Raw genomic sequence first — 72,089 nt, 5'->3', positions numbered from 1 at the left:
TCCTACCTCCAAACTAGATCTAAAAGGTTTATGCCGCCATTAATGGCTCGAGGCAAGCCGGCAGCTCCCATCTATCTCCCCTCACACACTACAATCAACACTAAACAACATCCCCACATCACCACAAAACACCACAACCAATCAAACCAAAAAACACCCCAACCAGAAGCCATTAACGCCTCCAAGCTTCCACCACTCCCCAAAGACCCAATCGACCATGCTAAACCCGACATTCATCATATATCAACCACCAATTAATATTTAACATAACAAGATATAATAAAAAAGTTTAATCGAATCCATCGACGATTTGTCCGACGCCATTAAGCGGCTCACGGTCGAGCTTCGGCGGTTTTAAAAGGCATTCAGCCAACAAGATGAGTACGAAAACGAAATTTAACAAAGTTGACTAATACAAAGACACGAACTCCAACACCCAAGATATAGCGAAATGATCAATAGGCTGAAAACTTTAGTCGGTATACTCCGATCTGAGGAAAACCACAAATCCGTGAAATAGCAAAATAGCTACTCACCTTAATCCAATTTTCGGCGAATCCTCCTAGCCCGAATCGTCGGGCCCAAAAGAAATCCGGCTTTCATGCTCGCCTCCATTTTCATTATTTTATTATTTCTACGAACCCTATTTTCTAGAAAATGTGTTTATATACTTGGGTCCAAAACCCAAGCCCAACACGCACTTCGGCCCGGAAAATCAGGGCCCACGTATCCCGAGTCGGTCCAAATGAATTTTGAAAATAAATAATTTAATTAATTAATAAATATAAAAAAATACGTATTTAAAAAATGGTTACAACTATACACATCTCAAAAGAATCTCGTCCCGAGATTCGGAAGTAAAGCTATACGAACAAATACGTTGGTTATTAACTTAGAACCTATACAAGAATGCACGTTGATTAAACTTAAACAAGATAACATTGATATTAATTATTATTAAATAACTCCAAAATATATGTCCTCATGCCATTACAAAACCTATTACAGTTTAACTGTCTATATTAAAACAAATTATTACTGTCACTTAAACGCAAGATAAATATATCATATCTTTTTAGCATGCAGTTTCTTGACACGTAGCGATCTCTGAAAAATAATATTCTACATTAACTAATCAATAATATAGGATAAGTTCATCCCCAGTATAAAACATTATGAAGTTTTCATTATCATGCATAAAAGAAAATTAGTGTCCTGATACACTTAAAACAAAATGTCACTCATGTCATTGATACTATAATAAAACTTTATATTTACTTTAGTCATGCTCTCAGAAGCATTAAATTTAAAACAACCCTTGAATCCTAATTCATGCTTGCAAATTTGGATCAAATATAACATTATCCAAAAATAATTTTTTTTTTTTTTTTTTTTTCATATTCCTCTATCAAAATCATATAGACTGAAACAAAACAATTAAGAGTAAATACTCGAATATGCAAAAATCATGTGAAACTAATTTAACGATATTAATCAATCATGTCATAATTCATAGGCACGACACACTTATAAGACAAAATAAAAATCCGTTTGTTGTTGAAATACGATCATCATTATATTAAGACATCATCTACATAAATTCCAATCTAGTTTAAAAAAACAATTATCACCATTGTATTAATTAATCATTAATAACGTGACCTTTAGAAAACAACCTACACATGCATGTTTTCTTGGTAAAACAATTTTAATCATCACATACGCACGGTAATAGTTCCTCTATATATACAATAATATATAAACATGTATACACAGGTATACACATCTCAAAAAGAATACACGTGTATACGCAAGTATACACACCTCAAAAAAGAATACACGTGTATACGAAAGTATACACATCTCAAAAAGAATACACGTATATTTTATTTATTATTCAGTCTATTTCTAACTAATCACCTCTAACAGATTAACCTCTTATACTTAAAAAATACTATTCATCCATTACAATGTACGAGTGAGGCGAGATAGTTCCTCCAACACCGAGGCAATTAGTTCCTTACTCAGTACGTCATAAAGTCATCACTTAATGCAGCTCATTCAATATAGATTAAATATCTTATTATTTATTGAATAATAACATAACACTCAAATACAACATTCACAGACATGTTATCGCACTTAATCCATAATCCATGTGGAAATGAACACAAACAATAAAACAACATTGTAACAGCACACATCATCTTGATCAAACCCATTAATAATTAACATATTACACATGTAACCACTCATCATATGATAAGAAAAATAAAAGCATTTCATATGCACTCCACAAGAGTAACTAATATAAATATACACATTACACGCATAAAACAAATCAAGAAAAATATTGACTCTCTTTATTTCTATATCTCTTTCATTTTCTTTTTGTAAAACAAAACAACTAGCGGAAATAGTTTTGAAAATATTACTTCTTAAACACTACCCATAAACCACGATCCGAGAATCACCTAGACTCACCCTAGTCTAAGCTAACCAAATGCTCGATATGGTTAAATCATCACACCTCGAATTTCGATGAGAATTCGGAAAACATTATTTGTTCCCCGACTCTTCGATCTCCGAGGTGGACGACTCTCCACTTCCAAAAGCCCATAAACAGTTTAAAATATGGATAATTAAAACCAATAAAATTTTAACTTAAACAAAGTCCTCTTCATTATAAAACAATTTACAAATGAAAATGCAAATAATATTATCTCAACTGAAAATCTATATCACCTCAAGGGAAAACAAAACACAACACGAGATGAATGATAACGCAAAACCACAACCAAAAAAGAACCAATCTTCTTCATCACTAAACTGTCAAAACTTATCAACTATGTTCATTGAATGAACACACCCGATAAGCAAACATGCAAATCGGTCAAGATTATAAACAATGGTGTGAGTAGCCCTAAAATACAAATATACTTATACATATATATACATTAATCCATAAGGCGCTTAGTTCCTCCACCGAGGCGCCTTAACTTTCAACGACAAATACAACATCCTTAAGAATAATAATTAAGGCAGGTAGTTCCTCCACTGAGGCGCCTTAAGTTCCCACTAACCACACAACAAACTATACACATAATAAATAAGGCATGTAGTTCCTCCATCCCTTTAGGTTAAACTAAACAAATAACCAAACAAACGTATTATATACGTACCTCATTCCCTGCTCAATCACAGAGTGGGTCGTCTCTGCCCAAGTAATTAATTTGACCCACCCTTCTGCAAAACTATATATAATCATCTATCTACAGATACATCATTAACAAATATATTACCATAATTATATTAATTAAGGTTTTCTTTGCGTCCCTAAAATCACGTCAGATCTATGTCTTACCTAGTTTCCGGCTACCACAACGCGAACCCAACGCCGAACATGTACATCCACATGCCTCCCTTACATAATGAGCCACTCCGTGCGTAACCACCACCGGCGGGATGCCGCGACACCGTAAATCCTCACACGGAAGCCAAATCTATGTAAGCACCGCCACTATTCGGCATAAAATATTGCGCATCATCGTTCTATTTTTGCTTAACGGAATATATCAAGCCACTATTCGCTCACGATTGCCCAAACATGGGTCAATCACATCTTATATATACACCCAACACATGGGTCAATCATATCACATAAGCCCACACACAAGGCAAATCTCACGAGAGTTGTGGTAGTCGGGTTCTAGGATTTTCGTTCGTAATTTATTCGGTGTCATACATTAATGACTCATAAACATTCCATTATATCACGTCGCGGTCAATTACCTTATTGCACTAAGCCACAATCTCTAGAAATATCTCAATATATCTCATATAACCATATTTCATACTTTCACGTGCCAATATCTTATTGCACTACACCACACAGGTGGGCAAATATTCACCAATGCTATATTAGCATTTCACATATAAAATAATGGAGTGTATATACATTTCTCCAAGATATTGCATTAATACAACTATCATAGCATATTATATCATGTCACAATGCTTCAACGTATCACATACATTATAGCATTATTAGGAATATAATATCTCCTAACATCTCAATATCGTCCGCGTGTCAAAATACACAATATCAATGTCAAATCTTTATTAGATAATGACAACCAAAGTTGTACAAGCTTCCACAAAGATTTTATTACTACATATGTCCATATAATATACAACATAAAACGTAGTACAATTAAACAATCCACAGTCCACAATCAAAGCCCAATATGCTTTACACACTACTCACGTCAAATCTAAATTAGATAATTTACCAACCAAGTTATACAATATCCGACAGTATTTTATTACTATATATATCCATATAAACAAACATATGAAAACTGGAAAAGTCAACATCCACAGTCAACGGTCAACAGTCAAAGTCAACGGTCAACGGTCAAAGGTCAACACCTCATGGTCAAGGTCAAACTCAACATGTCATGGTCAAAGTCAAATTGTCATCGTCAAAGTCAAAGGTGAAAGTCAACCGTTCATGGTCAAAGGTCAAAGTCAACCGTCAAAAGTCAACGGTCGATGGTCAAAGTCAAACTGTCCTAGTCAAAGTCAAACTGTCCAAGTCAAAGTCAAACTGTCGTTTTCGTGTTCGACAGGTTCATGGTCATAGCCATGGTTCATGGCTAAGGTAAAAGGTGCATGGCTCATGGGCTCATGACCAAAGGTAATGGTTCGAACCCAACAAGCGGAGCCCCAAACCTTAGAACCCGAAAGTCTAAAACCAATTATTTATTTTACCTGACCCAATTGGATCTATTTTAAGTCCTATGGGATGCCCCAAACAATATTAAACCGCCCAAAACGCGTTAAGTGGTTCGGTCCAAAAATACAAATGAAACGGGCCATAGACTAATATTAGAACTGGTCCCAAAACTTAAGTTAAACTGGTCCACCAACTAAACCAAATTGGTCCAAGTTTAATTGAACTGATCCGGCCCGACCAATCTAAAATAGACTCGGGCCTAAACCAAAACAACCGGGGCCCAAAGATCGAACTCGCCCAAGCCCAAGTTCGGTCATCTTCTCCAATCAACAGCCCACCACCACTTTCGAATTCCGACCATTTCGTCCCACCTCCATCATCCTAGCGGTTTTGACCCAAATCAAAACCCCTATGGCTTTAATGAAAGCTCCACCTCGATTTGCTAACTCCATCTCCTACCTCCAAACTAGATCTAAAAGGTTTATTGCCGCCATTAATGGCTCGGTGCAAAGCTCTACTCCCATCTACTACCTCCTCACACACTACAATCAACACTAAACAACATCCCCACATCACCACAAAACACCACAACCAATCAAACCCAAAAACACAAACAACCACCCAACCAGAGCCATTAACGCTCCAAGCTTCCACCACTCAAAGACCCAATCGACCATGCTAAACCCGACATTCATCATATATCAACCACCAATTAATATTTAACATAACGGTATATAATAAAAAGTTTAATCAATCCATCAGGACGATTTGTCCGACGCGCCATTAAGCTGTCGAGAGCTTTTCAGCGGTTTTAAGGCACGATACCAACAAGTGATGAGTACGTAAAAACGAAATTTAACAAAGTTGACTAATACAAAGACACGAACTCCAACACCACAGTATAACGAACAGTATCAATAGGGCGAAACTTTAGTCGGTATACTCCGATACAGGGAAAACCACAAATCCGGTGAAATAGCAAAATAGCTACTCACCTTAACTAACAGCTCGACGAATCCTCCTAGCCCGAATCGTCGCGCTCCAACGCTCCAGAAATCCAGCTTTCATGCTCTGCCTCCATTTTCATTATTTTATTATTTCTCTGAACCCTATTTTCTAGAAAAATGTGTTTATATACTTGGGTCCAAAACCCAAGCCCAACACAGACTCGGGCCCAGAAAATCAGGCCCACGTATCCCGAGTCCGGTCCGACGAATTTTGAAAATAAATAATTTAATTAATTAATAAATATAAAAAAATACGTATTTAAAAATAACGATGCTTCTGACTATCTACAAAGATGTGGACCTTAGTATTATTACTTGTATATGTAAGGTTTCCAAAGCGGGTTTGCACCGGCTAATCTACACATGACTCATACATATGCTATATACCCACCCATGATGCGGATGAGTTGTTTATCTACACAATGAAGTTTCGTCACAATATATAATTATATATATGGGTTGTCCCATATAACCCCCCTATTTGTTGATAAAGTATGACTCTTACACCAACCTAGAGGTGTGTGCTACACCTGAAATGAGTAAAATATTTCTAATGTGTACAAGAGATTTAATCATGTTTATTTAGAAGCCAACTCTTATGAATGACATAATCGCTGAAATCTTCAAGTTTCAACCTACACGCGGTGGCTCTATCTACAAAGAATCTCTTCAAGAATCTTGAACTTCCCTCTTAATAGATTGTACCCGGTGTATCGCTCTACAAATCTAGGTTGAGAATATGCACCATTTGCTCTTATTTGAACATCAAGAGCTTCGGAACTTCTAGCCGATGAAAACATTCGCCCATATTAACTTCGGTTTCTCCCAATTAATTGTATTGGCGGATGCGAACCAGTATCTCTATATAGAATTTACTCAACATTATACATGGAACAAGTCCTTAAGCCAATCGACCCGATAAAGAAGCCACCTAAAAGTCATTATCGGCGGCAATTGCAAATTGTCTTTTAATTTTGGTATGATCCTATATGCTTTATTTTTCATCAAATTTAAAAGCTATCATTGCAAATACTAAGTTTTTTTTTAATCATGACCAAGCAATGTCAAAAGCGGGGAAGAACTCACGATTCTAAGGACATTGTATGTCCGGGGCTATTTCACTAGGGTACCTTGAGGTTAGTCAAAACATTTGAAGACATTGTATTTGTCCGGGGCTATGTCCGCGATTCTAAGGACATTGTATGTGTTGGGCTGTTTAAATTTTTTTGCCAAGTGCTTATATTGTAATCTTTGGTTTGGAGACACCGGTTGTTAATTATCGAGGTTTAAACAATATTTATGTTGTAACCTCTCGGTCTATCTCTTTTGCACTTAGACATGAAGTGATCTTTGAGTTGTTGACTATTTGAAACACATGTAACCTTGAGGATATCCCCATGTCACTTGGTCGTGTTTAGCATGAAAATTTTTCTTGATATGCTCTTGGTTCGATTACGCTTTTGACCTTGAAATGTAGAGACCTTCACTATGACAAGATGCTTGATCTCTTTATACATTGTGGAATGTCTCAATCTCGTGGTGGGTCCGGTGGACCGGTAGATGTTGTTAAGGCACCATGATAATAGGATATCATTATGGCATCATTTCATTGTAGTTAAGTTTATGATTGATGGGTTGATTGAATCGTAAAATTCCAAACTGCATAGCACTCCTTGTGGTATGACAAACTCAAATTACAAGTCCGAAAGATAGTTATGTAGTTTGTCCATAAGTTATTGCTGTATTTGAGTAATCAATTTGCTTTGCATTATTGGTGGTCAACTTTCATTTTAATCAATATGAATTATGAATTACAAATTAGCAACTCATATGCTAAAACTGATCTCATTTAAAACAGGCTTGCATTGCCAATAAAAAAATGAAATTAGCAGTAATTAGTTCATTTGTGTACTATTTTCATATGTAAATTTGGTTCAATGTTTGTAGTTGCCTCCATTTTTTAGGTTGTTGTGGCAGCACTCATGACATGGTTGGACCGCTCATTTTTGGGAAGGCGGTGTTTACTCTAAAGCTATTGATGGATTTGAACCGCCATCGCAGTTTGGTATTTCAAGATCGTAGTTGCCTACCCATGTGCAATCGGGTTCATTACCCCCACGTAGCTGTCATGATTTCCACATGAATAGGTGCTTCCAGGCGTTCTCATCAAGGGTAGAAATGCTCTTGAAAAAGCACACAAAGCAAGAAACCGTATCTAATATCTGTTAATAAACATTCAAAACTGTTATATGTAACTTTTTTATATCTTCTATTTTGTCTTTGATTCTAAACACATTCTATTGACTAAATGCATAGAAAGATGATTCATTGGATTTCAACACTCCGGCTCCAGGTGAAATGTGTTGTGTTTGAGAATTTGGAACTTTTCATAGTAGAGAAGTCTTTGGTAGTTAGTAACGATCTTTTTTTCATTACATGGCTATTCAAGCATTTTGGGACATGGTCGCTAATGCAGAGGTAGTCTCTGTTTCTAGCCTGAAGTACCACGTTATGTCATTGTACGCCAAAGCCCCGGTGTACTTTTTTTCTTTAGACTTTTTCCCCGAAGTTAGAGTTTTTCCGGTTTTTTGAATTGGGGTGGATCCGAGATCCTCTCCTCCTTTTCGTCTTATATCGATACATCATAATAAAGAGTGTGCTCACCCAAATTATGTTTACACTTTTCAGCAAGTTTTGTTTAACATCGCGTGCATAGCACGTGTATAAATACTTTATTATGTTCAAATGGATTCTTGAGCATAAGGTGTAAGATTATAATAGCACGTGTATGTTTACATTTTTCGGCAAGTTTTGTTTAACATCGCGTGCATAGCACGTGCATCTTGCTAGTATATATAGTTCCTAGCGTTAGCTTTTGCCGAAACAGTAATATTATGAAGTTACAAATATAATTAACTGAAGATTATAAGTCATAACAATGGAGAAAAATGAATGTTATTGAAGAACAATTTTAAGAATAAGAAAGTTCTCACATGTTATTTAACAATGTTAGCAAACCATTGTATTCAAAGTTTCTCAGTGAACGGAAATTACATGAGTTATAACTTTTAAGACGTGAACATCACTAAGAACTTAACATGGTCTTATATCGATCAATGGTCTTTTATTTTCCTATTATTTATTCATAGCTAGCCAAAGAACTTCACCTAATGATCGTGTGATGCAATCCCAGCCATGAAACAAAAGATAAGGTAAGGGCTGTGATGCTTGCAACTTGGTGAAAGAGGAGATATTTGTTGTTGAAGAGTAGTTGCAAACTTCTAACTTGCCTTGAAAAGAACATAAAGTTAAAAAAAAAAAAAAACTAAAAAGCTTGAAGAAGTAAAAAGAAGATGATCATTGGAAACACAAAAATAAACTGTGATTGCCATTGAACATATCAATAGATAAGTAGATACACAAAATATATCAATAGACACAAAAATACGACAAAATTCTGCACGTTCAACTTTATATTTCTCTTTCACATTCACATAGAGAGCAATACATTTACGTAACTAAATGATCTCATTAGTAGTCCTAAACTCTCACATACTCCAAAAACTTGTTCAAGTGTACATTTTTTTTTTAACTTTTTCATACAAAAAAACTATCTGCATAGTCTAATCACTCTCTATGGTATACCACATAATATAATTGTTTTCTGTGGTGATCCTTCCTTCTACGACCATAAATAGTTGCAATTTGTTGTGCACCATGAACATATCTGTTGTGCACCTTGAAAGTGGTCATGTGATTAACCACTGATCTTTGCATCCCTAGAGTTTGTTCTACCACTCGTCCTGCAATGCCAAAAAAAGGTCAATATATCATACCAATTCAAAAGTCTATACAAAAAATCTAAGCTATGTGCTTATTTATATAACAAACATGCATATTGTGTACATGTCGGTTTTGCATCTGTGCCAAATTATGTTGTTACCAATATGTTTAGCCTAAACCTTGAATGGAATATCTAATATATTGTCAAATGCAAATAAATATATTTAGTGGTAGTTCTAACTGCATATATCATATAAATCACAACCATAATATTTGTTAAGCAGGGTATGTTGGACTCACTTTGCTTGTTGTTGGCTCGTAATGGTCTTGTTTCAAATCACCGTACAACTTTTCTAGTGCCTCCAAGCGAGTGTCTTTGGTTCTTCAATTTTTTAAACTTCTATAGCTGCTGAAATTATTGATGAAAACAATATTAGAAATTTTAAATACATTATGGTGGAAGAAATGAATCTTGTGAAGCATTTCATCTGTCTTCAATGGTGGGTAAAACTGTTCCATGAATAATTGAACAAGTTGAGCCCATGAGTCCCACAGAGTTTGGCGTTTGGGCGGTTAACCAAAGGCAATTTTGTCGGGTCGGGTGAAAAGGAAACACCCTAAGTTTAACTTGATCCGGACTTACGCTAGGATGATGGAATGTATGGAGAACTTGGTCTATCCTACATGTGCTGGTAAGGCTTCAGGTCTGGTCTAAACCATGAAAACCGGGTAACAAGTTAAATATATTAGGGGATTCGAAAATCCCCACTGGGTTTGCAAAGAATCGATGCGACTTAGGGCCATCGTTTAGGAACTTTATAAAAATCGAGAGAGAGGAGTCTCTTGTTCTTTAGCCATTGATGCAAGTGTAGTGTGTGAAATTCTAGATAGGCGTGTTGTATTTATTTCTATGAAAAACAAGCCCCATTATACTAGAAATAAAAACCTCTGACGTAAGAGGCGAGGAAGGAAGAAGAGCGAATGCCTCCTTTCTTCTGCAGCGTTTGAATAGCGTCTTGTATCACGATTTAAGTGTATTTAACAAGTTAGAAACACTTAATAACTTTAAGGAATAAAAATATGCATTTACCTATGAAAATTGGGCTGTTGGGATGAATTTTCCTTGTTGGGCGCGGGTAGGGCGCGGGTTGGGCGCAGGCGCGCTCAAGGTAAGTTGAAATTACAGTGAATAAAGGGCGGGTCGCGCTCAACATGGGGCGCAGGCGCGCTCCAGGGTTTTCAAGTTTTAGGCCTTTTATCGTATTTCCAAAAATCTGAAATTTTACAGTAATTTGCTAAGACGTCTATCAAGTAGCCTGTAAAATTTCAGATCGATCGAGGCAGTGAAAGTCCCTCTACAGCCCTCAAAGTTTGAAAACCGTTTTGGACACAATACAAACAACCGAATGGTTAACCCATCAAAACAAATCCAAAAATTTCAAATTTTTTACTGGAGACTCCTGACAGATTCTAGTTGTTCCTGTAAAAATTTAGAGCAATTGGATGTCTACAACCTCTCCTTATTGGATGGTGTTCCAGATATTAAGTGTTTGCAACACTGCAGAAACACACTGGAAACACTCTACTATTTAGGAGGTCAAAACAAATCAAAAACTCATCAAATTTTACTACAAACTCCTGATTAGGATAGATACTCCTGTAAAAATTATAGAATTTTTAGAACTCCCTAAGTAACCTTATTCGTCTGTTTTTCAAGAACATACGATTGTGAAAACTGAAATGCAGCACTGTAAAGATCGTTTTTTTTCACAAGGTAAACCAACTTTGAAAAATCTGAAAATATTCTATTAAATCAACAACACATTAAATATATGTATGAATATTTTCAGAATTTTTGAAAATTTAGAAATACCTTCACCGCAGTGTTTTTTTCTGTGAATCCATGTCCCTAAAGCTGAAGCGATTGACGGTTCGAAAATTCAAGAAACAAGAATGAAAAAATTAAAAAGGGTGGGTGGGTAGAGAATGGGGATTGCCCTTGGATTCAAACAATTGAATTCTTGTCATGAACGAGATTAAGATGGCAGCGGCGTAATTTGATAAAATGTAAAATGTATAGTCTACCCACGTAATGAACTACTGAATCCAAAACGTAAGTAAACTAGAACTATACTTTTAATTATCTATTATCAAAGCTTCTACTCTCGATCACAATTGCACTAAATGGAGTATGAAGTTCGTTCCACTCCTAGTTCCCTAGCATGGATTGTTTTCTAAGTCTAACTAGTTCTCTTAAGTCAATGAGAGCTTTAATGGAAGGTGTTATACTCTGATGAAACTAAAATGAGTCTACGTTGAATTTAACTACTAATACTATGGAAATATGCTTGTTTTTGAATCTAGATAAAGGATTAGAGGGGAATTGAATCCACCTCGAATCCAACTTAATAACCTAGTATAGATTCTTGTATCTCGATTCTCAATGCCTTCTGGCAAGAAATTTCTAATCCCTAGTGTTCATGGCATTTCTCTACCGAAGACTAACTAGCATGTGAAGTCATCCACCCATTCTCATGGCTAAACACCCACTTTCTAGAGTGGAATAGATTCTACAAACCAATTATACTAACCACTAAGTTTTTCATCAAGGCTTCATCAACCCCTCTAATGGAGGATTTAGCCTTGATTCATCAAACTAACAATTCCCATTAAATCTAAACTAAACATAATGAAAAGATTCTAACTTTATGCGATTTCACTAAACAATAATGAAATCTAATTAATAACTATGAAATGATAACAAACAATAATGGAATTTAGATCTATAAATCTAAATTGTCAAAATAACTATTTTATTATCTAATCAATCAAGAACAATAATTTGAGAGTTTAATCTAAAACAAGAATTGAAATGAAATTAAACTTAATTAATCTAATGAAAACTAGATCTAGAATTAAGGTTTAATGGAGGCTAACTAATCTAATTTATTTTCTAACCTAACTATCTACCATTAACAAAGAATGAAGCTTTTTGTTTTATACATCCAGATCTAAAATTCGTGCATGGGCTTGGAGCCATGTTTTGGGCCGAGAATCGGGCCCAAACCCATTTATTCGATCCAAAAAGGCCTCTTCAGCTGCAGTTGGCTTCCACAGACTTTTCGTCCACTTCTGCTCCTCTGATTGGGTCAAGGCTTGGACCATTTTGCAAAAGCTCTTTTCGAAGCCGGTCGTTTTGACATAAGGTATGCCCAATTAAAGGTCTGAGTCCAAAGATATGGCATTAGGAGTTCTGTGACTTTTGCTCCTTTATCTCATTAAAATTGCACATTTCGCACATAATGGACTTTGAAGCCTGAAATGCATAAAAACGCGTGTCGGTGTTAACTCTTACTTATTATTCACATAATTGGTCTAACGGTTATGATTATTAAGGGTTAAAACTACAGTTTTGGGCTCTTATCAAACCATAAGCGTAAAATGAATAATCTACCTAACGTAATGAGCGATGAATTCTCAACGTAAAGTAAACTAAACTTTTACTTGATGCTCTCTTGTTTATCAAAGAATTATTCTACTCTCAACCAATTGAGATATAGGGGAGTAGATAGAGTTAAGTTCCACTCTAGTGCTCTAGCATGGATGTTTTCTAATCTAACTAGTGGTTTTTAAGTCTATGAGAGTTTCTGAAGGGAAATTATACTACGATGCAACTACCCTTAAAGATCTGACTAGTCGGTTATCAATCTACTAAGGGGAATGCTACGTTGATTCTATGATAAGGAGTTAGAGGGATTGATTCCACCTTAACTTCAACAATCCTAACGACGAGAATGAATTAAGTAATCGAATCGAATGAGCCCAGAGAAACAATTTGGTTATTCCTAATCCCCAATTATACATGGCATTTCTACCATTTATAACTAGCATGTGAACAATTAAACCCATTCTCATGGTGAACTAATCATTTCTAGAGTGGAATAGAAAATCGGCGACTCTATAATCGGACTCGAAAACTTTCATCAGAGCTTCACAACCCCCTAATGGAGGTTTAGCCTTGAATCATTCATAATCATTTCCATTTATATTAAAACTAAACATAATATAAAGCATTGAAATTTATTTAATTAAACAATAATGAAATCTAATTTAATGACTAAATTGAACTAAGGACATAAATTGAAATTAGATCTAGAATTGGAATTGACAAAATCGAAATGGATAAAGAATACTACTTTATTGATCTAATCAAATGAAGAACAAGATTCAAGGTTTAATCTAATGAAATGAATTAGATATTGAAACTATGCTTAATCAAAAACAATTAAATAAAACTAGATCTAGAAGCTATTTTAATGGCTTCTTTTCTTAAGCTAACTATTATTTTTTCTAACTCTTTACTACCATTAATGAAGAGCTAAGCTTTTGTTTTTATACATCCAGATCAAAATTCGTGCATGGGCTTGGAGCCATGGGTTTGGGCGGAAGAATCGGGGCCCAAAACCAATTCTTTCGATCCAAAAGGCCTCTTCAGCTGCAGTTGACTTCCACAGACTTTTCGTCCACTTCTGCTCCTCTGATTGGGTCAAGGCTTGGACCATTAAAAGCTCTTTCCGAGCGGTCGTTTTGACATAAGGTATGCCCTCATTCGAGGTCTGAGTCAAAAGATCACGCTTTCGGAAGTTCTGCTGACTTTTGCTCACAATATCTCGCTAAAATGGTACATTTAAGCATAATGGACTTTGAAGCCTTAAAAAATGCATAAAAACAGCGTGTCGGTGTTAACTCTTACTTATTATTCACATAATTGGTCTAACGGTATGATTATTAAGGGGTTAAAACTACAGTTTTGGGCTCTTATCAAACCACCCCAAACGGACATTTTGCTTGTCCTCCAAGCAAATATGAAAATTAGAATAAGTGACCAAAAATGGAGTTCTAACTACTCTCGTTTATTTGAGTCGCGATTGCATTGACCATATGCAACAAGGCCTTAAACCACTAGGAATTCCCTAGTGGGCCGAGTTATAACCTCGTGAGAGTTTTCGATGAAGGTACTTCATGAACTTCATCATCTTCTGGCGACTAAGAAAATAAAACTATTGTTTCCTTATTCATGCTCAACTATCTATACATCTCTCTAGCGATTACATAAGAATAACCGGTCAAAACCCTAAGTTAATATATGCATAATAATCGATCATCTACAATAAACATATATCTGATGAGTAGTACTATCAAATGTTTAGCGAGGTTTGTTTAGAGAACTTCGGAATAAGCGTCCTTAAATAGGTTCTCACAATAATAGTCAAGTCACAACAACACTCGATTTTTGCACTCAAGTTTAAGCTACTCCGATTAATGCGATGGGCACACTTTACCTTACAATCTCAATAATGACAACAAAGGAAGCCGGGGTCAATCAAACACATCGCCACTTACTATCACACTAACTTTATTCCTAATTGAGCTAGAGGTCTTTATTAGGTGTTATTCTGGGGATTAGGAGATGGTTTAAGAAGGAAGGAAATGGATATTCAAAAGGACAAGTCTGAGATAATAGAGTCTTAAGTATTATGTAACTTAGAAAACCTTGTTATTTTCTTTTGCTTCTATACTTTGTTTCCATCCTTAGCCATATTTTTTTTTTCTTTTCTTTGGCTTTTTGACTCCTTTTTATTCTTTTTTTTTTTTTTTTGAGTTTTTTATTTTATTTCTATTTTTCTTTTCTTTGGATGGAAACTTCTTTTCTTTATTTTCTGAAGCAAGTAACAATTTTTGTTTACCACGGGTTTTCTCTTCTTCTTTCTTCACTTCATTCTATTCTCGGACTTATTCTAAATTGGGTAGGTTGATTTATTCTCTTTTTTTTTTTTTTTTTTTTTTGTTTTGTAGGGGGTAAAGGAATTGTGGTGTATGGAAGGCTAAAAGAAACGGGCTCGAGTGGTGACTAGCGGAAAATAATTCATAGGTTTGAATTTACGGCTATATCGATCCAAAGAGGACCTAAATTCTCACTTAGGATATGGTTTAGTGATCAAGCAAGTGGGCGTGTGATTTCTCTATCCAGTTTTACTTCTCCCTTGTGTCATTTCTCAAATGTTTTAGCTCATATAAGGCTTTAGGCTATATTCTCCACAGGATTTGTAGAATAAGTACTCTAGCCTAGATTTGAAAAACTTCTTGCTAACAATCATAGATACTCATGTAATATATTTATAGATAGATGCAAAGATTATTACCTACATATTAACCTAAGTTTCTAACAATTATTACGATCTGAACAACTATGTGAGACTTCTAGATTGTTAAGAGCATGGAGAAAAGAAAACAATACCAATATTCCTAAGTGTATAGCATAAACTTATTTATTTATATTTTTAAATTTTTGAAATTTTAACTTCGAAAACAAATGCATATTATATATATCTATATCTATGAGGATGTCTTAATTACCGTGATTCTATGCCCCCCAAACAAGAAGCATGCTTTGTCCTCAAAGCATTGTAAATAAAGAGGGTAGGAAAAATACCATTGAAGCGTGAAATTCAGAAACATCTGCAAAAACAATGTTAGAGCGTACTAATATAGGAAATAAAAGCCCGACACAACTCATAAGAGTTCCACCCATTATGGGGTTAACATAATTAAATTGCTTGGGACATAGCGGACACTACTGAAAACTAAAACTTACCTCCACTCCGTTTGTTATTAGTCATCTTAGTCATCCTCTACTTCTATAAAAAGTGAGGTTCCTTCAGCGATCTGCCATGCTATGATAATTTGCGGGGCTTCCGCCATTTATCATCTATGGTTGCTAACCTATTAAAGTGCCACTTGGTGCGATGGGGTGTAGGGTGCAACTTGGTGAGGTTTATATCCGCCACCCATGCCAAGTCATTACCGCGGAAAGATCGGATAATACTATTGGTGGGTCGCACCGTGTCTACCTTAATCCAATCCGTGAAAGCGTGTACAAAAAAGCGAGGAAAGAAACATAGCATAATCATTGAAATTAGAACAGGCATAAGAAGGTACTTATGCCTCATAGTATAGGCTCGTGCTAAACTAGACATCAAAGTCACGGGAAGGTCATAGAACCCGAAGTCCATTGGCTAAAAACAAGGAAAAGCTGCAAGTGAAAGCGTCATTCCGCGAAGAAAAAGCGCCATTCCCCTAAAATGTTTAGCATTATCCAAAACATAACAGTTCCTATGTTCATGGGCCGGGCTACCAAGGGCACAGCGTTATAGTCCCCTTGGTCTCAATCTGGAAAATGCACGCCCGTAAGCCTCGTGCAAAGACTCATAGGTGTAGACATGCATATTATCGACCCAATAGCACCATGGGTCTTGTATCTCGGCCGGGCATAGCAAGTCGAAGAACAAAAGGCTAGCAAGAACACGGTAATCTCCATTGGTTCATCGTCAATGTTGATGGAGAACACTTGTTCTCCATCCGGTCTCTCAAAAAAATGCAGTTATTATAAAAATAAGATGCAAGTCTTTGGAGAATAAAGTTCAGCCCGGTCTTACCATAAGAGGTTCCCAGCCAACATATGTGATCACCTCGAGAAACCAAGCACCGTAAGTAATGCTTTGGAACAAATCTTGAAGAGACCGTTCGGTATCAATATTGGAGATGTCATCTCTAAATTACGCTTTGGAATAGCTCTGCGAATGATCCGGAAACTCTGTATTGGCTGGAAAATTTCTAGTCGGAGAAATCGGGCGGCCTTCCAGACTTAGGCGGGCTCTTTTGTATTTTGGAATTCCGAGTAACTTAGCGTCGCTACGGCCGACTAAAGCTGGTATCTTTGTATTTTGATTTCCGGTAACTTAAGCGGCGGATTAGAGCGCGCTTTTTGTTTTTTGATTTCCGGAACTTAAGCTGGTCGGCGCTTCGACTAGAAATTTTAAATTTTTCTGACAAAATTGTAGAGCGCGTAGCCTCAACTAGAAGCGAAGCTCCGGGATTTCGAATTGCGAAAATGAAGTCGAAGCGTGGGAATCGCGGGTTTGAAGGGTGAGTGATGGAGTTTAGGTGTAATGTGAGTTGTGAGGATAGATTGTATCAAGTTTATATAGGCTTAAAGTTGCTAGAATGGATCGGAAAGTTGCCAAAACTAATTTGGCGGTTTAGAAATCCTAAAATCTCAAACTTCAGCGGAAACAACTCATATCACGGATTCTAATTCAAACCCGGTATCTCTTATTTGGATATTATGGTGAATGTACCTATTTAATCTAGATTTCATCCTACAATGATTCTCAATCATAGATATGCCTATCTGACCATATTTTCACCTTACTCCATGATAAATTCTAACACTAGGGTTTTATAAAAATAAAGTGTGAAATGATCAAACCACCCCAAACAAGTTTGGAAGGTGGGATTAATATGAAACAAGCACACAAACTGAAAATAACCCCTTATATTAAAATTTTCATTCGAGTATCACTACAAAATCCACATTCTTGAAATAAAAATTACATTACAATAAAGACAACAAAAGTAAATAAAACAACAACTACTAAACATAAATAACTACCACTATCACTCCTCATCCTCTCTAAAACACCTTCACCCTTTGGTGGCGAGGGCACCTGATCTTCAGTGGTGGCTCACGAGCTCGGAAGGTCCGGCGCGATCGTCCTCCCGTCGGCGGCGCTCATGCCTAGCGGTTGTGTCCTCGGAGGCGAGTCGTATGAGGTGGGAAGCGTGCTAGCATCTCTACTCTAAACGGCGGGCTTCCATCTCAGCCCTCGCTCCCATCTCTCATCCTCCCTCACGGGTGCGGGCTTCGAAGTTGTGGTGAATGGTGGCTGTCGAGTCCCCGGGGTGCGCACGAGAGAGTGTTGAGTGAGCGCGTGCCCTATGTAGCATAGTCATGCGCTCGGCATCGAACCACACCTCTGGAAGGCATCCGTATCAAAGCGGTGCCATCCTCCTCATCCTCCTCCGCTCATCCTCATCTACCCTCTGCTCCTCCTCCTCGGCTGTTCCCTATCCTCGGGCAATTTCCAGACTTGTTGGACACACTCCTATGAATCGCGGGTTCCGTGCGGGGGTAATGTAAATCCTCTCGAGGCGGGAGTTGCCTTCATCTTGACATGATCTTAGTGATAAGCCGCGGGGAAGAGGTGCCAGCGACCGTCCGAACCTCGATCATGTTCGGCAAAAACTCCGGGATCTGAAAATCGTACTTCCGCTCACGGGTATCCATAGGGCGATGGAGGCAGGTCGGACCGATGTCAGCGACCTTGTCCTTGCCTAGGACATTCCGACCAATCCAGCGGGTCGTAGCCCGTTGGTTGGTCCTCGAGCTTTGGCGCACACAATGGGAGTTTGGATTGTAGCTCCCATTGATGGCGATGCGCCCATCAGCGGCTCAACCCCGTCAAACCGGGGATCTGTAAAAGCGGCATCAGTTGATTCTAGGCGGAATGCCTAGAATCTCGACCAACTGATCCGTAATCAACTCCTCCTCTTCTTCTTCACCAAAACAAAAATCTTACTCCCCTCCAACTCCACGGTGTTATAGAACCGTCGACCAAGTCTTCATGGTAGAAGTCTTGATTGAGTACCGAACTATTCCGGTCTCTACTAGCCATTTAAAATCACCGTAAAGCGGCGAAATGGTCGGCGATGAATCTTGCTCGGAATAATTCGGCGTTGAGCCATTTAGTGTTGGAATAAGTTTGGGGTTTAAATAAGATGTGGTGGTGGTGGTTTTACTTGACCGACTTGAAGAACGATGGAGGTGGTGGAGTGGTGGCGGCAGCACCAAAAAGTTTGATTTTTTCGGTGGTTTTTCGAGTTTTAAATTGGTGGAGTTTGTTTTGATTGGTGTTTGCAAACAAAAATGGGGTTTGGATTTGCTTTTTGCGTGGGTTTTTAGTTTCTTTTTATTTTTGCTTTTCTAGGTTTGGAGGTTGTTAATGGCGGTGGAAGATGAAGAACGCGATGAACTGAAAAGCTGAAAAGGTAAAAGGCCTTGGCCTTCTCCATGGTCCATGGGCCATTGTGGCGAGTTGAATGAAGCCCAAAATCAAAATTTTTCGATTTTTTGATTTTTTAGCGAATTTCAAATCAAAATTCCAGCCGTTACCGGTCCGATATTTTGCGAATGAGATATGGAAATGATCGGGAGAGAATTTCCTATCAATGATCCATAAAACACTCTATTCCGACTTCGGATGACATATGAGATAGTGGAAAACGCCTTGAAGTCGTGCATGGCGTAAGTTATCGCGAGCGAATGAACTCTAAATTAATAGATCATGTCAATCCGAATCGTAATACAATAAAACGGCCTAAGCAACTCTAGTGGGACATAAAACATTTAGTACGGAAACACGAACACCCCACCCCCAAACAATTTTTTACAACGAAGCTTAGAAAATTTGTTTTTAGCAGTGGGTCTTTTAAAGTCAGATTCCCGAGACTTCATAGATTACTATGTTTATTTTTTTTTTTTTTTTTTTTTTAGTTTTAGAAGGAAAAACAATAAGCAATAAAGACATAATTCACACCATAGAAAACATGACTCAAAATCCGAGAAAAACATGCAAGAGTGGAAAACGTGAACTATGTGAACCGTGGACTTAGGATCCGGTACTTCTGACCACACACACTCCATAGGGAGGGCCGGTTACCTTAATGGTGCACTCACCAATATATTGGAATGAAAGGAAATGCACCAACACAGAAATTTGAGTGGTTTATAGTCGGATACTCAAGACTTTATCTAAAACATATGTATGAACATGCACGGTTGATCATATATCGACAACCGAAAATAGTTGTGGATCATTCCATAAATAAATATCAGAGGAAACATATCCAAACACAATGAAACACCAAGATTTCCTCTGACCACGACTAGTGGAATCCAAACGAAGTTGGATAACCCTATTGTGTAACCTATCATGCACCTTATTTTTCATTTTTGAATGAGTGGGTGTTCTAGTAAATAAGTGTGGAAAAGTGAATGGTTGTGGAGAATATGGTAGATATGGATAAGTTTTAGAAAGACGGCTTGTACCACATGATGGGATGTGGTTTTAGCACCGAACTCAACTCATTCATTGTGTGTAGGGGGACTTTGTCTCAATTTTGAAAATGAAGGTGTCACAAAGTTTGTCCTTCGAAGTATCTGTTTGTTAGGAGGATTTAAAAATTATAGAGCCTGAAGAAAAACAACGGGATCGAGTGCAAACTTCGGGGTTCCTTTGAAAGGGTGGAAGGAGGGAATCGAGGTGGATGTTGTGCTAGTTAGTTCTTGATAGGGTGAATTGTCACCTACTCGAAGAAACTTCATCAAATTCCTCATCTAGATTGGTCATATCCACATTACTATGGTAGTCCTCTACGTCTTTGAGAAAGTCATCTATCCCATCCTCAATCAATAACATGTGTATCGACTAGTGTAGGAAAGAAAATATTGGAGTCGACTTTCCAAAGGAAAGAATTTTGGGCATATGACTATCGGGGAGCGTGTTGTTGAAATAATCTCGAGCAAAGCTCTCGATCATGCTAACCTCTCCATCCATAGACGAATCGGATGGCTTGTGTCCTTGTTTTAAAAACATTGACTTCAACGACAAGATGGCCAAAAGACATGGACATTGAACCATCCGCGGCAATTAATGGCGCATTGGCGGTTGCCAAGAAAGGGCGCCCTAAAATGATGGAACCCAGTCGTTAGCGACTTCATATCGAGGACTACAAAATCAACCGGGATAGTAGAAATCACGAACTTTTACCAACACATTTTCGACTACACCCTTAGGATACTTAATAGACCGTCGATCGACTAATTGCAACGTCATTTTAGTGGGTTGCATTTTGTCTAGACCTATTTGTCTATACAAATAAAATGGGAGTAAGTTAACACTAGCCCCCGGTCTAATAACGCGGTCGTCGTATAGGAATCTCTAAGGTGCATTGTGCGATAGGGCGACCGGGGTCCTTGTACTTAACAATTCCATTATGTTCGGATAAGGTTGGGAATTGTTACATTAAAAGCGTCTTTTGGTATATTTGTCTTACGCCTAGTAGTACCAATTCCTTAAGAAACTTAGCATGATGTGGTAGCTTTTAATAGCTTCGAGGAAGGGAAGGTTTATAGTTAGATTCTTAAAACATCCCTAATCTCCTCATAATTTGTATCCTTAGTTAACATGGCTAATTTTTGTGGAAGCGGTGGTTTACGTCTATATTTAGCAATGGTATCACCTGGATGTTTAACCGTGGCTTTTGTTTCTTAAGTTGTGTTGTATGGCTGGGACCTCTATAGTGGTAGGCTCTTAGGTTTCTATTTCATTATCTAGTAATATAGCGGGTGTAGGAGCTCTTGGTGGGGTAACTATAGGCATAGTTACTTTGTTATCAACCACTCTGCCCGAGCAGTGGTGATGGCATTTATCTCACCTACATTTTCAAATTCATTACTAGTATTATCCGTTACCTCAAAGGTTTGTGTTTGTTGTTTTAGGATTAGGTATTGCGTTACACGGAAACACACCTTTGGTTTGGGCTTTATCTTGAGCCAACTGTTGGGTTAAATTAGTTCACGGATTGTAGAAGCTGTTGGTTGGATTGAGCCATGGTTTGGAAAAGTTTTTGGCTCACTTGTATAAAAGGTGTCAAGGCGATCCGGTTGTGTGGGTGTAGTGGTCACGGGTTGTATTCTTTGGAACTATTTCCGTGAATTATTTATTTGTGGATTTTGATAGTTATTATTTACGGACGATACCTCTATTAGCATTATAATTATTATAATTACCTTGACCTTGTGCTTGACCTTGTCGAGGTTGCACTTGGTTGTTATAATTATTAAAATTACCACGACCACAATCCTTGTCGTAGTGGGGCTTGGTTAAAAGCTTCTGCGTTAGGCCTAACATATTGATGATTGTACCGCTTGAGGTGTGGCGTTTTGGTTATTTCTCCAACCGAAGTTGGGATTTTGTCTCAAGTTTAGGTTCACTATTAATGGAACAAGCTTTGTTCATAGGCTATAGGGCCGATGGGATTCGGGATGCTCGGGGCTCAACGAAACTACATGGATTTGAATTTACATTCATAACGGGGGATTGGCTTTTGTTGTCTGAAATGGCATCTACCTTTTTGTGAGGGATTCAATTAGAGTTTTAAGCTCGGGATCTGATTTAACCTCAAACATCTTGGTAGCCTTAAGCGTGGAAGAAGAACTAGCGGGCCGGGGAGTAATCGTCACTACCCCCAATTATTATTACGCTTAGTTTGGTCCTCTAAAATTTATAAGCCTCAGGGCTCCTTTGTTTAAGAAACTACCCCATTCATTATGTCAAGGACTTCTTTATGGTGATGTTGAAGTCCTTTGAAAAACACGAACTAACGTGTCTTTAAGCTAAGTTATGATGTGGACACTCTATAAGCAGATCGGTGAAACGATTCCAAGCCTCTGAAAATGTTTCATGAGGATTTTGTCGAAAGAAATGAATCTTAGAAAGCATCTCATCCGTCTTTAGGGGTGGGTAAAAATGTTCCATAAACAGTTGAACAAGTTTAGCCCACGAGTCCACAGAATTAGGCGCTTGGGCAGTTAACCAAGACGCCGCCTTATCGGCTAAGGTGAAAGGGAAAACCCTTAATTTAATTTGTTCCGAACCAACCGTAGGATGGTGGAATGTTGTTAGGACTTGTTCAATCCTACGCGTAATGTCTTTGATAAGGTTTTCATGGTCTAAACCATGAAAAGCGGGTAACAAATTAAAAATATTTGGAGGGATTCTAAAATCCCCCGCTGGGTTTGCTAGAACGATGCAAGATTTGGGGCTATCGCTCAAGGCTTTGTAGAAGTCCGAGAGAGGAGTCTCTCTTTCTTCCCCCATTATATCAGGTGGTGTGTGTGGAATAGTAGCTAGAGGTGTAGTGTGTGGTATACTAGATAGACTTGATTGTTGATGTTGTTGTGTATTTACGTTTGGTGTTTTGTGCGACCGGACCTTAATCTCATGCAAGACTAAGTCGAGCTTAACTACACATGCAACACTCCAAACAATTACGATATACTAGTATAAACCTCTAACGGGGAGAGATGAGGGTGTGGAAGAAAGGAATACGATTCGTCCTTGCTTAAGCTTATGAATAGCGTCTTGTTCGCAGCGTGTTCGGTGTTTATAAGAGAATAGAACACTGAAAAACTTGACAACTTTCGAAGTTCAAATCAAACTGTGGAAATCACGGAATTTCAGAGAAGAGCTTCTTAGCGCTGGCTCTATCTTAGGCGGGCTTCAAGAACAAAGTCGAGCTCGATAAGATAAGCGGTTAGCTCTCTTTTTTTGAAGCGGCGCCTTCGATGTATAAGCGAAGTCGATAAAGATAAGCGAATTCGCTCTCTCTTTGAAGCGAGAAGGCGGCCTTCAGTCGTTTTTTCTCGCGAATTTTTCCAAAACTGAAAGCGGCAACCACGGTATGAATCAAACAAGGGTGGGTGGGTGAAATGGGACTTAAAATTACTAATTCTATTATGAAAACAATGATAAAGTGCAACTAAGATGGCGGTATTTTGATAAGCGTAAAATGAATAGTCTACCCACGTAATGAGCGATGAATTCTCAACGTAAGTAAACTAAACTTTTTACTTGATGCTCTCTTGTTTATCAAAGAATTATTCTACTCTCAACCAATTGAGATATAGGGGAGTAGATAGAGTTAGTTCCACTCCTAGTGCTCTAGCATGGATGTTTTCTAATCTAACTAGTCGTTTTTAAGTCATGAGAGTTTTCTGAAGGGGAAATTAGACTACGATGCAACTACCCACAAGATGCAACTAGTGGGTTATCCCGATCGACTAAGGGGAATGCTACGTTGATTCTATGATAAGGAGTTAGAGGGGATTGATTCCACCTTAACTCAACTTAATCCACTAACGACGAATCGTATTAAGTAATCGAATTGAATCGCCCCCAGAACAATTTGGTTATTCCTAATCCCTAATTATACATGGCATTTCTACCAATTCATAACTAGCATGTGAACAATTAAACCCATTCTCATGGTGAACTAATCATTTCTAGAGTGGAATAGAAAATCGGCGACTCTACGATAATCGGACTCAAGCTTTCATCGAAGGCTTCACAACCCCTCTAATGGAGGTTTAGCCTTGAATCATTCATAATCATTTCCATTTATATTAAAACTAAACATAATATAAAGCATTGAAATTTATTTAATTAAACAATAATGAAATCTAATTTAATGACTAAATTGAACTAAGGACATAAATTGAAATTAGATCTAGAATTGGAATTGACAAAATCGAAATGGATAAAGAATACTACTTTATTGATCTAATCAAATGAAGAACAAGATTCAAGGTTTAATCTAATGAAATGAATTAGATATTGAAACTATACTTAATCAAAACAATTAAATAAAACTAGATCTAGAAGCTATTTTTAATGGCTACTTTCTATTCTAAGCTAACTATTATTTTTTCTAACTCTATCTACCATTAATGAAGAGCTAAGCTTTTGTTTTATACATCCAGGATCAAAATTCGTGCATGGGCTTGGAGCCATGGTTTGGGCGGAGAATCGGGCCCAAAACCCAATTCTTCGATCCAAAAGGCCTCTTCAGCTGCAGTTGACTTCCACAGACTTTTCGTCCACTTCTGCTCCTCTGATTGGGTCAAGGCTTGGACCATTACAAAGCTCTTTCGAGCCGGTCGTTTTGACATAAGGTATGCCCAATTCCGAGTGCGAGTCCAAAGATCACGGCTTTTGAAGTTCTGTTGACTTTTTGCTCTGTATCTAAGCTAAAGTGGTACATTTACGCACATAATGGACTTTGAAGCACGAAATGCATAAAAACGCGTAATCCGGTGTTAACTCTTACTTATTATTCACATAATTGGTCTGACAGTATGATTATTAAGGGGTTAAAACTACAGTTTTGGGCTCTTATCAATTATTATGCATATATTAGCTTAGGTTTTGACTTGATTATTCTGTATTCATTGTTAGTGAGATGTATAGATAATTGAGACATAGATAAGGAAACAATAGTTTTATTTCTGAGTTGTTGTAGTATAGATGAAGTTTGTGAGTACCTTCACTGGAAAACTCTCACGAGGCTATAACTCGTCCACTAGGGAATTCCTAGTGGTTTAAGGCCTTGTTGCATATGGTCAATGCAATCGCACTCGGGGAGACGAGATTAGTTAGAACTCCATTTTTGGTCACTTATGCTAATTTCTCATATTTGCTTGAGGATGAGCAAAATGCTGTTTTTGGGTGGGTTTGATAAGAGCCCAAAATGTAGTTTTAACCCCCTTAATAATACTACTTTTAGACCAATTATGTGAGTAATAAATAAGAGTTAATGCTAATTACGTGCTTTTATGTATTTCAGGCATGGAACTCAATTATGTGCAGAAATGTGTCACTTTGGCGATATAAAGGAGCAAAGGGTTGGTTCCTAAGAAGTTCTATGATAAAGGCCAAGGTTCAAGGAGACAAAGCCTTTATGAAGCCCTCAGCCAAAAAAAGTCAAAAAGTCAACACGCGTTGAAAAACAAGACAAGTCGTGAGAACTTCCGAAGACCATATCTTTGGACTCAAGCCTCGGATTTGGGCCTACCTTACGTCAAAAAGACCGGTTCGGAAAGAGATTTCCAATGGTCTAAGCCTTGACCCAATCAGAGGAGCAAAAGTAGATGAAAAGTCTATTGAAGTCAAAGCCAGCTAAAACAGGCTCTGTGGACTGAAGAAATTGGGCTATGGGCTCGATTTTCCGACCCAAAACATGGCTTCTCAGCCCATGCACGAAATTGTGGATCTGGTCTCCTCCTTTACATAAAACAAGACTTAGCTCTTAAGAAAGATATAGTTAGATAGCTTAGATAGAAAAATAGCCATTAAAATAGCTTGTAGATCTAGTTTTTGAATTGAATTAGTTAAATTAATTAGTTTCATACATTGTTTTAGATTAATTCTTTGAATCATAGTTCTTCATTGATTAGATAAATAAAATAGTTATTTCTTGTTCATTTCGATTTTGTCATTTAAAATTGTTAGATCTAAATTCAGTTGTTGTTATTCAATTCTTAGTTATTAATTTAGAATTCAATTATTGTTAGTTAAATTTAATAAAGTTATAATCTTTATATTACGTCTAGTTTTAATTCACATCGTAGTATAATTCCCACCATTGCTTTCATTAGACTTTGAATAGATTAGTCAATCTAGGAAACTTGAATGCTAAAGAACTAAGAGTGGAACGAACTTTTTTACTCCACTCTATTTCGATAGAATTGAGAGTATAGAAATCTTTGATAGCAACGCGTAATTAAGTTTAGTTTCACTTGCGTTTTGAGTTTCATCGTTCATTTCGTAGGTAAATTATTCAATTTTACGTATATTAGTGCCATAAATAATTATCACAGAAAACACATCCAAACACCATCAAGCACCATGATTTCCCATGACGTGGCATAACGGAATGAGAGAGAGTACTGATGAATCTAGAATATAACCTATTATGCCAAGTCTTCTTATTTTTCCAATGGGAGGGTGGGCAAGTGAATGATTTTGAGAAAATGGATATTTGTGGAAGATATGGTGGATATGGATGAATTGTAAAAGTATGGAATGGAAAAAAGGAGAATGTGGGTTTATCACAAAACTCATTGGTGGCATGGGTTAGTATAATCACGCAACTGAAAATGAAAGTATCAGGTGGCTCTTTAGGTAGTATTTTCTTACTAGGAGAGTTTAGAAAATCATGAAGCACAGGAGAAACCAGAGGGTCAAGTGCAAACTCAAGGTTCCTTTGAAAAGGTGGAGGGTGGGGAATATTATTTATGGAAAGTGAATGAGTGACAGAATGATGTGAGGTGGGTGAATGGTGCTTAGCTAGAGCTTTCAGGTCTATATCATCAGAAGTTTTTAGATATGCAAGACATTCGTCAATAGGTGGGTTAGAAGGATCACTGGGATTGTGGGTGAAAAATGCTTCTTCTGTCATGGCGTCAATGTTTCAACTTCCGAAGGAAAGAAATTGGTGCATTTGATTATCAGGAAACGTGTTATCAAAATAATCTTCAGCTAAGCTCTCGATCATGCTAACTTCTTAATCGATATTCGTATCAGGTAACTGTTTCATCATTTTAAAAACATTAACCTCAACAAAAAGATGGCCAAAGGACAAGGACATCGAACTATCGTGGTAGTTTATATGCGCGTTGGCAGTTACCAAGAAAGGGCACCCTAGAATGATCGGAACAGAGTCGTTAGCGACTTCTGTATTGAGGATAACAAAATACACAGGAGAGTAGAAATCCTGAACCTTAACAAACACGTTTTCAACCATACCTTTAGGATACTAAATAGATCGATAAGCTAATTGTAAATTCATTTTAGTAGGTTGCATCTCCTGTAGACCTATTTGTTTATATAAATAATAAGGGAGTAAGTGAACACTTCCCCCGTGTCTAATAGTGCGATTAAATTATTAGTAAAAATCTCCTAAGGTGCATTGTACAGTAGGACGACCAGGGTCCTTGTACGTAACGATTCCATTATGTTCGGATAAAGTTGGAAAATGTTAAGTTAAAAAGGTGTCTTTAGGAATATTTGTAGTACGCCTAGTAGTGCACAACTTTTTGAAAAACTTAGCATAGTGAGGTAACTTTTTAAAATCTTCAAGAAAAGGTAAGTTTATCGTTAGATTTTTAAAAACTTTCCTAATCTCATCAAAATTTGTATCTTTATTTAACATGGCTAGCCTCTGGGTAAACGGTGGTTTCTCTTTATATTTAGCATATGGATCAACAGGATGTTTAACCTTGGCCTTTTGTTTCTTAGGTTATGGTTTAACTAGTACCTCTACAGGGGTGGGATCTTCAGTTACTACTTCGGTATCTAGTACAATATCTGGTGTAGGGACGACTGGTGGGGTAACTACAGGCATAGTTATGGCGTTATCAATCACTCTACCAGAACGGAGAGTGGTGATGGCTTTTAGCTCACCTACGTTTCCATTTTCATTACTAGTATTACCGTTTACTTCAAAGGCTGTGTTTGTTGTTTTAGGATTAGGTATCGCTTGACTTGGAAACACACCTTTGTATTGTACTTTTTCTTGGGCTAACTGTTATAAGGAAAGTTGGATGGACTGTAAAATCTGTTGTTGGGTTTGCATAAAGGCGTCGAAACGATCCAGTTGTGGAGGAGTGTTTGTTACATGTTGTGTGATAGGAACTATGTCACGTTGATTATTAACAGGTGGGTTGTGATAGTTATGATTAACCAGAATGATACCTCTATTAGCATTATAATTATTATTGTTATAATTATTATAATTCCCTTGTCTTTGTCCTTGTCGTGGTGGAGCTTGGTTGTAATTGTTTACTGGCCTAACATTTTGATTAATATACCCTGGAGGTGTAACTTGTTGATTATTTCTCCAACTGAAGTTGGGATGTTGTCTCCAAGGGGCGTTAGGAATAGGATAGCTATTAATTGAGCAAACATTATCTGGTTGTGATGTTTGTTGTTCATAGGCGAGAGGATAATAGGAGTCTTGATGCTTAAGACTCAAACATAAATTACATAGATTAGAGTTGACATTCATGACGGGAATAGGCTTTTGTTGAACACAAATAGCTTCTACCTTTTTAGTGAGAGATTCGATTAAAGTTTTAAGCTCAGGATCGGGTTTAATATCAAACATACCGGCAGCCTTAACTGTTGTAGAAGAACTAGCGGAGCGGGGATATCGTCACTACCCCCATTATTATTACGCTTTGTTTGATCTTCTAAAAATTTATAAGCCTCTGAGGCTCCTTTACTGAGGAAACTACCCCCATTCATTATATCTAGGATCTCTTTATGGTGGTGTAAAAGTCCCTTGAAAAAGGCACGAACTAACGTGTCTTTCGCAAGGTTATGATGTGGACACTCTATAAGAAGGTCAGTGAAACGGTTCCAAGCTTCTGAAAAGGATTCATGAGGATTTTATCGGAAAAAATGAATCTTGGAAAGCATTTCATCTGTCTTTAATGGTGGGTAAAAATGTTCCATAAATAATTGAACAAGTTTGGCCCATGAGTCCACATAATTAGGCACTTGGGTAGTTAACCAAGATGCCGCCTTGTCAGCTAGGGTGAAAGGGAACACCCTTAGTTTAATTTGTTCCATACCTATCGTAGGATGATGGAATGTGGTAAGAACTTGTTCCATCCTACGTGATAAGAGCCCAAAACTGTAGTTTTAACCCCTTAATAATCATACTGTTAGACCAATTATGTGAATAATAAGTAAGAGTTAATACTGATTACGTGTTTTTATGCATTTCAGGCTTCAAAGTCCATTATGCAGAAAATGTGCCACTTTAGCGAGATAAAGGAGCAAAAGTCAGCAGAACTTCGAAGGCCATATCTTTGGACTCAGACCTGGGATTGAGGCCTACCTTATGTCAAAACGACCGGCTCGGAAAGAGCTTTGCAATGGTCCAAGCCTTGACCCAATCAGAGGAGCAGAAGTGGACGAAAAGTCTGTGGAAGCTAACTGCAGCTGAAGAGGCCTTTTGAATTGAAAGAATTGGGTTTTGGGCTGATTTCTGCGGCCCAACCCATGGCTCCAAGCCCATGCACGAATTTTGGATCTGGATGTATAAAAAAGAAAAGCTTAGCTCTTTGTTAATGGTAGCTAGTTAGACCTAAATTAAGATATAGAATTATAGATCTAGTTTTATTAATTAAATTAAGTTTTAGTTCCATTTAAATTCTTGTTTTAGATTAAATCTCTGAATCATTGTTCTTGATTGATTAGATAAATAAAGTAGTATTTTTTATCAAGTTCGAATTTGTCATTTCCATTTTAGATCTAAATTCAATTCTTGTCATTGTTTTATTCCAGCCATTAAATTAGATTCATTATTGCTAAATTAAGTAATTCTCAATTTCTCACATTATGTTTAGTTTAGATTCAATGGTAAATGTTAGATTGATGACTCAAGGCTAAACCTCCATTAGAGGGGTTGATGAAACCTTAGTTGTTTAGTATAGAAACGTTGTAGCATCTATTCCACTCTAGAAGGTCGCGTTTCGCCATGAGAATGGGTGGGCGACCTCACATGCTAGTTAGTACTTGGTAGAAATGCCATGAACACTAGGGATTAGACTCGGAATTCTTGCCGTAAGAACGTGAGAATTGAGATACAACATTCTACGCTAGGTTGTTAAGTTGGATTCGAGGTGGATTCAATTCCCCAATCTCTTTATCTAGAGTCAACAATAGTATTTCCATAGCATTTGTAGTTAATTTCTAGTAATCATCTTAATTAAGTATGCAGTAGTATAATATTTAGTAAAGCTCTCATTGACTTAAGAGCGACTAGTTAGACTAAGAAAACAATCCATGCTAGGGAACTAGGAGTGGAACGAACTTCGTACTCCATTTAGTGCAATTCGCATTGAGAGTAGAAGCTTTGATAATAGTTTCGTAAAAGAATAGTTCTAGTTTACTTACGTTTTGGATTCGTAGTTCATTACGTAGGTAGACTATACATTTTACATTTTATCACTACGCATATGCTGATAAGGATTTTCATGGGCTAACCCATGAAAAACTAGTAACAAATTAAATATATTCAGGGGGATTCAGAAATCCCTCATTGGGTCTGCAAGAACGATGCAAGATTTCAGGCTATCATTCAGGGCTTTGGAAAAGTCAGACAGAGGAGTCTCTCTTTCTTCAGCCATTATTTCAGGTGTAGATTGTGGTATACTAGATAGGTGTGTTTGTTGACGTTCACAATATATTACATTAGTCGTTTTTTCTCTACCTGACCTTAATCTCATGCAAGGCTAACTCCAATATTAAAGAAACACGACAACAGTCAAAACAATCCTGATATGCTAGTATAAATCCTCTAACAAGAGATGCTAGGAGTGGAAGAAAGAAGCACCTGAATGCTTCCTTGGTTCGCTTATGAATAGCATCCTGTATACGCGAGTTCAGTGTAATTAACAAGTTAGAAACACTAAATAACTTGAAGAAATGGAAATTTGGACTAACCTGTGAAAATTGGGCTGCTCAAGAAGTGGGCGCGGGTCGCGCTCAGAAATGGCCTTGGTAGGGCGCGGGTCGCACTCTCTTCAAACTCGAGTTCTAGGCGTTTCAGCGTAGGGGGCGTTCAAACTTTGCCTTAGATGGGCGCGAGTCGCGCTCAGGCTTTTTCTGGGAAATTTTTTTAGTTTCTAAACCAAACAATCATTGTTAGAACCAAACAAGGGTGGGTGGGTTTAATGGGACTTCGGGAAGACTAACAATACTAATGAAAACAATTTTAAACATAACAAAGATAGCAGCGACGCCATTTGATAAAAGGAAAAATGCTAGTTTTACTTACGAATAAGCGATTAAACTCAAATGTAAGTAAAACTAAAACTGATTTTTACTATGAGTATATCCCCAACAGTGGCACCATTTGATAAATGAGATAGCGTTAGTTTTACATACGAATACAATTTCGACAAGGTAAGTAAAACTAAAGCTATTTTCCGTTCTATATTATCAAATTTCTACACTCTCGATATCGTTCAATATAGTTGGAGTAGAGAATTCGTTCCACTCCTAGTTCTTTAGAATTCACATTAACTACGATAATCAGTTTATCAAAGTCAATGAGAGTAATGATGGAAATTATACTACGATGGTAAAAATACTAATCAAGATGATATAATTCAACTACGGGAATACTAAATTGACAATATGATAATGAATTAGGGGAATTTGATTCCACCTTGATTCGAATTAATAAACTAACGAGGAAATGTCGTAATCCGAACTGAAATGCTTTGCATAACAATTGGGTGTTTCTAATCCTTAATTGTTCATGGTAATCTCTACCAACTAACAACTAGCATGTGAAGCAATCAAACCCATTCTCATGGTGAACTAATTACTTTCTAGAATAGAATAGATTTTTACAAACAGACTACGCTAACAACAATTAAGTTTCATCAAGGCTTCCTCAAACCCCTCTAATGGAGGTTTTAGCCTTGAATCATTATACTATCATTTCTAACACAAGAACAATAAAAATAAGTAATTTGATATGAGTAATTTACTTTATAAATTTAATTAAACCATAGTCTAAGATTTTAACTGAATTTATGAAATGAAATTAAGACAAACTAATTATGAATTTAAGACAAACTAAAGTTAAACAAGAATTGAATCATAAACTAAAGGGTGAACTAGTATTACTTAGAGATGGGAAATTAGGGTCTCCCCAAATACAATACACAAAAAATTTTGGTCAACCCACTTTGACTTTTTTTGTGTGTTTTAGGGAGACCCTAATTTCCATCTAGCCTAATCCTAATTGGCTCATCTAGTGGGGGGGTAATACTAGTTAACCTTAACCTAAATTGAAATGAAAAACTAATTCTTTATTATAAAACTAAATCTGATTCTAAATAAAACTAATTCTTTATTCTAAAACTAATTAATTGGAATGAAAAACTAATTCTATAAAAAATAACTAGATATAAACTAAGTTATTGGATAATTGCTAAGTTAAAATTCAGTTTTTTCCCCTAGAACTAAACAAAACTAACTAAAAACTAAGTTCTTTTCAATCTAAACTAATTAAAAACTAAGTATTTTTAATCTGACAAAGTAAAAACTAACTAAAAACTCATTTTTCTGATCTAGAACTCGGTAGCTTAAAAGCTAAGCTTTTGTCTATTGATATAGAAGAGACCAAATCCACAATTTCGTGCATAGGCTGAGGAGCCATGTCTTGGGCCGAAAAATCAAGCCTAAAACCTTAGTACTTCAGTTTACAAATGGCTTTTCAATTGGAAATGACTTCAACAACCCTTTTCATCCACTTCTGCTCGTTTTGATCATTTTGACATATGGTAGGCCCAATTCCGAGGTCTGAGTCCAAAGATACATCCCTCGGAAGTTCAGCTGACTTTCGTGCGCTATTTCTGCCAGCGTTGACTTTGACTTTTCAGCTTTGACCAGGCTTTAAAAAGGTTTTTTCTCCTTGATTCTTTGCCTTTAATCATAGAACTCCTTAGCAATCAACCTTTGCTTCATTATCTCGCAAAAAGGGGCGCATTTCTGCACATATTAGACTCCAATGCATGTAATACATAAGAACACGATAACAGTACTAACTCTTACTTATTAATCACATAATTGGTCAAAAAGCAATATTGTTAAGGGGTTAAACCTATAGTTTTGGGCTCTTATCAATGGTCACATTGCATTGTTACCAAAAAGGCTTCTACAAACAGTATACATTTTGGACAATGCATGGAGAAACAAGTCAACCACCGTGTGGCATTTGAAAGGGGTGGAAGGTCAGATTCCACTAATTTTGAGGTGGGAAGGGACTTCCCCTTTTTTGAGCAAAATGTTGCATTCAGTATGATCGTAGAAGAACTTGACAGTGATAACTTGGATGATGTTATTGAACAAAGTTCAACAGATGGTGCTCGAGGAATAGTTAAGGAAGATCTTATAGTTGAGGAAGAGCCTGACACAATTAAGGCAGATAATTATCATGAGGCTTTGAGTCCCTTATATCCTGATTATGAGGACTTTACAGTTTTGAAGTTTGTCGTCAAGTTGTTCTGTTAAAGGTTACACATTGGTGGACAGACAAGAGTTTTACGGGACTCCTTGAATTACTTCGTGTGGCTTTTCCACGTGACAAGAAGACTTCGGAGAATACTTATAGGGCAGAAAAATTAATAAAAGATTTGGGCCTTAAATATGAGAAAATTGATGCTTGCTCGAATGATTGTATGCTATTTTGGAGAGATGATGATTGGAGGGATACTTGTACTACATGTGGAGCATTGAGGTACAAATATGCTGATATCAAACAAAGGAAGAAACATATTAGGATTCCAGCAAAGATACTTTGATACTTTCCAATTACATAGAGGTTAAAGAGGTTGTATAGTGTACCATGGGTGGCAAAGGAGATGTGTTGGCACTCGGAAAATCGATTGAAAGGTGGAGAGATGGGGCATCCAGTTGACTCATTTAATTAGAAATTAATTGATCGGAAGTATAAGGACTTTTCAGCTGAAGCTCATAATGTTCGATTAGTAGTAGCAACAGATGGTTTCAATCCTTTTCGAACTTGTGGCACATTATACAGCTCTTGGCCTGTAATGTGTGTTGCCTATAACCTTCTTCTGTGGCTTTGCATGAAACCCAAATTTACAATTCTCTCTTTACTCATCGAAGGGCCACGACAACCAGGAAAGGATATCGACATATATTTATAGCCTCTAGTTCGTGAATTGCAATCTTTATGGAATACTGGGGTGATTGTGAAGGACGCAAACAGAGGCAAGATGTTCAATATACGCGCAGTTTTGTTATAGACTATCCATGACTTTCCTGCGTTAGGTAACATATCTGGTTGTAGAACCCATGGCAAATATGCTTGTCCCATTTGTGGTTCAAATACCTCCTCATTGAGACTCCAACATGGCAAAAAACTTCCTTACATGGATAGTCGACGATTCTTGCCCTCGTCGGATGCTAGTAGGATGGACACTAGACCAAGCACCTTTAACAAGATAGAAGAGCTTAGAGAACAGCTTTTACGATTAACCGGACTGCAAGTTGAACAAATGACACAGAATCTGAAAGTGCAATAGGGTAAGGGCAAAGAGAAGGAAAAGGCAAATGGAAAAAGGAAAAGAAAAAGGAAGGGTGGTAGAAAACAAAAAGAGGACAACGGGGATGGGACATGCTTTTTCAAATAGTCGATATTATTTAGGCTTCCATATTGGGTAGAGCTTCTTATCCGTCATACTTGGATGTTATGCACATTGAAAAAAATGTTTGTGAACTTCTGATTGTTATGATGTTGAACACAAAAAGAAAAACAAAAGATAATGTTAATGCACGCAAAGATTTGCAACTTCTTGGGATTAAGAGTAAGTATTGGTTGAGTGATCAAAATGCTAAGAAGGTTATGAAGCTTGGGGTGTTTTGGTTTTGAGCAAAGGAGAAAAAGTTGTTCCTTACGAGCCTAAGAGATCTCAAAGTAGCTGTTGGGTTTAGTGGTAACTGGAAGAATATTGTCCAAGACGGTGCAAAGGATTTGAGTGGAATGAAGTCTCATGATTATCACATTTTGATGCAATATTTGCTTCCAATGCTGATCCAACATGCATATCGAGATAGGGAGGAAGTCCGACATGTCATCTTGAGCATTTGCACATTTTTTCATGCGTTATGTTCTAGGAGACTTGATGTTGACACTTTACATGCACTTGAGACGGCTATGGTCAGGACTTTATGTGAGCTTGAAAAAATTTGTCCTCCATTGGTATTTGTAATAATGATGCATCAACCTATTCACTTAACGTATGAGGCTCGTATATGTGGACCAGTATTCTATCGTTGGATGTATTTGTTTGAGAGGTAATTCTAACTAATAAGATTGTTTACTTAGCTTCATGGTTGGGTTATGTTAAGTTATTTTGTAATAAAATTCTTAATTTTATGAAGGATGATGAAGGTCTACAAGGATTATGTTACAAACAAGGCACGTCCTAAAAGTTGTATTGCGGAGCGATACTTGAAAGAGGAAACCATGAACTATTGCACTGGTTACAAAGGAGGGAATAGTCTTCTCCAGAAGCTTGAGCTAAAGTCTAGTGGTGAATAAGTAATACCACCAGATGTGTTTGATAGTGAATTTGATAGGGCTGATGAAGTTGGCCCAGTTCGTTTGGGTCATACTTATCATTTGGTAGGTGTTGAATATGAGCAAGCACGCAATTGGGTACTAAAAAGCCATCCAAGATATGATTGGTGGTACACGTATGTATTTCTAAATTTTAAAAGTTGAAATAATAACTTCTATATACTTAAACAGACTATTGCTTTAACTAATACATATATTTATAAATGTAATATCCTATTCAGGAGTACACCGCGGATTTGGAATCCCGTAGGTAGTGTGCAGGGAGGAAGGCAAACCAATATAGGGTGTCCATGGACGACTAGTTCATTCCTTGGTTGAGAAGATAGCCTGAGTTTGAAGACATAGAGGAAGATTCTTTCAAAAATATAATGGCGCGACCAGTGAGTTGTGCCATGGCGTAGAAGAAGTATTGTGTCAATGGTTTCCTCTTTATTACAAAAGACTATCATGAGAATAAGAGGAACCAAAATAGTGGTGTTTGCACAGAGTGTCCAACTACATTCTGGGCTAGAGCGAAGGATAAGAACCCAGTAGAAGATGTTGCAGAATATTACGGTGTTCTTATGAATATCATTCAGTTGAAGTACCGAGATGGGTACCAGCTTGTTTTATTCAAGTGTGAATGGGTTAAACATAGACATGGTGTGAAGCTAGATGTGGAAGTGAACCTTAAGTTGGTAAATTTATCAAATCAAATTAGTTCGGATAATATGAGTGACGAACCATTCATTATTGCAGGTAAAGCTTCTCAGGTTTTCTACTCTAATGATCCAAAGGATCCCGACTGGCATGTGGTTTTGGAAGTGCCAAGAAAGGTGCATTGTGATCAAGATGAAACATGTCTTCTATCTAATGACCCAATAGAAGTTGATCCTTCTTATGCGGAGCCTAGTAACCTTGAACCATCCACATATGATCTAATTTTTAACGATCCAGACGATATGTTTGTGGTTGTTGAAGACACTAGGAGGAAGAAAAAAACAAAAAAGGAATTAGTTCACTTAAACTAAATGCTTATCTGCATTAACTATGTTTGAATTTTGAATACTTGTATTTGAATTTTGAATACCTATGTTTGATTTTGTCAGGTTACACAATTATAAATGGATATCATGTTTTCTGATTTGTTTTGATAGATTAAATGTTATGCAATATTTGTGTTTTGATACATCATGGTTTAGATACTTGAAAAATGCATGTTTTGAATATTAAGAGTTTCTGGAACTTGTTACAATATGTACAGTAGCTTTCATGGGAACTCTATCTCAAAATAACTTGGAACTTGTCCGGAAGTGACTCAGAGGACGACATGGAGCAGACTAATTATGGTAAGAATTTTGAATTTTGTCTAGTTATGTGTTGCACTGGTTACCGTATATGAATGCATGTGGAATTAGATTACTGTACTGGTTCTTAGATTGTAATTCATTTTTTCTTTGATCTTAATATTTTCTTTAGTTATTACAGGAATTGCATCTGAACTTTAATGTATACTAATTGACAAGTTTACTATGTACTTACAGATAGGACTCCATCTACTCCAGAATCATCCAATGCTCCTAAGGAGACTAGAGGTAAGGTAAAAGGAATGTCGGAAACGCCAAGTACGAAGAAAAAAGTTTGGTTAACATTGGACCATCTTCAACAACCATGTCACCCTTTAGCAGAGGTAAGTAGGGTTTCCTCTGAATGTCGTGTACTTGTACGGCGTAACGTCTGGATATTCTATGATACTTTTCCAACTGCGCGGAAACATATGTTAGTATACGTCTTTGAAACATTGGAAGCCAGCTTCAGGTTTGTGGGACGTCCTAGCATTAATACGACATACACTAAAAAAGTCATGGGTGAGGCATGGAGGCGTCATAAGAGCACCTTGTATAAAAACTTAGTCAAGGGCAAATCTCCTACTATTGTTAAACAAGGTCCAGCTCCAGAAGGTGTCAATCTTGAAGATTGGCATGTTTTTGTTGATATCTGCAACACTGAAAATTTCCAGGTTATCTACTCATTAGTTTATTAGTTGTGAATCTTATATGTATATTCTCTTATATATTATTTTGTATATAGGCTGCTAGTGAAAGGAACATTATAAACTGGTCAAAACAAATAGCTCCTGCTTGCGTTGGGAGGATACCCACCCAAATTATTCGACATCAGATTGCTAAGGAACAGAACAAGCCAGTCCATATGGTTGCTAGGCCTGAATCTTATATCATGATACACAAGAGGAAAGCTCCATGCACAGAACCAGTTGAGTGGGAGGTAAGTGTCATTTTCCTGGTGGGAGGGATTGTTGGTAGTAAGTTATTTAAGTTGTATCAAGGTTTGATTGCAGTCTTGAGCTTTAGTGTAATACTTTACTTCGTAAGATTGTATTATGGTTTCACTCTCGTTGTGTTGAATAAGAGAGGATTAATGAGGACATGTCTGCAAATTTAGGTTCTCCAATGACAATCACCGACGATACCTTGACAAGGGTATGCAAATTAGGATGTCAGTAGTACATTAAATGTTTGTGCTATATTGTAGTTAAAATGAAATGTGTTTGGATATAGGTGGTTGGCAAAAAAAAATAAGGGCCGCTGTCAGGCTATGGGTCCAGGGGGTCAACAAAACAGCAATGAAGAGGATGGAGCTTGTTTTGGATCAAAACTATCACTTGGCAGAAGAAAACTCCAAGCTATGGAAGGAGACTCAAACAAACCAAATGAATTTTGCTATGCAATTATAAGAGATTAGGTCAGCGATGTTGAGGCAACAAGAACCATCTACGACCAACTCTTTTGGAACTTCCAGTAGTATACCTCGCTCCAGTAATGCAACCTCGGTATGCGATTGTCTCTTTTAATGCTTTACTTAAACCTTTGTAAGTTGTTTGATCTTTTTATATCCAACACCTTTGTTTTTAAGCCGGAAACCTCAAAGATTGGCAAAGAAGTTAACTTACTTGGTGGTTGGCCTCTTGACAATGTCACAACTAGATGTGTTAAAGAAGTTGACCCCACCTACAAGTTCTGTGTGATGATTTTTCCTAATCTAGAAACACAAGTATTTTGTTGATGATCAAAGAACAATGAGAAGTATTGGATCAAGAAGAAGAAGAGATTTAGAAGATGATGAGTTGAACTACATTCTTTAATGGCTGCCTACGTATCCTGTGTATAGGAATCAAACTCAAAGTGTAGTTTAACTATTCAATTTATAAGAATTGATGAGGTTTCCCAATTAGTGTTTAACTTGGAGACCGTCTCTTGTTAAGTCTCATCTTGACTCTTCTAGAATCTCCATGTTTCCCAAATCAAATAGGTCTCCTTTATTGACTTAAACAACAGAAAAACATGTTTAGGTTCGGAGTAGTAGTTAGAGCTCCGAGCCTAGTAGCTGAGCTCCGAATTTGGAGTTCATAGTTAGGAGTTGGTTATACGAACCTACTACTCCAACTAGTTCCAAAGCCTACGAATCTGCTCCGAACCTAGTAGTTGAGTTATAGATTTGGAGTTCATAGTTAGGAGTTGGTTATATGAACCTACTACTCCAACTAGTTCCAAAGCCTACGAACCTGCTCCGAACCTAGTTGAGTTCTGGATTTGGAGTCCATAGTTAGGAGTTGGTTATACGAACTTACTACTCCAACTAGTTCCAAAGCCCACGAACCTGCTCCGAACCTAGTAGTTGAGTTCCAGATTTGGAGTTCATAGTTAAGAGTTGGTTATACGAACCTACTACTCCAACTAGTTCCAAAGCCCACGAACCTCCTCTTCTTGTCTCACTTCCGAACCTAGGAAGTGAGAGGAGCTGGACTTGAAATGTGCTATGGTACTTTCTACCCACACCAAGACCATATCCAAGCCTTGAGAAGATGTTGCCATGTGTTACATATCTATTTGCTAAAATATGCACACAAAGATGCCCCCTTTTTTATTCATGGGTTGTGAATCAAACCCTTAAGAAAAAAGGCTGGGTAAAAATGTACGCGATGTCTTATGCCTCAATTTTCTCCATGGAATGTATCGACAGAATTTCGCATTACTTCAATATAAGGAATTGTAAATTCGGACTTGCCATGACCATGCCCCAAACCTTGTATATTATGCCGAACTTGGTAGAACCCGGTTCTGCCATGCCTTGTCTTGATCCGGACTTGGACATTAGGAACTTGGTGAAATCCAGACATGCAATGCCTTGTGATAACCCAAACCTGGTAAGATCAATCGAGCCTTACCAACTCCACTCTGAGCCGGACTTGGGTAAGTCAACAACCCATGTTTCACAAGGATTCGGACTTATTATTACTTTCGAAACTAAACTTCATGTAAGACGGACCTGTCATGCCTCGTGTTTACCCAGACCTGGAATACTAGCTTATGTAAGGGACCGAACATGGTCACATGGCCCAAACTTGGGTAGATTTCACTAAGTCATCTTGACTAGGACTTGAACTCTTGCAAGTGCGAGACGGAACTGAGCCTTGCGAAACCTGAACTGTTGAACTTGAAACTTTTTCAGGTTTGGGCACGTTTATTATATAACCCGGAACTGTAACTCTTTTTTAAAGTCTTTCTCTAGGTTCGAACATGTGACCCGGAGTTGTAACTCTTTTTTTTTCTGTTTCCCGGAACTTGGGCTCACATAGTCATATCCTATAAGCCCATAACCGAACCTGTAATTTGTTTCTGTTCTTTCTTTACTTGGTCAGGAGGTGGAAATCAAATCGCAGCTTACCAATCCGGAATTGACCACATTTAGATCCGGAGATGGATGTGAAGCACATTACTCAAACGAAATTGGGTCGGAAGTCAATCAAGTCATGCCGCAACTACACTTAGCTCAAGAGATATATGAAATAATGAAATCCTTTTACTTCAAGACATGTTATTTGCTTGAATAAACACTTTAGGATATGGTGGAAACTTGTTCTCGTCGAAAATCAAGCACCGAACATCTATTAATCACATCAACCTCTATTTTTCAACCCAACAATTCACCTTGTCAAAGTTAATATATTCAATTTTTGTTGTCTTTCAGACTGCCACTAACAGGTTATCAAAGCTCTTTGTCGTCGCACATACTTCAAGCTAAAGTAGTAATCCACTATAATCACCATGTATTCTCTTACTGATTGAGACCAAGGGTAGTGAAAACCAATTTTATGTTTACAGATCGACTAGTTTCTCTTTGCATCAGGTTGTCAAAACTGGTTTCGGTCAATTCCGAGTTCACTAGTTGAATCATCACTTCCAGATCAAGCAAGTAACTAAATTGACTATGTATCTCTAATTCCGATGTCTCTCCAATTAGTGTCGAGTTCTTTAATTTGTAAGTCAGCTTTGGATTCAGTACTGCATAATGCAATTCAAGATTCTTCAGTACACAAAATAGTTTCAGGTTTGTTACTCGACAGAGCAGTACCGAGCAATGCAGTTCCAGATTCTTCAGTCTACTAAGTAGTTTTGGGTTTGTTACTCGACAGAGCAGTACCGAACTTGGATTTCCCATAGAAGGAGTGGAGTTCCGAATTTGGAGTTCCTGACTAGCTAGGAAGTGGAATTCCAAACTCGGACAAATTCCAAAATAGCTAGGAAGTGGAGTTCCGAACTTGGACAAGTTCCGAACGTGGAGTTCTTGACTAGCTAGGAAGTGGTGTTCCGAACGTGGAGTTCCTAACTAGCTAGGAAGTGGAGTTTCGAACTTGGACAAGTTCCGAACGTGAAGTTCCAGACTAGCTAGGAAGTGGTGTTCTTTTCTCCTTATTTGCATAAATATGTATACACAGATGCCCCACTTTTCTCTCAGACGACGGCTACACATTCAACTGTTGAGGGAAAATGACAAAAGTGTCGAATTATATTTTATACAAATTCGTATTCCGAATCTGAGAAAAACAAGGTTTTGTAGGAAAATAGGGTTTGCCCCTGTGTCAATTCCTGTAAATACCTTTATTTTTGTTAAGAAATAAGACTTTGTAGGAATGTAGGGTGTGCCCCTGTATTATTTCTTGTAAATTTCTTAAATGATCTGGTATCTAATACATAAACCGACACTTATAAGCATAAGGCATTAGAATTGCTCTTAGGAGGATAAGATCCAATCTAAGTTAAACTTTCTCCATCACATGGGGAACAACACATGAGATCTTTCACTTATCATCCAGAGAAAGCTTTCTAAAGGTTATGATAAAACTTTGGCCAACATATGGGATCTCTCACCCAACATCCATAAAGTATCCCAGTAGAAAATTATAAAAGAAACAATTCTTTGAAAAGAGAAATATAACTTTTATTAAGAATTGATTGGCATAGATTATGCCCCCAGTATAGTGGAAGCAGATCCAAATTTGTGAAAATTTTGTCTCTTAAAAGCTAATAGTAGTGTAACATTACTTGTGTAGGAACCGTTATGGTCGCAGTTTACAAACCGTGAAAACCATGCGCAACGGAATAAAGGTTCTCACGATTTTGTTTAGAAAGTCATACCTTTAATCAGCTGTGATAACTCTGAGAATCCAAGTTCTACAAATCAGCAACCTCTTGATCTTCTGTTGTATTCCTATCCTTGGAATGGACATTGTGTGGGCAACGATCTACCACCCCCTTCTTTCTCTCTTGGCCTCTATCACTCTTAAGGTTAGAACCGAATTTGAACTAATCTTTCTTGAGTAATCAATGAGTAAATCGGCCAGAGAAAAAGGGGTTCCTTTTTATAGGCTATAACAGGGACCATGAGGAAAGATTAGGGTTGGGCCTGCTGACGGGCTTGGGCTTCCCATGTTCGCCTAGAACACATGGCCCAAGTCCGTCAACAAATGGCTTATTCCACTAAAAGCTATTGTTGCACTACCTCCCTAATCCCAAACAGTATATTACGTTTATGGGCTCCATATTATATGCTTGTTGATCTCCTCGTGTTTAAGATATCGAATGCCCGTTGATTAAGTCAAGTTACTGACAACTACATTAATCAACTTCTTATGTCCTTGAGTAGTACCACTCAACCTCATTGTCATGTCAGATCAAATCCACCTTCAGGGTTTACATGATAATCCTTATGAGCTCCTCAAGGGGACATCATCAATCCAACTTCTTGTGAGTCACGGATTCCTTCTATAATCAACAACACACCTTACATACAATGTCATTACCCAATCCATCGAGTTTGTTGATTCACAAATAAATCTCGCTCATTGATGATTTAAAGCAATGTACAATGCACGTAAGTGCCCGTTATTATATCCGGATTAAGAGGACAAGCATCCATAAAAATAGAGGTGTTTGTTCTCTTTCATAGTCAGTATAAAAAGAAACAACCTCACTTGGTCCTGTTCAATACACACAAAGTATACTAGTCTAATCCTGTAGTCAAGATAGACTAATACCAGATTATACTATAACCATACCAATGGTTTGTCCAAATCCATCTAGGTTGTGAACGTTTACTTATACTTTATAAGGATCGATGATATGATCTTACGTGTGTCACCACACACCATATCATCTACAACATAAAGTATTAGACGCATGCATATAACTAATAACATATATAATATGCATAACATTTGCCCATATGATTCTCATTCAAAATATAAAGAATTAGAGATAATACAAAAGTAATGCTTTTAGTATATAACCCTATCAACTTGGAAACAGTACATGTTAGCATCGAGATTCACCGCTGGATGATCTTTCATGAACATCTTGTTCCTGGTTAACTTCAAAGATGTCCTCATAAGGATAAGTTAAAGTGGTAAAGTCCCTAACCAGTGGGGATAATTTATTACTTTCGAACGTGTTACCAGTCTTCTGTCTCTTGGACTTATCTTGATAGGAATTCTTGTCGACTAACTTGTGCTCCGACTATGGTTCCTCGGACTTTCTATCATTATAATGACTAGCAAAGCTTCTACCAATAGGAGTGGAGGTGACACTGGTTATCACTCTTTTATGAGAAGATTCCCTATCCAATTGGTTTTCTTCCAGTTTCGTATACTTATGGATCCGAGCCTGCAACTCTGTCATGTTCGTAGGCTTCTTTTTCTTCAAGGACATTGATAAACGTAAAATTGATAGTTTTACTAATGAATAAAGCGATGAAACTCTAAACGCAAGTAAAACTAAAATTGAACTATACTCGTGATTATCAAAGATTTCTACTCTCGATACTATTGAAGTAGAGTTGGAATAGATGATTCGTTCCACTCCTAGTTCTTTAGCATTCAAGTTTTCAATGGCTATCAATCATACCAAAGTCAATGAGAGTTTTACGAATTATTCTACGATGCAATTTATACTAACAAGATACTGGGATTATAAGGATTCAACTACGAAATGCTACGGAATACTAAAGTTTGAATCTAGAATAAGAATTAGGGGGGAATTAAATCCACCTTGAATCCAACTTAAGAACTACTATAGATTGTTGTAATCCAATTCTTACGTTCTTACAGTAAGAATTGGTCGTTCTAATCCCTAATTATACATGGGATCTCTACCAATTCGTAACTAGCATGTGAGGAAGTCCACCCATTCTTATGGCGAAGCAACGACCTTCTAGAGTGGAATAGACTCTTACAATGATTCTACACTACACAATCAAGCTATCATCAAGGTTTTATCAAACCCCTCCAATGGAGGTTTAGCCTTGATTCATCAAACTATCATTTCCATATGAATTAAAACTAGACATCATAAAAAGATTGGAACTTTGCTTATTTAAACTCAAATGGAAAATACTCATGCAATAATTGATTTAAACTAATAATGACAAATAAGTAAATCTAAGAATTGAAACTAATGATTAATGGAAAACGAAATTAGATTATCAAGAACTAAATATTTTATTGATCTAACAACTAAATAACAATCATTCAATACTGAAATTAAAACAAGAATAACAACTAATTAATTAATTGAAAAACTAGATCTATAACTAAGGTTTAATGGCTACTTTCTATCCTAACCTAATTGATACTTAAGAGCTAAGTCTTGTGTGTGGAAATGGAAGAGACCAAATCCACATTTTCGTGCATGGGCTGAGGGTCCATGTTTTGGGCCGGAAAATCGAGCCCAAAACCCAATTTCTTCAGTCTAAATGGGCCCTTTACAAATGACTTTGACTTCAACAGGCTTTTTGTCCACTTGTGCTCTTCTAATTGGGTCAAGGTTTGGACCATTGCTCCTTTATATCGCCAAAGTGGCACAATTTTGCACATAATTGACTTCAATGCCTGAAATACATAAAAGCACATAATTAGCATTAACTCTTATTTATTACTCGCATAATTGGTCTAAAAGTATTATTGCTAATAGGTTAAAACTACAGTTTTGGGCTCTTATCAAACCACCCCCAAACAGCATTTTGCTTGTCCTCAAGCAAATATGAGAAATTAGCATAAGTGACCAAAAATAGATTTCTAACTAATCTCGTTTCGCCAAGTTTGATTGCATTGACCATATGCAACAAGGCCTTAAACCACTAGGAATTCCCTAGTGGATGAGTTATAGCATCGTGAGAGTTTTTCAGTGAAGGTACTCACAAACTTTATCTATATTACAACGACTCAGAAATAAAACTATTGTTTCCTTATATATGTCTCAATTATCTATACATCTCACTAGCAAGGAATACATAATAATCAAGTCGAAACCTAAGCTAATATATGCATAATAATCAATCATCTACGAATAAGCATATATACAATGAGTAATACTATGAAATGTACTAGCAGGTCCGTTTCTAAAAACTCGGAATAGCGTCCTTAAGTAGGTCCTCACATAAATGTCAAGACAAAGACCACTCTGATTTTTCCGCTCCAGTTTCACTACTCCAGTGTACAGTGGGCACACTTTACCTTACAAACTCAATGACACGCAAGGAAGCCGGAGTCGATCAAGCACATATGCCACTTACTATCAAACTAACCTATTCCTAATTGAGCTAGAGGTCTTTATTAGGTGTTGCGGGGATTAGGAGATGGTTTAAGAAGGAAGGAAATGGATATTTAAAAAGGACAAGTCTGAGATAATAGAGTTTTCATATTATGTAACTAGAGAAAACCTTGTTCTTTACTTTTTCTTCTACACTTTGTTTCCATCCTTAGCCATATTTTTCTTTTTCTTTGGCTTTTGACTCCTTTGATTCTATTTTTAGAGTTCTAACTCTTTCTTTTCTTTTACCAAAAGGAAGTGTAAGGAACAATGCGTCCTCACGTGGTCTCTGGATGCCGAGACAGTCATCTTCAGTGAATAGGATAGGTTGATCTTTGTGGCACAGCATGTTGACCTGATGACAGCCCGCAGTCACTTCGCTGTTCATGATCCTCATTTGCTTTACGACTCGTATTTGGTATCTCGCACCTCTCTCTGTGACTTGTCCACTTCTCTGGCTTACCTTTCCTGAGATCATGTTGATCTGAATGCAACCATTAAGTGATCCAGTTCTTGGGGGATCTTGACTGGATGTGCTGACCTCCTCAAGTTGCACTGAATTCACCTACTCCTGTGCTATGAACTATTTCAAGTACCCCCTCTCAATTAGGTCTTGGAGTTCATTTTTCAAGGTCCTTCAGGCCCTGGTGCTATTGACCTTACTCTTATGGAACTTGCAGTAAGTTTGTTGATCTCTAGTACCCAAGGAACCTGGCTTGAGTGGAGATAGCCATTTGAGTTGCTCTGGTTCTTGATTGAGTCCAGGATCTTGTCTGGCATTTTGTTCAGGGGAGCAAAGTTCCTGTCGAGTAAGGGAAGAGTTTATTCAACTCCTTCCATGCATGGTTTCTTATGTGGTTTTCCATCTTTATTGCTGGCTGAATTCTGGTACTGCCCTCTCAGCATTCGCCCTTTTGATGGAGAATTTGACGTCTGGCGACCATGATGGCGATCTTTCTTATGCTTTAGAGGTGAAGAGTTCCCCTGCCCTTCTCATGGGACTGAAGGGGTTGTTGGATTGGTTTTTTTTTGCTTCCTGATGCCTGTTTAGGACATCCTCCTCCCACCCTGCATGAGTTTCAACCCTGTCTAGGATTTCCTCCAAATTACAGGGTGGTTTTCTGGAGAGGGATCCGAATAAGGCGTTTTTTTTCATCCAACCCTTGTTTGAAAGCTATGATAGTAGTGTGTTCGTTGTAAGACTTTATCTGTATCGAAATTTTCACAAAGCGTTGCATATAGGATCTCAATGCCTCACCATCCTTTTTCTTAATGTTGAACAGTGCATTAATCCGTTTTGGTTGATGCTTATTGTACGAGTATCTGTCGAGGAAGATTCTAAATAGCTTTGTTGAAGAACTACCCTGCCGCTCTGGTAACCTATGGTACCACTGGAGTGCGGATCCAGATAGGGAAGTTTTGAACTTTTGACACATGACGTGGTTATGCCTTTCATACTGTCCCATGGTGGCTCTATATCTGAACACATGATCCACTGGATCTGACTTGCCACTAAAGATACTAAACTTTGGTTGTCTGTAACTGCGTGGATAGGACTTTCTGACCACTCGTGATGAGAAAGAAGATCGGCCTGCCCCAATTATAACGGATTGAACTAGGGAGTCTTGCATCTTTCTTCCTTTACCAGTCATCTTGTTCATCTGACGGATCAAGTCGTTCTTCTCAGTCTCCCATGCGCTTTCTTTGCTAGAAACTCTTTTGTTTAGAGTTCTTATTTGGTGTCAAGGGTTGATGTCACGATCCTGATCAGTTGACTATGATTCTTTAGCAGAGTTTGAATGTTTGTCCGAACTACTGTATTCTAATTCTGATGGCTTGTGCCAAATTAGATCCTGTCATCTCAGGATCCTAATCTGACCGCTCTCTGGAAGGCCGTCACCATCGAGATTGATGAGCGGCTCCTTCCCTGTGTCATTTTGATACAACTGCCTCAATAGTTGTACTTCCAGCTCGAGGTTTCAACTTTGCTGTTCTAGAGTCTGTACCACCTGGCTTGCCTGAACAGACCCTAGAGTGTTGAGAGTAATATTCTCGCCATTTTGACGTTCTCCTTGAGCATCAGTGCCTGCGAGTGTAGCGACTAGTCCATCAGTGTTAGTTACCGGCCCTTGAAGGGGGATATTTGCGTCATAATGCTCGATATTCTCTCCTTCACACTACACCATAATAGGATATTTGCAACACGCACCTTTTTTGATTTGCAACGGTTATTTAGCATTAGTAAATTTCCAACGTTAAATAAGCATTGGTAATGTTGTAAAGCGTCGCTTTATTTGGGTGAATTTCCGGAATTAATTGCTAACGCTTAAAAAGCGTTGGAGAAGTGTTACAAACTTAAAAATTTCGCAAACAGAGGGAAACCAAAAATATCGAAACATAAAACATAATTTTTTTTTTCTCTCCTCTCTCTCTCTCTCACCGCCGCATTATTTCAAGATCCCTAATTTTCGCACTCCTCAAAATCAAATTCCATATTGACCGAGTAAATAGTCAATCAAAGAAAGAAGAAGAAGAAGAAGAAAACAAGGAGTTTGGAAGTCCGTTTTGACACAGTCGTATTTTCTTGCAGATGCAACCTATGACTTCAAGTACGGTTGACATACTTTATGCAGATGTAAATGACACTCGCCCCAAAGAACACTCTGATTACGATTCTCTCACCATTCCTTATGGGTAACAAACACATTCTCATTCTGTTATTTGATAAAATGCCTTCAAGAACGCACTTGTTATAAAGAATCAATTTTTTTTGTTTACTATAAAGATTGAGTGATAAAAAAATGTTGTGTTGGTATGTTTTTTTTTACTATTCAGGAATCAGGATGACTATGAGATTGTTCAGAAACTTGGAAGGGGAAAGTACAGTGAGGTCTTTGAAGGTATCAATGTTACTAACAATGAACGTTGCTTTATCAAGATTCTCAAGCCTGTTAAGAAGAAGAAGGTACATAAATGACTTGCTTTTTCTGTTTCTACATGGAAATTATATGTTTTTTGAGGCGGGTGTATTTGATTATATGCGAGGATTGTTTTGAGATAAGGAGGATATGTATGGTGTTTTCTTTTATATATGCTCATTGGGTAAGTGAAAAAAACTAAAAGGGATTTCGAAGCTTGAAAATTATGTACTACTGAAAGTGTCGAGATTACCTACACTTACTTTGCTATATGTTGCAAAACCATTTTAAAGTTTAAGTATGTCATGTGAGCAGAGTAGATATTTAGTAGTCTATTAGTAGCTAGTTATTAGATTGTTCTCATTGGTAGTGTAGTTCTCTGAATCATCCGATTAATATGTTCTTTTTCACATCCACAAGTTTGAAATGTTCTCTTGGATCTTCATTTTATTAAGTGTACCTTTTGCTCATGGAGGATAGAGATCTGCTACGAGAAGAACCAACCTTGATACCATCTACACAGTTCATTTCTATTATATTCTAAGAGATAGGTCTTAGCCCATTGGATTACTAGGGGGACCAGCTGATCAAATTTTCTGTTCGCCCTCCTTTGTAGCCCTATCTCAGTTTCTAACCTTAGTCCTTGTATTCCTCTCCAGATAATAGTAAACCATCTCAAGTGTCACGGCTGGAACCTATATAATCCTCATCCTACACCAAATGGATAGCTTCCTAGACTATCTTATAGCAGAATGAAAAGCAAGTTTGGACAAAGAATAGGTCGCTACTCTTGTCCATTTTCTCTTCCGTATTCTCATCCTTAGAATGTTGTATCATAACTGCTTTTTATTGGTTTATCTGAATGATCTATGACTCTGAATTACTAGTATCTATCTCTACTCTTGTGCAGATAAAGAGAAAAATAAAGATACTTCAGACCGTCTGCGGAGGCCCAAAAATATTGTGAAGGTGCTCGATATTGTTAGAGATGATCAACAATCAAAAACTCCTAGCTTGATTTTTGAACATGTGAAAAATACAGATTTCAGAACTTTGCATCCTACATTGACAGACTATGACATCCGCTACTACATTTATGAGCTTCTCAAGGTGAATTTCTTTATTCAATTCATTTTGGACCATATTTTGCTGCCATTGTTTTTACAACTCCCAAAGATGACAACATTCCTTGCTAGACGGATCTGAGCTTCTTCTACCTATAATTGTTATGACCATACGTCCTCCCGGAATTACTTCTTCAGAACGTGAGTTCAAGAATAGCGTGGAAAACTTTTTAGCTATATCTCTAGATGTAGGAAACTTATACCCATGAATATGGATTTTCGAAGTCCTCTAAACTATTTTCAGGTTGATTGGAATGTTTGAACTCATGTGGCCTTATCTAGACAAGGTGTGTGCTAAAGCTTATAAAATTATTAATCATGCAAGTGTCTTCTAATACTCTTTTTGATGGGTTAATTATTGACTTTTGTTGTTTAGGCTATCTGCAAGACTGCAAAGAATATTGCAAAGCCCATTATAGCTGAGCAAATTCCAAAATATAAAATTGATTCAGTGGAGTTTGAAGAACTTACTTTGGGCTGCCTGCCTCCAACTTTTCAAGGTTATTGATGCTACTCTTTAATTGGTGGTTTCTGCTGATAAATCATCTTATTTGTATTGGGTTTACAGTAGGTCATCGTGAATGCTAGTTTGGGCCGTAGGTTGCAGATACTGTAGAGGAAAAAAGTGTAACGCCAACATCAGCTTCCGCATTTGTTACAAACGAAAGTTAATGAAAGCCTACAAATGGTAGTATTAAGGTCTTATCAAGTCCACCGTGACAGTAAGGGGTACATCAATTGGTGATGCCCACAACAAAACCACATTACAAATGCACCAGTCCTTAAAAGTGGAGTATCTTATCTTCTTGTTAGACTTCATCATCCAATTTAATCATTACTAATCTTAAACTCCATTTATATGCCTGTTGATAAGAGCCCAAAACTGTAGTTTTAACCCCCTAACCATCATACTTTTAGACCAATTATGTGAGTAATAATTAAGAGTTAATACTGATTATGTGTTTTTATGCATTTCAGGCTTCAAAGTCTATTATGTGCAGAAATGTGCCACTTTAGCGAGATAAAGGAGCAAAGGCCGGTTGCTAAGGAGTTATGTGATTAAAGGCCAAGATTCAAGAAGACAAAGCCTTTCTAAAGCCCGGTCAAAAGCTGAAAAGTCGACGCTGGCGTAAAACAAAGACACAAAGTCGTGAAACTTCCTCCGGGCGCCGTATCTTTGGACTCAGACCTCGGAATTGAGCCTACCTTATGTCAAAACGACCGGCTCGGAAAGAGATTTCCAATAGTCTAAGAATTGATCCAATCAGAGAAGAAGAAGTGGACGAAAAGTCTGTTGAATCCAACTGCAGCTGAAGAGGTCTTTTTGGACTGAAAGAATTGGGTTTTGGGCCTGATTCTCTGGCCCAAAACATGGCTCCAAGCCCATGCACGATTTTTGGATCTGAAAGTATAAAAACAAGATCTTGACTCTTTGTTAATGGTAGATAGTTAGACCTAGATTAGTTAGCCTCCATTAATTAGTTTTAGAACTTAGTTTTAAAATTTCAATTAGTTAATTAATTAGTTTTTCATATCTTGTTTTAAATCTAGTTTCATGTTTAATTAATTACTTTAGAACAAAGTAGATTATTAATTTAGTATTTGAATCATTGTTTTATTATTCATTAGATTAATAAAATAGTGTTCTTGATAATCTAGTTTCATTTTCATTTATTTATTAGCTTAAATCCTTAGATTTACTTAATTGCCATTATTAGTTTAATTCAATTATTGCATGAGTAGTTTTGAATTGAGTTTAAACAAGTAAATTTCAAATCTTTATATCATGTCTTGTTCGAATTCCATTGGGAATGATAGCGTGATGATTCTCGCCTAAACCTCCATTTGAGGGGGTTGAGAAGCCTTGATGAAAGCTTGATTCCGATTATCGTAGAGTTGTCGTAATTTCCTTTCCACTCTAGAAATGATTAGTTCACCATGAGAATGGGTGTAATCGTTCACATGCTAGTTATGAATTGGTAGAAATGTCATGTGTAATTGGGGATTAGGAGTAACCAGATTGTTCTGCGAAGCAGTTCAATTCGGATTACGACGATTCTTTGTTAGTAGGATTAAGTCGAGTTAAGGTGGAATCAATCCCCCTCTAACTCCTTATCATAGAATCGACGTAGCATTCCCATAGTTGTTCAAATAGTCGAATAGTTGCATCTTGTGGGTAGTTGCATCGTAGTCTAGTTATCATTTCGTAAATCTCTCATTAGACTTTAAGAAGATTATTTATACATAGAAAACACAGCATGCGGAAGGACTAGGAGTGGAACAAATCATCTACTCCACTATATCTCATAGGATTGAGAGTAGAAATATTTGATAAACCATAGGCACGTAATTAAGTTTTAGTTTACTTACGTTTTGAGTTTTATCGTTCATTTCGTAGGTAAACTTTTATCATTTTTTTGTTTATCACTTGTTGATGAAATACTAGTTACTTACTTTTCTTTATCCTGATGCTTTATAAATTTCATTCCATAGGTTTGGGATACAAGGCAACGTACTTGCTACAATTTTTTTGACGGCCATGAAGAGTACATTTCTGATATGACTTATGCGGCGGATTCATTGAAACTTTTGGGAACGAGGTAGATCTATTTTCTTTCATATTTATGATATTACGTCGTTCTTTTATGCAACTCTGGCTTGCGTATATGTTTCTTATTGAGGAATGGATAAATTGATTCATGATGACAAGAGCAATGCTACTATTTCTAATGATGGTGCTATTATTATGAAACTTCTTGATGTTGTTCATCCTGCTGCTAAGATTCTTGTCGATATTTTCAAGTCTCAAGAATCTGAGGTATACAATAGAAAACAAATTTACTAATTTTAGTGATTGGCTGACTAAAAGAGTGAAATTTTTATGCTAAAGTTTATATTTATCTTAGAGTGGGTTATGATGGTTGCATTACTACAACATTTAACAGCTTATACTTTTAGAGAAGATAATGACCATTAACAAGGACATTGTCTCGAAAAAAGTTGAGAGGGTATCATTAATAATTGTATTGGTTAGGTTTTAGGGATAAATTTGGAATTCACTTGTAATTTTAATGACCGGATTTATTGTCTACAGTGGGTGATGGAACCACTAGAGTAGTTCTTTTCATGGAAGAGTTTTTAAAGGAGGCCAAACTTTTCATTGAGGATGGTGTCCACTCAAAGTCTTATAATGAAGTTTTCGAAATGCTTCAATTTGGTAAGGAATTTGGATCTTTTGGTTTGATTGGATGGATATGTTCATGAGAAATTGTTCTAGAAGCCATGAGTTTGCTACTTGTATTTCAGGCAATTAGCAAAATTAAGGAACTTGTTGCGAGTATAGAGGGGAAAAGTATGGAAGAAAAGAAGAGTTTGTTGGCAAAGTGTGCTACTACCACACTCTCTTCAAAGCTTTTTTTTTTTTATAGGAAATACCTCACTCTCTTCAAATCTGATTGGTGGTGAAAAAGAATTTTTAACATCTATGGTTGTGGACTCAGTTATTTCAATTGGCAACTATGATACATTGTTTATTGTATTCTTGTATTCATTGTTTATTATAGATTTCGCTACAAAATATGAGAAATTATTATTTTTTATTAGCAACCCATCAGCAACAGTTTATAACCATTACAAACGAATTTTAAATTATTTTTTTTAAATTAACTAACAACTTTGCAACGGTTAAAAACCGTTGGTAAAATTTTTAACAAATTAGCAAAGCTTAAAAAGTGTTTGTGAAATAAAAAACCGTTGCAAAGGTTTTAAATATGTGTACGAATAATTATAATAAGCGTTGGAAAGTTTTGTTTGCAACGCTTAAGAAGCGTTGGAAATTTCTATTTGCAAATATTTCCAACACTTTACCCATGCCATATTTGCAACGCTTAAAAAGTGTTGCGAAAATTATTAGCAACGCTTTTTTGCCGTTGCAAATAGCCTGTTATGGTGTAGTGTCATCAAGTATCTCAAGTTCCTCTTCTCTGACAGCGATGCTGTGAGTGGTAGCACCACCTTTTGTCTTCTTAGTTCCTGCATCACAATGTAAAGAGTGTTTAAACTAAATCGGTTGACCGAAAAAGTGTTACCTGCTACCATTCCCCACAGACGGCGCCAAACGATCGATGTAGGGGAATTTCTGAGTACCCTACGATCCTCCTCTGTGCCGTGTGATGAAGAACTTTGGGATGTGATAGAATGAAAATTACGCTTTTACTCTACTTACGCTAAAAAGATTAGGAATAAGTAAACTATATTTTCCAATCTTTTTGTATCAAAGTTCTGCTCTCAATTATCATGTAATAAAACTAGAGTAAGAATTCGTTCTACTCCTAATTGTTTAGATAATAACTAATTCCACTAATGATATTCAATTAAACAACATGAGAGTAATTATTCTAAATATAACTAATATGGTGAAAACTAATATTTAATATATTCTAAATTAAATTAGGGCAATTAAATATTAAGAAGTGAATATATATGAAAAAGGAATTAGGGAGATTTGAAATCCACCTTGATTAATCCCTAACATGCTAGTATAGAGTTTGTTGCAACCCTAACATTTATGTTTTTAGACAAGGTTCAACATAAAGGTTAGGTCTTTTTATACCTAATTATTCATGGTATCTCTAGCCAACTAATAATTAGCCTGAGAAGAAGTTGAAACCCATTCTCATGGTGAATGAACTACCCTTTAGCCTAGGTTTATTTTACTTATTGCTAAATAGAAACCCCTAGATTTGAAACTCTTTAATACAACTATTCTATACTAACACACAAGTCTTCATCAAAGCTTCAATCAAACCCCTCTAATGGAGGTTTACCTATGGTTCATTAGACTATCATGGAATAAATAATGAGAAGAAGAAGACATAATTAAAGGAATACTTGTATGAAAAATAACTTGAATTGTATTAATGGTGGCTAGGCTAATAAAACATAAACTTTTCAAACTAGGTTAAACTAAAGAGAAAAGGTAGAAGAGAGTTAGAGTTTTACCTTAGTCCACTTTATATAGGAGATCAGGGCTAGGTTTACAATTTCGTGCATGGGCTTTAGAGCTATGCTTTGGGCCACTAAATCAAGCCCAAAACCTAATTACTTAAGTCCAAAAAGGGTTCCTCTACTGGAATTTACTGCAATAATCTTTTCATCCACTTTTACTCTTCTAATTGGATCAAGTCCTAAACCATTAGAAAGTTCTTTCCGAGCCAGTCGTTTGGACATATAATAGGCCCAATTTCAAAGTTTGCGTCTAAAGATACGACCTGCAGAAGTTCTGTTAACTTTTATGCTCTATTTCTGCCCGCGTTGACTTAGACTTTTCAGCTTTGACTGGGCTTTAAAAAGGTTTTTTTTCCTTGAAACTAAGGCATTAACCATAGAACTTCTTAGCAACCAATTTTTGCTCCTTTCTCTTGGAAAAGTAACATATTTCTTCACATAGTTGACTCCAAGACTTGAAATACACAAAAGTACGTAAATAGTACTAACTTTTATTTATTATAAACATAATTGGTCTAAATGTAATATTATTAAAGAGTTAAAACTACAGTTTTGGGCTCTTATCAAACCACCCCCAAACAGCATTTTGCTTGTCCCCAAGCAAAGATGAGAATTTGAAATAAGTAACATAAAATGAAGTTCTAACTAATCTCGTTTCGCCAAGTGTGATTGCATTGACCACATGCAATAAGGCCTTAAACCACTAGGATTTTCCTAGTGGACGAGTTGTAGCCTCATGAGAGTTTTATAGAGAAGATACTCACAAACTTCATTTATAATACAACGACTAAGAAAAAAAATTAATGTTTCCTTATTTATTCTGAGATATATATATATCTCACTAGCAATGAATAAAGAATAATCAATTCGAAACCAAAGTTAATACGTGCATAATAATCAAATCATCTACGGATAAAAATATATATAATGAACTATATATGTTATGAAATGCAATAATAGATTCATTTATAAAACTTTGGAATAGCGTCCTTAAGTAGGCCCTCACAAATATGTCCAAACAAATATAATCTGATTTTTCCACTCAAGTTTTGCTCACTTCAATGTGCAGTGGGTACACATTTCCCCACAATCTCAATGACGTACAAGGAAGCCGAGGTCAATCAAACACATATGCCTCTTACTATCACACCAACCTATTCCTAATTGAGCTAGATGTCTTTATTAGGTGTTGCGGGGATTAGGTGGGTTTAAGAACGGAGGAAATGGATATTCAAAAGGACAAATCTGAGATAATAGGATCTTCAAAATATGTAACTAGAGAAAACCTTATTCTTAGTTTGCTTCTACACTTTGTTTCCATCCTTAGCCTTTTCTTTTCTTTTTCTTTGGCTTTTGACTCCATTGATTCTATTTTTTTGGAGTTCTAACTTTTTATTTTCTTTTATTTATTTATTTATTTTATTTGGATGGAAACTTTCTTTTCTTATTTGAAGCGACTAACAAATTCTAGATTTCAAAGGTTCTTCCCTTTTCTATTCTTCATCTCTATTCTCAGACTTATTCAAAGAATTGGGTAGGTTGATTTTTTTTTTTTTTTTTTTTTTTTTTTGGTTTTGTAACAGGGTAAAGGATTTGCAGTTTATGAAAGGCTAAAGAAAGGTTCTGAGGGGCGACTAGCAGAAAATAATTCATAGGTTAGAATTTCTGGCTATATCGATCCAAAGAGGGCCTAAATTCTCGCTTAGGATATGGTATAGTGATCAAGCAAGTAGACGTGTGATTTCTCTATCTGGATTTTACTTCTCCCTTGTGTCATTTCTCAAATGTTTCACTCATATAAGGCTTTAGGCTATATTCTCATAGGATTTGTAGAATAAGTACTCTAGCCTAGATTTCAGAAACTTACTGTCAACAATCATAGATACTCATGTAACATATATATAGATAGATGCAAGGATTATTACCTACATATTAACCTAAGTTTCTAAAAACTATTCTAATGCAAAAGCTACGTGAGATTTCTAGATTATCAAGGGCCTAGTGAAGGGAAACAATACCAATATTCCTAAGTGTATAGCACACTTTTTTTTTATATTTTTTTTAAAAATTTTGAATTTTTTTTACTAGAAAACAAGTGCATATTATACATATCTATATCCTAACAGATGCATTTATTACACGTGTTTCTATGCCCCCTCCCCCCCCCCAAAACAAGAAGCATGCTTTGTTTTCAAAGTATTTAAATAAATAGGTTAGAGAAATACCATTGAAACGCATGAAATTCTGGAATATCTGCAAAACAAGGTTAAACATACTAATATAGAAAAGAAAAACTGATGCAACTCTATAAGAGTTCCACCCGTTATGGAATTAATGAGAAATAAATTGCTTGGGACATAAACAAACACTAATTGAAATAAATACTAACCTTAACTCCCGTTTAAACGTCATCCTCCTCATCCTCAATAAAGAAATGAGGTTCCTTCACATCCTGCCACGCCATGGTAATTTGTCAGGCTTCACGCCACTTATCGTCTACTATAGCTAACCTGTCAAGCTCCTCTTGGTCAGATGAGGTGTAAGGTGCAACCTGATGAGGTTGTATCCTCCACCCTTGCCAAGTCATTCCATGGAACGATCGAATAATATAATTGGTGGGTCTCACAATGTCGACCCCAACCCAATCCGTGAAACGGGCACACAAAATAGGGAAGAAACATAGTATTATGACAAATTAAAACAGGCATAAGAAGGTACTTATGCCTCTTGCTATGGGCTCTGGCTAAACTAGACATTAGGGTCTGGGGAATATCATAGAGTGTACGTCCCCTAGCTAAAGCAAGGAAAATATCACAAGTTTCGTCATTCACAGAAGAATAACGCCATTTCCCTCTAATGTTTAGCATGATCTAAAACATAACAGTGCCCACATTTATAGACAGACTACCAAGGGCGACATTATAATCCCCCTGGTCTTCTATCCTTAAGATTCCTGCCCCGTAATACTCATGCAAATCCTCATAGTTATACATGTACATATTATCTACCAAATATGCCCATGAGTCTTGTATTTTGCCGGGCATAGCAAGTCCAAGCACCAATGCTAGCAAGAACCTGGAAATTTCCATCGGTTCATCCCCGATGGTGATTGAGAACACTTGTTCTCCATCTGGTCTACCAAAGAACTTACAATTATCATAAAAATAAGATGTAAGTGCGGGAGAATAAAGTTCATCCGGACTTACCAAAAGTGGCTCCCAGCTTGCTAGAATGATCACTTCGCGAAACCACGCACCATAGGTGTCACTTTGGAACAAGTCTTCAAAAGACTGTTCCGATATGATACGAGGGGATGTCATCACCAATCTACTCGTTGGAACAGCTACAAAGGATCCTGGAACAACCCACAAAAAATTGGAATATTTTGTGCCCACAGGAGACAAGGCGCGGGGTGCACCTTGGTGATTTTCGAGTTCCAGGCACTTGGGAATAGGGCACGCTCACTTTTTACCTCGGATGGGTGCGGGTCACACTCAGGATGAAAACTGGAATTCCAGTGTTGTGGGCGCAGGTCGCGCTCAGGATGAAAACTGGAATTCCAGTGTTGTGGGCGCGCGGTCGCTTCAGCTTCGGGGGCTTGGTAAAGGCGCAGTCGTCGCTCGATGAAATTCTATCGATTGGGGCATATGGCGCAGGTAGCGCCCATCAAAAAGGGCGCCGAAATGCCGAAAGGCTAAAATGGAAAAGAAAAATGGGAACCATGGGAGTGAAAGGTGAGGGATGAAAGTGAGGTGTAGTGTGGGTTGTGAGTGTAGAATGAATGGAGTTTATATAGGTTTTAACTTTCCAAAACGAATTGGGAAGTTGCCAAAAAACTTTAAGGCAATTGCCGGAAACAAAAAATTTCCAAAACCGAAAACGGAAACAACCCATATTCTCTATTCCAAAATAAACCTAATATCTTTTAGGTTGAATTTAGGATAGTAACTTCTAAACTCTTTTAGATTTCATCCTATCACAACATCTAATCATAGGTATGCCCATATCGGCAATATTGTCAACCATCACTCCAAAACAACTTCTAAATTGGAGGGTCATATAACAAATCATGCTAGAGTAAATAATACCACCCCCAAACAATTCGGGAAGTTGGGATTAACAATAAAAACTATGCACAATTCAAACAGAACCATATTATATTAAAAATTGAACTTCAAATACAATTAACTACCGAATTCAAATTCAACATCCGAACTAATAAAAACAATAAAAATAACTAAATAACATTGAAACAACAAATTTTTCGAAACACCTAGCCACGTGATGAAGATGGATCCTGAGATGGAGATTGGGCTTGTGATGAAGAAGGGCCCGAGCTATCCATCCTTTGACGACGACGCTCATGTCTCTCAGACTCATCTGAAGCAGAGCCCTCCAGGGGTGGCATGCGTCGTAGTATCTCTACTTAGAACAGGTGTTGTACTTCCATTGCTGCTTTCATCTCTTTATAATGTGTATCGTCACGCTTAAGGAGTGTCTCCATGTTATAATGGAGATCCGCTTGGCTCTTGTCGAGCATTTCAAAATTCGTCTGAAGGGTATTTTGTTTCGTTTGAAGTTTAATCTGCCTATCTCGTATATCTTCACAAATAGCATAAATACAACACACGCTAGTATGAAACACTAACATGCATTTTGAATCAGACGTACACTTCTCCATGGCATCTTCATCCAAACATGTCATGTCCTCTATTTCCACATCCGAATCAATAACTCTATCCTCTAGCAACATCCAAGTCTTTTGGATGCACTCTATATAAATAGTTTCATTTGAACGCAATTTCAACATAGTCCGCTCAGTTCTTGGTTTCCCCCCCCCCCACCCCAAGACAACATTATCTTCGTAATTAAAGCAGGAAATGGTGCAATACTCTTCTCAACTCCTCTAATCATATTTATAAAAAACTAGAGGATACAAAATTCATACCTCTTCTCTTGCAATATCCAGATAACGCGCAAACATCACAAACCGATGTCGCTCACTTTCTCTTTCCCAATGATGTTCTTACCAATCCACTTAGCTACAGTCAGTTGGTTGGTTCGCAGAGATGACTATCGAGCACAATGAGAATTCATATTGTATTGACACTCCATGAGAGTGTCTTTCATCAATGCAAGAACTACAGTATACTGGGATTCCTGTACGGTGGCTTCGAGCTGGCGTAATGCCTAGAATCTCATCCAACTTCTGTCTCGATAATTCTCTCCTAGTCCCAGTCACCTTCATGAAAATTTTCTAACCATCCAACTCTCTCTTCTTATAAAATTGTTCCACTAAATCGGAGTGGTAAAAATCATTTTTCGAGTACCACAACCTATTCCAATTCCTCCTAATCATCTTGTCACCGTAAAACGGCGCAAAACGGTCGGCCGTAAAAGCTTGTTCCGGCAGAATTCTTCTTCTTAGAGCCCTTGAAAGTTTTGAACTTATTTGGGGGTTTGTATGTGGTGTAGGAAACGATGTGAAACAACCCTACTTAATGAATAAAAAAAAAAGATGGTGGTGGGACAGCTAATGCGCGGCAGTTCAAATATTTTGTGGTTTTTCCCTAATTTTCGGTGTTGGGGATGGTGGTGGGAGTGTTTTGGGTAAGGTTTTGAATTTGGGCGTGGTTGTATTTAGGTTTCTCTTTTTTTTTTTTTTTTTTTTTTTTTTTAGGTTATGGTTTTGAATTTGGTAAAGGCGAAATTGGAAAGAATCGCGATTCTGTTTTGTTTGGAAAAAGGAAACGCACGCGTGTTACACGTGCGTACCTTGGGCCCAAGCCCAAATCGATTTCGAAATTCGTCGATTTTTCACTCAACTTCAACCTAAAATTCGTCGATTTCGAAGTGCGTGTATGATGTAAGTTATGCAAACAAATGAAATCTAAATTCATAGATAATGTCAACCCGAATCGAAATACGATTAAACGGCCTAAGCAACACAAATGGAAAGTTGAACAATCCAGTACGGAAAAACGAACATCCCACCCCCAACCAAATTATAGACAACAGAGTTTGAAAATTTGTTTTTAAAAGTAGGTCTTTTAAAGTCAGATTCCCGAGACTTCCTAACTTACTATTTTTATGATTTTAATAATTTTTATTTTTTATGAATAAGATTTAATATAAGAAAAAATAAGAAAGCAATAAATACATAATTCACACCATAGAGGAACCTGACTCAAAAATCGAGAAAACATGCAAGAGTGGAAAATGTGAATTATGTTAAACGTGGACTTAGGATCCGGTACTTACATCCACACACTGCTTAGGGAGGGACCGGTTACCTAAGTGGTGCACTTACCAATACATGGAATTTAAAGAAGTACCCCAAACAACAAAATAAGCCGTTTATAGTCAGATACTCAAGACTTTAACAAATAACTAGATATATATTGCTAAATATATATCCTTCAGTTTAACAACAAAATACCCTTCAATTTTCCATATATCAACAACCTAAAGAGTTAGGAGTCTTTCCATAAATAAATAACATGGAATGCACCCCCAAACAGAATTAAGCACCATGATTCTCTACGACGCAACTTATTGAAATGAAAGTGAAGTTTGATGGATCTAGAATGTAACCGCGCATGCACCTTCTTTTCTGCCTTAGAACGAGAGGGTGTCCAAGTGAATGATCATGAGAAAATAGATGTTTGTGGAAGATATGGTGGATATGGATGGATTTTAGATGTAAGGAATGGAATAAATGAGAATATAGGTTTGGCACAAAACTCATTCATGGTGTAGGTGGGAACTGTCTCAATTCTGAAAGTGAAGGTGTCAAGTGCCTTTCCCTTGGGAATTATTTCTGTATTAAGAGGATTTAGAAAATCATTAAGTACAGAAGAAACAAAAGGGTCAAGCGCAAACTCCAGGTTCTTTTGAAAGGGTGGAAGGTGGGGAATATTGGTGAGGGAAGATGAATGAGTGTCAGCTAGAGCTCTCAGGTCTAGATCCTTAGAAGCCTTCAGATATGCCAGACATTCCTCAATAGGTGGGTTAACAGAATCACTGGGATAGAGGGTGAAAAATTCATCTTTCGTTATAGCGTCAAGGGATAAATGGATGTTGGCAGGGTGTGACTCGCAAGGTGGTAGGGAAGAGTTACAAAAGAGTCGAAGGAAATCTTCCTCAATTTCCTCTACGTCCAAGGAGTATTTGTCAAAGTTGGAACTTCCATAGGAAAGAAATTTGTGCATCTGGTCATTCGAAAATGTGGTTTTGAAACAATCATGAGCTAAACTCTCGATCATGCTAACCTCTCCATCGATATTCGTATAAGGCAACTATTTGATCATTTTAAAAACGTTAACCGCAACAGAAAGATGGCCAAAGGACAAGGACATCGAACCATCGCGGCAGTTTATAAGCTCGTTGGCAGTTGCCAAGAAAGGGCGCCTTAAAATGATCGGAACAGAATCATTAGCGACTTCTGTATCGAGGATAACAAAATCCGCAGGATAGTAAAAATCCTGAACCTTAACCAGCACGTTTTCCACTACACCCTTAGGATACTTGATACACCTATCAGGTAATTGCAACGTCATTGTTGTAAGTTGAATTTCCTATAGACCTATTTATTTATATAAATAATAAGGGAGTAAGTTAACACTCGCCCCGAGGTTTAATAAAGCAGTGGTTGTGCGAGTATCCCCTAAGGTGCATTGTACAGTAGGACGACTAGGGTCCTTGTACTTAACGATTCCATTGTGTTCCGTTAAAGTTGGAAATTGTTCAGTTAAAAAGGCATCTTTAGGAATTTTTGTCTTACGCCTAGTAGTGCACAACTCTTTAAGAAACTTAGCATGGTGAGGTAACTTTTTAATCACTTCAAGAAAAGGTAAGTTTATCGTTAGATTTTTAAAAATTTCCCTAATCTCGTCAAAATTTGAATCCTTGTTTAACATAGCTAATTTATGAGGAAGCGATGGTTTCTCACTATATTTAGCATATGGATCAACAGGATGGTTAACCTTGCATTTCTGTTTCTTAGGCTGTGGTTTAACTGGTACCTCTACAGGGGTAGGATCGTCAGTTTCTGTTTCGGTATCAAGTGTAATATCTGGTGTAGGGACTACTGGTGGGGTAACTATAGACAAAGTTACTTTGTTATCCACCACTCTGCCTAAAGGGAGAGTGGTGATGGAATTTATCTCACCTATGTTTGTATTTTCATTACTAGTATTACCGTTTACCTCAAAGGCTGTGTTTGGTGTTTTAGGATTAGGTATCGCTTGTCCTGGAAACACACCTTTTGGTTGTACGTTCTCTTGAGCTAACTGATGTAAGGAAAGTTGGATGGCTTGTAAAATCTGTTGTTGAGATTGCATAAAGGTATCGAAACGATACGGTTGTGGAGGAGTATTTGCTACTGGTTATGTGACAGGAACTATGTCACGTTGATTATTAATGGGTGGATTTTGATAGTTATTATTTATCGGAACGATACCTCTATTAGTATTATAATTATAATTGTTATAATTATTATAATTACAATGACCTTGTCCTTGTCGTGGTTGAACTTGGTTGTTATAATTATAATTACCCTGACCTTGTCCTTGCCTTGGTGGACCTTGGTTGTAATTGTTTGTTGGTCTAACATTTGGGTTAAACAACCTTGGAAGTTGTTGATTAATTCGCCAACCGAAGTTGGGGTTTTGTCGCCAAGCTGCGTTAGGTTCACTATTAATGGAACAAACATTATCTTGTTGTGATTGTTGTTGTTCATAGGCGAAAGGACAATAGGAGTCGGGATGCTCTGGACTCAAACAGAAATTACATGGATTGGAGTTGACATTCATGACGGGGTTAGCGTTTGTTGAACAAAAATAGCCTCTACCTTTTTAGTTAGAGATTCAATTAAAATTTTAAGTTCCGGATCCGGTTTCATCTCAAACATACCGGTGACCTTTACTGTTGTAGAAGAACTAGCATTGTGGGAGATATCGTTACTACCCCCCCAGTTATTATTACGCTTAGTTTGATCTTCTAAAAATTTATAAGCCTCTGAGGCTCCCTTACTTAGGAAACTACCCCCATTCATTATGTCAAGCGCCTCCTTGTGGTGGTGTAATAGTTCCTTGAAAAAGGCACGAACTAGCGTGTCTTTCGCGAGGTTATGGTGTAGACACTCTATAAGTAGATTGGTGAAACGATTCCAAGCCTCTGAAAATGATTCATGAGGATTTTGTCGAAAGAAATGAATCTTGAAAAGCATTTCATCGGTCTTCAGTGGTGGGTAAAAATGTTCCATAAATAGTTGAACAAGTTTAGCCCACGAGTCCACAGAATTTGGCGCTTGGGTAGTTAAGCAAGACGCCGCTTTATCGGCTAACGTGAAGGGAAATACCCTCAGTTTAATTTGTTCAACACCAACTGTAGGATGGTGGATTATAGTAAGGACTTGGTCAATCCTACGCATGTGCTGATAAGGCTTTTCATGGTCTAACCCATGAAAAACGGGTAACAAATTAAATATATTTGGGGGGATTCGGAAATCCCCCACTGGGTCTGATAGAACAATGTAAAATTTAGGGCTATCATTCAAGGCTTTGTAAAAGTTAGAGAGAGGAGACTCTCTTTCTTTAGTCATTACTTCAGGTGGTGTGTGTGGTATATTAGCTAGAGGTGTAGTGAATGGTATACTAGAAAGGCGTGTTTGTTGACGTTGCCGGTTGATTACGTTAAGCGTTTTTCAAGGCCTGACCTTAATCTCATGCAAGGCTAAGCCAATCTTAACGAAACACAACAACACTCCAAACAATCCTGATATGCGAGTCAGAACCTCTAACAGGAGATGCGAGGTGTGGAAGAAAAGAGTACCTGAATGCCTCCTTGCTTCGCTTATGAATAACATCTTGTTTACGCGTGCTTAGTGTGCATAACAAGTTAAAACACTGAAAACTATGAAGAAATGGAAATTTGAAACAAACTTGTGGAAATCGGGCAGATTCAGCAGAGGGCAGAGGTTGCGCTCATAATAGGCCTAGGTAGGGCGCAGGTCGCACTCTGGTCAAGCTAGAGTTCCAGGCGCTTCAGCGCGGGAGGCGCTCGTGTTTTGCCTTGGCAAGGCGCGGGTCGCGCTCAGCCAAAAAGTGGAATTCCGGGCGCTTGGGCGCGGGTCGTGTTCCTTGTAATTCTTCGAGGAAAATTTTGAGTGTTGAAACGGGCAACCACAGTGAGAATCAAACAAGGGTGGGTGGGTTATGGGACTTTGGAAAACCAACATTTCTACAGAAAACAAAACTAAAAGGAACTAAGATGGCAGCGACGCCATTTAATAAACGTAAAATTGATAGTTTTACTAATGAATAAAGCCATGAAACTCTAAACGCAAGTAAAACTAAAACTAAAACTAAAACTGAACTATACTCGTGATTATTAAATATTTCTACTCTCGATACTATTGAAGTAGAGTTGGAATAGAAGATTCGTTCCACTCCTAGTTCTTTAGCATTCAAGTTTTCTACAACTATCAATCCTACCAAAGTCAATGAGAGTTTAACGAATTATTATACGATGCAATTTATACTAACAAGATACTGGGATTATAAGGATTCAACTACGAAATGCTACGGAATACTAAAGTTTGAATCTAGAAAAAGAATTAGGGGGGAATTGAATCCACCTTGAATCCAACTTAAAAACTAGCATAGATTGTTATAATCTCATTCTTACGTTCCTATGGTAAGAATTAGTCGTTCTAATCCCTAATTGTACATGACATCTCTACCAGTTCATAACTAGCATGTGAGGAAGTCCACCCATTCTCATGGCGAATCAACGACCTTCTAGAGTAGAATAGACTCTTACAATGATTCTACACTACACAATCAAGCTATCATCAAGGTTTCATCAAACCCCTCTAATGGAGGTTTAACTTTGATTCATCAAACTATTATTTCCATATGAATTAAAACTAGACATCATAAAAAGATTGGAACTTTGCTTATTTAAACTCAAATGGAAACTACTCAAGCAATAATTGATTTAAACTAATAATGACAAATAAGTAAATCTAAGAATTGAAACTAATGATTAATGGAAAACGAAATTAAATTATTAAGAACTAAATATTTTATTGATCTAACAACTAAATAACAATCATTCAATGCTTAAATTAAAACAAGAATAACAACTAATTAATTAATTGAAAAACTAGATCTAGAACTAAAGTTTAATGGCTACTCTAATGGATACTTTCTCTCCTAACCTAATTGATACTTAAGAGCTAAGTCTTGTGAGTGGAAATGGAGGAGACCAGATCCACATTTTCGTGCATAAGCTGAGGGTCCATGTTTTGGGCCAGAAAATCGAGCCCAAAGCCCAATTTCTTCAGTCCACAGGGTTTTTTTTAGCTAGCTTTGACTTCAACAGGCTTTTTGTCCACTTCTGCTCCTCTGATTGGGTCAAGGTTTGGACCATTGGAAATCCCCTTCCGAGCCGGTCGTTTTAACATAAGGTAAGCCTAATTTCGAGGCCTGAGTCCAAAGATATGGTCTTCAGAATTTGTGCTGACTTTTGTGTGCTGTTTCTGCCCGCGTTGACTCTGACTTTTCTGCTTCTGACCAGGCTTTACAAAGGCTTTTTCTTCTTGAATCTTGGCCTTTAATCACAGAACTTCTTAGGAACCAACCCTTGCTTCTTTATATCGCCAAAGTGGCACAATTCTGCACATAATTGACTTCAATGCCTGAATTACATAAAAGCATGTAATTAGCTGATAAAAGTTAAAATAAATAGTTTACCTACGAAATGAACGATGAACTCAAAACATAAGTAAACTAAAACTAAAACATGTCTATATTTTATCAAAGTTTCTACTCTCAATTCTATCGAAATAGTGTGGAGTAACAAATTTGTTCCACTCCTAGTTCTCTAGCATGGAATGTTTTCTAATCTAATTAGTCGGTCTTAAGTCTAATGAGAGCTTTACGAAGGGGGTTATACTACGATACAATATGAAATTGATTATGTTGAATTGAAACTACGAATGCTATGGAAATATGATTGTTTTTTAATCTAGATAAAGGATTAGAGGGGAATTGAATCAACCTCGAATCCAACTTAATAACCTAGCATAGATTATTGTATCTCGATTCTTACATTCTTACGGCAAGAAATTCAAGTTCTAATCCGTAGTGTTCATGGCATTTCTACCAAATACTAACTAGCATGTGAGGTCGTCCACCCATTCTCATGGCGAATCACGACCTTCTAGAGTGGAATAGATTCTACAATGCTTCTACACTATACCACTAAGTTTTCATCAAAGCTTCATCAACCCCTCTAATGGAGGTTTTAGCCTTGTGTCATCAACCCATCATTTCCCATTGAATTATAACTACACATCATATTAAAATTCTAACTTAACTAATTTAACTAACAATGCTTCAATCTACTTAAACTACGAAATGATAATCAACAAGAATTAAAACTAGATCTATAAATTGACATAATAAAAATCAAAATTGACAAAAATAACTATTTTATTTATCTAATCAATCAAGAACAATGATTCAAAGACTTAATCTAAAACAAGAATTGAAAATGAACTTAAACTTAATTAATTTACTGAAAACTAGATCTAGAATTATATATATTTTTAGGTCTAACTAGCTACCATTAACAAAGAGTTAAGCTTTGGTTTTTATATGTTCAGATCCAAAAATCGTGCATGGGCTTGGATCCATGTTTCGGCCCAGAGAATCAGGCCCAAAACCCAATTCTTTCAGTCCAAAAAAGCCTCTTCAGCTGCAGTTAGCTTCAACAGAGTTTTCGTCTACTTCTGCTCCTCTGATTAGATCAAATCTTAGACTATTGGAAAGCTCTTTCCGAGCCGGTCGTTTTGACGTAAGGTAGGCCCCATTCCGAGGTCTGAGTCCAAAGATACGGCCTTCGGAAGTTCTACTGACTTGTGTGCTGTTTCTGCCCGCGTTGACTTTTCAGCTTTTGACCGGGCTTTAGAAAGGCTTTGTCTTCTTGAATCTTGTCCTTTAATCACGTAACTCCTTAGTAACCGACCTTTGCTCCTTTATCTCGCTAAAGTGGCACATTTCTGCACATCATGGACTTTGAAACCTGAAATGCATAAAAACACGTAATCAGTGTTAACTCTTGATTATTACTCACATAATTGGTCTAAAAGTATGACTGTTACAGGGTTAAAACTACAGTTTTGGGCTCTTATCATTAGCATTAACTCTTATTTATTACTCACATAATTGGTCTAAAAGTATTATTATTAAGGGGTTAAAACTACAGTTTTGGGCTCTTATCAAACATGTACAGACCAGAAGTGGGATCTAACCCCTTTCTAAAGGCCACAATGGTGAGGGTCTCATCGACATTGTCAACATGCAATTGAACCTCGTTAAATCTTTTGGTGAAATCCCTAATACGCTCGTCCTTTCGAATCTTCATGTCAAATAGTGCATCAACAAGTTTAATGTATGGTTGGTTGCAACTGATTTTTGCAATGAAATTGATAGATAACACCTTAAACTCGTGAATGCTGCCCCTGGGCAGCTTCGTGTACCATATGAGTACCGAGTATGTCAAACTTGAAGCAAAATACTGACACAAATAATGATCTTTCTTAGAAATACCCACCATTACTTGACAATAACTGAGCACATGAGAGACAGGATCTCCTTTGCCATTAAATTTAGAGAACTTTGGTGGTTTATGATCATTGGGGATGTATCCCCTCATAACATGTCGTGAAAAAGGAGTTCCAATGTCTCCCTCGATTGGTGACTAAACAACTGACTCATCCATCTTGGTTTGTTTTGAACCTCGCAGTTCTTCCAGTATTTGTGCCTTGAGCTGTGTAAGAGTAGTCGGTTCATGAATTGGAGTTCTCTCGTTGTTGTACCTCGGACCTAGACTTTCGTAGTTTTCATATCGATGATAACGTGGTTTCGGTTCCCAAGATTGAGTGGGGGAGTTTGCAAAATTGGATCGGGGAACTGAGGGATTCTGAGGCAATGAAGGTTCCCTTGGAACTAAAAGTCTTCTTCGTACCGAGGGTGATCATCGAGCAAACACATTCGGACGTCCATCCCTCGTACCTCGAGAACTTGAATACCAAGAGAAGTCAATTTCATGTGAACTCGAGTGTCAGGTTGGATCCAATTCCAGATTATAATCCAAATCTGGTTGGTCGCTATGATACCCAAAGAAGTAAAGGATATAAGGTGTAGGGACGTAACCCTTACCATGGTTGAGACTTGGTGGCCGGAACTGCCCCTCGAGTTTCCATCAATAAGCAACATTCTTGGAGGTGAACGACCCTCCTTCATGCGGTAGTAGTCTTGGAAAAAACACAAACGAGCCTCTTGTCAACCACGTTCGGCCATCACAACATCCATGATGGCTTGGTTGGTTATGGCAGATTGGGGAGTATCGTTATTAGGCTCATCTTCTACATTCCCTTCCCCAAAATGACGAGCTCTACTATGTTCAGATTGTCTTTACGCAGTAACATGAGGGTTATTGATCTCATTATTTCCCTCATTACCTTGATTTGTGTTAGCTTTTGTAGTAACCATGATTTTGAATCAAAGTGAAGAAAAGAAGATTTTTTTTACGAACAAAAAACCCAAGAAAAATTGGTGGACAGGATAACTTAGAACCGAAAAAAATTTGACTAAGAAATCAAATCAATTCTGTATGGTCTCCCCACAGACGACGCCAATTGTGTGATGATTTTTCCTAATCTAGAAACATAAGTATTTTGTTGATGATCAAAGAACAATGAGAAGTATTAGATCAAGAAGAAGAAGAGATTTAGAACATGATGAGTTAAACCATGTTTTTTAATGGTTACCTACGTATCCTGTGTATAGGAATCAAACTTAAAGCGTAGTTCAACTATTTTATTTATAAGAATAGATGAGGTTTTTAGTGTTTAACTAGGAGACTGTCTCTTGTTAAGTCTCATCTTGACTCTTCTAGAAGCCCCATGTTTCCCAAATCAAATAGGTCTCCTTTATTGACTTAAATAATAAAAAAACATGTTTAGGTTCGGAGTAGTAGTTAGAGCTCTGAGCCTAGTAGTTGAGCTCCGGATTTTGAGTTCATAGTTAGGAGTTGGTTATACGAACCTACTACTCCAACTAGTTCCAAAGCCTATGAACCTGCTCCAAACCTAGTAATTGAGTTCCGGATTTGGAGTTCATAGTTAGGAGTTGGTTATACGAACCTACTACTCCAACTAGTTCCAAAGCCTACGAACCTGCTCCGAACCTAGTAGTTGAGTTCCAAATTTGGAGTTCATAGTTAGGAGTTGGCTATACGAACCTACTACTCCAACTAGTTCCAAAGCCCACGAACCTGCTCCGAACCTAGTAGTTGAGTTCCGGATTTGAAGTTCATAGTTAGGAGTTGGTTATACAAACCTACTACTCCAACTAGTTCGAAAGCCCACGAACCTGATCCGAACCTAGTAGTTGAGTTCCGGATTTGGAGTTCATAGTTAGGAGTTGGTTATACAAACTTACTACTCCAACTAGTTCCAAAGCCCACGAACCTCCTCTTCTTGTCTCACTTCCGAACCTAGGAAGTGTCTCACTTTCGAATCTAGGAAGTGAGAGGATCTGGACTTGAAGTGTGTTATGGTACTTTCTACCCACACCAAGACCATATGCGAGCCTTAAGAAGGTGCTGTCACGTGTTACATATCTATTTGCTAAAATATGCACACACAAGTTCCATGAAAGGTGCTTGGGAGAGAGATCTTACATAGTTTACGTTGATGAAGTACATGCACAAGATGCTGCTCTACCATGCCTTCATGATGCATGGTGTAAGAATCTAGGAGAGAGTTTCCCAAGAAATGTTATATGGCCCAAGTCATGTGTTGAGTTTCTGTCGTCTACATCGCAGTCTTGAATAAGTTTACTATCTTTTTTTTGTTGTTTATGATACATGCCTATGGGCATGTTTGACTATGTTATCTCTTTTGCTATTTTGAAACGCATTTCTATGTTTATGTCCAAGCTACTACCAAACTGGTATTTTGTTTTTATTCAATGTAATACTTATCTTATTTTGCTAATATCAATGTATTGAATGTTTGCTTTCTCTGTTTTTGCTAACCCATTTTTAACTCCGCCAATGCAAGTAAACTTTACGTTTGCATTTGCATTGCCGGTCCCAAGCTCGGAAAAAGGAGGAGGGAGAAGTGGTGTATAATATGTTTCTCTTTGTATTTAATTATGTTTATTTTTCTCTGGGCTGCAGGGAAGAGCTACCAAGAGGTACAAGGGTAAGCAATATACAAAGCGTGACTAATGTTGAGTATTTATATTCTGAGAAGTCACCTACTTAGGTATGTAAAAGCATGCATGTATTTTGCCCATGATGGTTGTTACATTATTTGCACAAGAAGTGCATTTTATGAGTATGGCATTTGCAGGGATATGCAACTTCAAAGACACTAGCAGGGAAGACAGCTTGGAAATATGCTGAAGAAAACAAGATATACCTTATCACTGTTTTCCCTTCGCTAATGGCAGGTCCATCTATCACTCCTAATGTCCCCAAAGAGCATCCGTCACGCCATGTCATTGATCACAAGTCCGCATTCCAATCCAAGAGACTTGTGTGCTCATATATGATTTCCTTTTTTGCAGTTTAACTCTATCAAATGCACAAATATGAATATCTAACATGTCAGGTTAAGTAGATGATCGATGACCATGGCAAATGCTCAGCCAGAAGCTTAAGCCTACAAAAGAGAGTAACCCGACACGGAGATGGTACCAACACACCAAGTATTTCATGTTAGATAACCGGGCAATGGCCCGGGTCATGCCACTGGGTTTGTGATCGTCTTGGGTCTATTTACCTACAAGTTCATT

The 72,089-nt window shown here is 37.3% G+C and overlaps 1 non-coding gene across 1 annotated transcript; it reads left to right on the top strand.

Moving 5' to 3' along the window:
- The first annotated feature begins 22,887 nt into the window (after positions 1–22,887).
- Positions 22,888–22,991, top strand: LOC147483259 (small nucleolar RNA R71). Its single transcript, XR_015207127.1, has one exon. It is a non-coding gene; the product is annotated as a small nucleolar RNA R71 (small nucleolar RNA).
- Positions 22,992–72,089: the final 49,098 nt, after the last annotated feature.

Source organism: Coptis chinensis, chromosome 8, assembly GCF_015680905.1.
Source record: "Coptis chinensis isolate HL-2020 chromosome 8, ASM1568090v1, whole genome shotgun sequence".
Lineage (NCBI taxonomy): Eukaryota > Viridiplantae > Streptophyta > Magnoliopsida > Ranunculales > Ranunculaceae > Coptis > Coptis chinensis.
Note: the sequence above shows the minus strand (reverse complement) of the source record. Positions and strands in the feature narration are given on the sequence as shown.